Raw genomic sequence first — 72,089 nt, 5'->3', positions numbered from 1 at the left:
GAACTCACTGATGAGAGAAGGAGGCAGGTCTTACAAAGGGCTATTCCAGTTTGAAAAGTCTCCAGGGATGATTGGATGTTCTAGGGTGAGGGCTCCCAGGTGTTAAGTGAAGTTCCATGACGAGACAGTGGCAGCGGTTTGAAGACAAGTAGTAAAAGCATTATCCCCGTTTTGAATTTTTAAAAACTCTTCCCTGTGATTTCATTAGTGAAGAAAGCTCTTAGTAATGAATTTCTTCTTTTGATACAGATCAGTACAACCTATGCAATTTATAGTGCTAGAGAGGTACCTGAGCCACTGAGAAGTTAAGTGACTTGCCCAGAATCCAGAGCCATGTATTCAAGTATGTGTGAATGGCCATACTTGGACCTACATCTTCCTGACCCAAAGATTGGCTCTTTATCCACTATACCTTAATGCCTCTCATCCCCATTTTACAGGTGAGCAAACTGAAGTCCAGGGAGATTAAATGATTCGTTACTCCAATAGTATGTGGCAGGAGAGGAAGGACCTTGTTTTATAACTTTCTAATGCATTTGGTTGGGCAGCTAGATGGAGCAGTAGAGTGTTTGACCTAGAGTCAGGAACACTCGTCTTCCTGAGTTCAAATCTGGCCTCTGTCATTTACTAGCTGTGTGACCCTGGGCAAGTCATTTAACCCTGTTGGCCTGTTTCCTCATCTATGAAATGAGCTAGAGAAGAAAATGGCAAACCGCTCTAGTATCTGCCAAGAAAACCCTGAATGGGGTCACCAAAAGTTAGACATGTCTTAAAAAAAAAAAAGACTGAACAACAAATGCATTTGGTACAGTGGAAAGAAAACAGGTTCTAGAATCAAAGGACCTTGGTTCAAATGCCGCCTTGGATGATTTCTACCTCAATGACCTTGGGTCTCAGTTTCTTCAGCCATAAGATGAAGGAATTAGAGCTGATTACCTCTAGAGTCACTTCCAAATCTATAATACCATTCATTCCTGGCTTAGAGGTGGCGTGAAAGAATGGGAAAGGCTGAACAAGAAAGAAGAACACCTGGAGAACTATCTGTGTGGCCCTGAGTTAGTTTAATTTATCTTGGTCTTAGTTTCCTCATCTGTAAAATGATTGCATGATCCTTCCAGATGTAAAGTCCTATGACTAAAATACTCCTTAATTATTTTTAAAAAAGACACACTTAGGGGGCAGCTAGGTGGTGCAGTGGATAGATCACCGGCCCTGGATTCGGGAGGACATGAGTTCAAATCCAGCCTCAGATACTTGACACTTACTAGCTATGTGACCCTGGGCAAGTCACTTAACCCCCATTGCCCCGCAAAAAAAAAAAAAAAAAAAAAAAAAGGTGGTAGATTTAGAGCTGAAAGGTACCATAGACACTATTGTGTCTAAAAAAAGACACATTTTCTCTCTTTGTCTCAGTCTCAGTCTTGGTCTCTGTCACTGTCACTGTCGCTATCTCTGTCTCTCTACCTCTGTCTCTGTCTCTCTGTCTCTGTCTCCATCTTTGTCTCTCTTTGTCTCTCTCTGTGTCTCTCTGTCTGTCTCTGTCTGACTGTCTGGGAGGGGGAAGACAGTCACACTGACTGCTCTGTGGGGAGAGCTCTGGATTGATCCAACCATTTTGGAAGACATTTTCCAATGATAATAGGAAAGTGATTAAACTGTCTTTATTCTTTTACCCACAGATCCCATGACTGCCTTTATATACCAAAAAAGAAGTAAAGGACCTATATATAAACTTTTCAACATCACCTTTGTTGGTAGCAAAAAAACCACAAACAAACAAATAAACAAACAAAAAAACTCCACTGGCAACAAATTGCATGCCCATCTGCTGAGGAATAGCTGAACAAATTGTGGTATAGAATGTAATGAAATATTGTGCTCATAAATCAACTCCACAAGTACAACACAATGGAGGCATGGCTAGACAAGGGTTCATCTGAAAATATGTTACAAAGGGCTTGATGCCTGACAACCTCAATATGAATCAACAGTATGATACAATAGACAAAAAATAGGTAATGCTCTCTTAGGTAACAATAAGAGTCATTTAGAATGTAGAAATAACATTCCCAATGTACTCTACCCTGGTCCAACCTCATCTGGATTGTTTTGCTTTGTTCTAACTGCCAGAGAAGGCCATGGATAAACTGGAGAGCTTCCAGAGGAGGGTAGCCTCAATGGTGAGGGGGTGGGAAATTATGCTATATATGCATCACGTAAAGAAAATGGGGAGAGTAAGCCTACACCAAGAGAAAACACAAGAGGCGCATGGTAGCTGTCTTTAAGTATTTGAAGGACTGCCATGCAGTAGAGAGATTAGATTTGTTTTGCTTGCCTCTGGAGGACAGAACTAGGACCAATGTTGCAAAAAGGCAGATTTAGGCTCGATGTGAGGAAAAACTAGGTGGAGCAGTATATAGAGGGCTGGTTCTGAAGCCATCAAGACTTCTTGAATTCAAATTTGGCCTTATTAGTTGTGTGACCCCAGGCAAGTCACTTCACCTTGTTTGCCTCAGTTTCCTCATCTGTGAAATGAGCTGCAAAAGGAAATAGCAAACCATTCCAGTGTCTTTGCCAAGAAAACCCCAAATGGGGTCAGGAAGAGTTAGACACCACTGAAACAACTAAACAAGAAGAAAAAAAGCACAGACTTTTCAACAATCAGAGCTATTGAAAAGTCAAATGAATGGCCTTGAGAAATAGTGGGTTCCTTCCCATTAGAGGTCTTCAAGAACAGCATTGATGACCATTTATTGGACGTGTCAGAGCAGATTCTTTTGTTCGAAGACTGTGGAATCATAAGCAAGTCACACCTCTGCGCCTCCATTTCCTTGTTTGAACAATAAAGAAAAGAATACTTGTACTACCAACCTTACAAAATGGTTGGGTGGTGTTTTATAAGCCTTGAAATTCTAGAGAAATATAAGTATTATTGTATGTGCAATGCCTACTACATATACAAAAAATGCCATGCTAGAGCCTAAGGAGGTCTCGGATTGCAGTTCTTCTGTGGATTCTACGTGACCTTGGAAGTCTCTTCCAAATTTGAAATTCAAGAATTATTGACCTCTTGTAGCCGTAATTTACCCTCTCCTTCTGGGTTTCTGTGACATCATACTATTCCAATTGTTTTACCATGCTCTCTGCCTCCTTTTTACCTCCTGTACCCTGCAATAAATGTTCCCCTTTCACCACCACTTTGTGGATAACTTGCACATTCACACTGTCAGTACTGACCTTTCTCTTGACCTTCGGTCCTGTGTTTCCAATTGCCTGCTATCTATTTCCAACTGCCAGTGTGACTAACTCCAAATGTCCAAAAATAAACACATTATCTTCTGCTCCAAATCAACTTCTGCCACTGACTTTCCTATTTTTGTTAACAGCACCACTGCCAGATTTATCTTCCTAAAGCAGAACTTTAACCATTTTTGTCCTCTGTTCAAAATCCTTTACTGATTTCCCAGTAATGCCATCATTATAGGTATTTTGCCTTCATTCTATCATCAAAAATCTTCTGTGATTTGGCCCCAAATTACATTTCCAGCTTTATCTCCAGGGAATTTTGTACATATGAGATCCCTGTAGTCATTATTCTTTTTTTAATAAAAGTATTTTATTATTTTCCAGTTACATGTAGAGATAGTTTTCAACATTTGTTTATATAAGATTTCCAATTTCAGATTTTTCTCCCTCCCTCCCTTCTCTCCCCCCCTCCCCTAGACAGCAAGTAATCTGATATGGGTTTTATAGATATAGATATAGATATAGATATAGATATAGATATAGATATAGATATAATAACATTAAACATATTTCTGCATTCCCTGTAGTAATTATGAGACATTTCTACCAATGTTACTGAGTGGCTAAACTGTCACCAGATTATCTAATTAGGTTAAGCATCAGTTTAGCCAATGGTGATTTCAACATGTTGTTATAATTTCACTATCTGGCCCAATACCTCTGAGCCCATGAGTGGCAGAGGACATGGGAACTCTAGAAAAAGCTGGAGGTGCCTCCTTTCTCCCTCTCCCCTCTCTTGAGTCAGCACAAGAATAGAATCTCTAGAAATGTCAGTGTGGTTATATCCTTACTTCTTTTCTTTTTGTATATGCTTAATACACACTTGTTGATTAATTGATTAATCTCTCAGTGCCCAGGGCAACTCTCTGACAAGAAGACACAGAGGAGGGCAGCTAGGTAGTGCAGTGGATAAAGCACTGGCTCTGGATTCAGGAGGACCCGAGTTCAAACCCAGCCTCAGACACTTGACACTTACTTAGCTGTGTGACCCTGAGCAAGTCACTTAACCCTCATTGCCCTGCAAAAACAAAAACAAAAACAAACCACCAAAAAAATGAGGGCTTCAGATAGATGTGTCCTAAGAAACCTTGCGGCTCTAAAGTAACTTTTAATAAGTTGGGGACTATGCCTACCAGCTAAACAGAAGTTAAAATGGTCAAATTCTGTCTTACTTCAGAGATCCATAACTTTATCAGTGTGGGCATGTTATAAGCTCCTTATGCCTTGGTAAATAAGCTAAGAAATTCATGACCCTGTGGTAGATCATGGTGATAAGTCTCTCTAAGCTTAGTTTGTCTGCATATAACAGCATACAGTACACTGTTGAGCCCATGCAGGGGCTGTTATATTAGGAGAAAAAAGGGAAAGTCTTGAGACAGTGAAGGACCCACGCAAACAATACTAGAGGTATTATTCCTGAAACTACAGATATCATCCTAAGCAACCTTTCCGCAGTACTCAGTTATGACCAGCAGGTGGCAGTAATGTACAACAATAATAAATAATCAATCCTAATTCAAAAGACTCAAGAGCAACAAACATTGAATAAGCATCTGCATATAGTAAGCACCTACCATGTACCAGGCACTGTACTAAGTGTTGGAATGCAAAGAAAGGTGAAAATAATCCCTGCCCTCAAGGAGTGCACAACCTAGCTGGGGAGACAATATGCAAACAACTATGTACAACAGGATGGATATACAGGATAAGTTAGAGATAATCTCAGAGGGACTTAACTAGCATTGAGGGGAACTAGGAAAGAATAGCAAATAGAGCTGCAAGATGAATAGTTGTTTTGCACAGATACCTCTTATACTGCTAAAGGAGAAATGCTGGGAATAAACTAGTCTAACAGTTATAGCAAATAGCACAATACTGACATTTTATATATACTATTATTAGATGCATATAGAAACCTACCTATTTTGATGCTTATTGTGCTTCAGCATTTTGAAAATGATACTTTAGAATAGCTCTGCCACAAATCAGATTACAATCTAGAAATAAATTATTTTTACTTGGGGGATTTTCTTCATTAATACCCTACAAAATATGCCAGCCTTTCCCCACCCCACCCCCACATAGGAATTTAGCCTCTACCAAATTTTGAAAAGAAAAGATTCATTTGGAAATGTTATTACCTTCCTCACTAAAAATAATTTAATATTATTACAAAAATGATCATAATACTCAGGCAGGTGTCAAGAAGATGGCAGAATAACTATGTTGATTTCATTGTTTGAGATGACTTTCCTAATATTGACTAACTGCCTATACACACTATAAAACCTATCATAATAGAATAGCTCAGTATCAGAATCAAAATTCAATAGAATACCAAATTCATCTTAGGCCTATCTAATTAGGTTTAGTCACTGAAGTACCAAAAGGACCTCACTATGAAAACAGTCCTTGACACAGTTCCCAAGTAAGTAACACTTATTTGTTCACTCAACATTTAATGAGTCCATAGTATATGAAAAGTACTATGCTATGGTAGATACGTCCTGGGATAGGGGGTGGGGAGAGGAGGTAATATAAAGATAAGTAAGACAAATTTCTGCTCTTCGGGAGTTTAGAGTCCAGTTAATAGAAAGACCTCAGAAGACTTGGGCTCAAATCTTGCCTCTTCCATTTTGTGACCTTAGGAAAGTGGTTCTACCTATCTGGAACTCAGTCTCTGCATCTGTAAAAGGAGAAGGTTGAATCTAAGTCTCTTCCAGGTCCAATTCTGGGATATAGTTCCTGGCTCCATTAGTTACAATTTATGTGGGATTTTAGACAAGCCCTTTGATCTCTCTGAACCTGTTTCCTCATCCATAAAGTGGAAATAATAATACTTGTATTATATGACTCACAGGGTTGTTGTGAGGATGAAGTGAGATGCTGTATGTGAAAATATTTGTAAACTGTACAACATCATATAGGGTATCCCAAGAGTCCTAGTGCTGTATTAAGCTTTTAGAGCTTAAAGTTCTAATATTATTAGAACTTTATTGTTAGAACTTAAAACTGCACTAAGACTTTAGGGAGAACCTGTAGAAATGTTACCATTAATAAAGTTTTGGTGTAATTGGAGCCCCATTCAAATAACATTTCCATTGAACCTACTCTGGTCTCTACAGGGACAGTAATTGACCTTTTTCTCCTTAGACCTCACTTAGCACTTTGCTTAACTCTCTCTTAAGAATTTATCATTTAGGGGCAGCTAGATGGTGCAGTGGATAGAGCACCGGCCCTGAAGTCAGGAGTACCTGAGTTCAAATCCGGCCTCAGACACTTAACACTTACTAGCTGTGTGACCCTGGGCAAGTCACTTAACCCCAATTGCCTCACTTAAAAAAAAAAAAAAAGAATTTATCATTTAGGATGCAGCTAGGTGGCAGCTAGGTGGGGCAGTGGATAAAGTACCTGCCCTGGATTCAGGAGGACCTGAGTTTAAATCTGACACTTGACACTAGCTGTGTGACCCTGGGCAAGTCATTTAACCCTCACTGTCCAACCAAAAAAAAAAAACAAAAAAGAATTTATCATTTATTATACTTACTTCTGAGAGGCAGTATGGAAAATGGATAGAGGATGGGATTTTTCAGGCAGGAAGATGTGGGTTCATATCCTGTCTCAGATACAGGCTAGTTGTGTCACCCTGAGAAAATCACCTAATCTCTCTGGGCTTCCATTTCCGCACTTGCAAAATGAGAATAATAACAGCACCTGACCTCAAAGAGTCATTGTGAATCTCAAATTAATAATAACAACAATATCCAACATTTATATAGCACTTAATACATACCAGGTACTGTGCTAAGTACTTCACAAATATTATCACATTTGATCCTCACAACAACCCTAGGAGGTAAATGCTATTATTATCTCCATTTGTGATACGATGGGATGGTCTATATAAAGTGCCTTGAAAACTTTAAAGTACTATTTAAGTTAGAACAATTTTTTCTGTACATATTATTTATATAGCCTGTAATCTAAAGTGTAAGCTTCATGAGGGCAAGGATCATGTCTTATTGAAATGTAGGTTGGGGGCAGCTGGGTGGTGCAGTGGATAAAGAACCGGCCCTGGACTCAGGAGTTCCTGAGTTCAAATCCAGCCTCAGACACTTGACACTTACTGGCTGTGTGACCTTGGGCAAGTCACTTAACCCCAATTGCTCTGAAAAAAAAAAAAAAGAAATGTAGGTTGTGCAGTGCTCTGCACACATGAATTGCTTAGTAAATATCTGCCGGCTTGAATGAACTCATCACCATTATGACAATCTGCTGGATTCTTTCTCCATTTGGAAGAAATCACGTTCCCCAAGTACTGAAGGGAAGAAAGCCATTTCTTCCACTTACCTTCCTCCTAACTATGAGGTCTTAGTCTTATCCTTTCTACACTGTATTTAGGCTGTTCCAGAGGAAGTTGCTCCAGAGACATCTATTGTCATTGAGAGTTTAGTACTCTTATTCTCACTCTATGAATAGTGATTCCATTACATAACATGTGAAAGTCTTTGAATTTATGTAATTTTCTCTTTTCTGGGTTGGATAACTTCCTAACCTAGTACAATAAAATCTTGTAATTTTGATAAAAAAAAGAACCTAGAGAAATTGGTTTTTGAATTATCCATGTTCAACTTTGCCCAACAGTTGAACTAAAGAACAATAGGGGAGCCAGTCAGAGAGGGAACAATGAGTACTACTATTGAATCAGCCAGTGCCAGATTAATGAGGTTTAATTGCTCTCCTTTCTGGTAATATTATATATGTAGGAAATAGAATGTTACACTCCATAAAACATTAATGAAAATGCAAACTTGGTAATCATTGGAAATGTCGAGAGTACCAACAAACATTTGAGTAGTTAATTGAAATAATAGCTAAGGAACCAAATGCATGTCAAGGTCATTCTAGAATATTTGCTGGCTTCAGTCAGTTCTATTATCCTCTATAAAAGGAATATCCTTCATACAGCAAATAATATCCAAAGGAGAAATGACACCATCCTACCTCCCAGAAGAAGGTAAGTTTCCATGTGGTCAGTCAGCAGATGCAGATGACAATGCAATAGGCTGAAACCTTTTTTTAAAAAGTGACTTTCTTTAAAAAAAACACACACACACACAGAACTAGAAACAAGGAGGAAGGAAGGGAAGAAAGAAGGATAAGACAAATTAAGAAATCAATTATTCTGGAACGTTTGAGGAAATCTTATCTGCATAAAGCCTACTCAGATAAGAGCCATTGCTCCTTTTTCTACCAGGGCTTCTTAATTAATTTTTGTATCATGGCTCCTATTATCAGACTTGGGAGACCTATAGACCCTTTCTCAGAATAATGTTTTAAAATGCATAAAAATATAAAATTATAAAAGAAACCAATTATACTGAAATATAGTCATGAAAATCTGCTTTTTCAATATAAATTTATGAAATGTAGATTAAGAATTCCTGCTTGGGAAAGAAGTAAGCAGAGTCAAGAAAAGTATGCACAATGATTACAATAATATAAGTGGAAAGAACACACATACATACACACACAATTAAAAGTGAATGCAGGAGCAGCTAGGTGGCACAGTGGATAAAGCACCAGCCCTGGATTCAGGAGGACCCGAGTTCAAATCCGGCCTCAGACACTTGACACATACTAGCTGTGTGACCCTGGGCAAGTCACTTAACCCTCATTGCCCCACCAAAAAAAAAAGTGAATGCTGCAAAATTATAAAGAGTAAACATGACTTGAAAAAAAGAGCTATAAGAAAAGACATGATGCCCCCATCCCTTTGCAGAGGAGGGAGGCCCATAAATGTGCTACATTGCACCTAGTTTCAGGCTTTTTCTTTGTATTGATCAGTTTTTCTTATTTTTTTCCTTTTCTTTTTTTATCTTCAAAATTATTACTTGTGTTATGGAATTGTTCTCTGTTAGGGGGGAAGAAGGAGGGATACTGGAGGAAATTTAAGTAATGTTTTAAAAAAGGAGTAGCATCAATAAAGACTTATTAAAAAAAAATAAAGAGCCCCTGCTTTAAACCAGTTGGTAAATACTACCCTGGTGCCTGGAAACACAATATTATCTCCATTTTTATGCCCAGTAGATGAAGGAGATAAAAGGTAATAGCTTTTAAATGTGGAAATTATATCTAACAGTGGTAAATTTTAAATTGCAGGTTATTTTGTAAAGAGTACCCTCTTCTGCCTGCCAGGCTACCAAAGGGCATCATTCCTTTCTTAAAACCCAACTATCATAGCAACTGTAACCACCACCTCCCCCCTCCCCAAAAGCAGTCATTGTTGATAGAGCTATGGAAAGCTAGGCACACTAATATACTGTGGGGAAGTAAATTAATAGTGTGTAATTATCAGAGGAAAGTGACAAGATTTCTCATAACTTTTCACCCAATAATTCCATTACTGGGCATGTATCCCAAGAGGTCAAAGACAGAAAGGTCTAATAAATAGCAAAATATTCATAGCAGCATCTGTGGGAGTCAAAATGATCTACTTTCTTTCAAGCTATGTTTCCCTCCCTAGCCATTGTTATGAAAGGTATGTTCTCTCATTTTTATGGAGTGATATTTTATTTCAGGCCCAGGAACCTTCTTTAAGGCACATGGCTGTCTATCAGTTATTCTAATACTTCCAGGACTAGTGCATTTTGATCTGCCTCCTTCCCAGGATGAATATATATTCTATCCTTCCTGTCTCTCACCTCCATCTCCTTCACAGCAGGCAATACTAATAGATGGCACCGTTGATAGGGAATAGGGACCTGAGCCAGCAGACTGGAAGTGCCCTAGGCCCAATTTAGGCATCAGTCAGCCCCACTTCCCCAGTCCTCAGCTCAGCAATGACACTGACAGTACTGGTCACTCTCAGTCCCCAGGAACCAAGGCCCCCTTCCCCAGATTTGTTTTATTGTTGTTGTTGTTCAGTTCTTTCAGTCATGTCCAATCCCATTTGGGGGGTTTCCTTGGCAAGGACACTGGAGTGATTTGCCATTCCTTTTCCAGCACATTTTACAGATAAAGAAACTGAGGTAAACAGGATTAAGTGACTTGCCCAGAGTCACCCAGCTAGTGCCTAAGGCCAGATTTGAACTCAGGAAGATGAGTCTTCCTGACTTTAGGCCTGTTGATCTATCCACTGTGCCACCCAGCTGTCTTTCCCTAGATAGTGAATAACATCCCACTTTGTCCAGATCACCACTGGCTAGACATTTGCCCGGGTTTCAAGTAAGGGAATAAGCATTTTATTTAGCACCAACTATGTGTCAGACACTGCGCTAAGTGCTTTTTACAAATATTATCTCATTTTATCCTCGCAACAACTGTGTGAGGTAGGTGCTATGAGAAAACTGAGACAGAGGTTAAGTGACTTACCCAGGTTCACACAGTTAGTATGTGTCTGGGATAAGATTTGAACTCAGTTCTTCCTGGTTTCAGGCCCAAAAATCTATCGAATGTGCCAAGAGATCTATCCGTTCTCTTCTGGTACCCTTGCTCTGCTGTTGAAAGAAGTAGGATTCTACTCGTATAGAACTGATGAAATATTGAGCAGACCCAGCACAGGACTCAGAATTCTGTAAAAATAAGGCTTAAAATAATAAGTACAAAACATGTTCCTTGCTTCATGAATTAATCAAGATTGGCTTTTCAAATGTAACCCTCTTTCTCTAATCCACACTCCCCACTAGAAATCAAAGACCTAAATTACTATTTGGAATCTCCAACTCTGGCTCCTCTGCTTGAGTTTCTGAAACAGCAACTCTATCAGGTCATTTAATAGGTAATTACAGTTTAATATCTTTAGTAGAAGTTTTATTGGGTTTTTTTAATCTCTTTCCCCTCCCCCAAGGTTCAATGAGGGCTAACACTGACCTTCCCCTCCTAGGGTGCTTCAGCGTGACCTCCTCAAGTAAGGGGATTTTTCCTTAGCCCAACCACCTATCAGGGGGTTCCTTATGAAAGGGAAGAAGGTGATTGGAGAGAGAACAGACCAGTGGTAGAATGACCAAGTATAAGACTATTACAAGAGTTAGTCTAGTCATGAACCAGAGTGTCATGTCAGGGGATTTCTTTGTTCATCTTTATAACTGCCCCACTGCCTGTACTTAATAAATGTTTGTTGAATTGGATTTATATCAGCTGAACTGAAGTCCCTTAAATGCTAACGGCACCTCTGGGCTGTGGGCATGTGCCCCAGTGGTACCACTCCTGAGTAAGCCTTCTGGTATCCCCGTCATCCCTCCATTAAACCTACAGCCTTCAGAGGCACTCTCTTCCAATGCCCCAAGGATTCCCCATGTGCTGCCACAGCATGACCCCTAGAGTGACAACAGCTGAGCTCCACCATTTGTTCAGGGAGCTGCACAGAGGCCTCCGGAGGATTGCTGAAGAAAGCAAACCTAGGTGATGTCAAGAACAATCATCACATGCCTAGCTCCCTCTAGGCTCTTCTTCTGTATGCTGAAGAAGGCACAGGGCTATTAATAAGTACTCTCTCCTTTGGCTCAAGGTGAGGGCTCATACACATCCACTGGGTGCACTCACCCAAGGGGGCTGCAACTCTCCCTCCCAACGGCATCCAAGTTCAAGTTGTTTTGTTGTTGTTTGTTGTTCAGTCCTTTCAGTTGTGTCCAACTCTTTATGACCCCATCTGGTGTTTTCTTGGCAAAGATACTGGAGCGGTTTGCCATTTCATCCTCCAGCTCATTTTATAAATGAGGAAACTGAGGCCAACAGGGTTAAGTGACTTGCCCAAGGACACACAGCTAGTAAGTGTCTGAGGCCAGATTTGCTCAAGAAGATGAGTCTCCCTTAGTCCAGGCTTGGCACTCTATCCACTATGTCACTTAGCTGCCCCTCAGGTTGCTAGGGGCATAGCAAATGCTCTTAACTTCTTCATTTTTCTCCCACAAGTCACGGGGACACTTATGCAAATGAAGTACTAGGGCTAGTAGTATCTCAAGATAAATTTATAAATTCAGTTCTAGGAACAATCATCATAATAAAAATAGCTAACATGTATTTATATAAAGATATATATTTATCTTAAAAATATGCAAAATGCTTTACATGTGTTATCTCATTTGATTCTGCATGGAAAAGGTACTATTATTCACTATTTTACATATGAGGAAGTTAAAGCTCAGAGAGGCTAAGCAATTTGCCCAGGGTCACACAGCTGGTATGTGTCTGAGCTGGGATTTGAGCTCAAGTTTTCCTGAGTCCAAGTCTAACACTATCCTCTGTGTTATACTTACAACAGGGTGCCATGTTAGGGCAGAGGGGTCTTCTAGGTAGTAATTAAGAGAGTCAGGATTTGAATCCAGTTCTGATCAGAGGCAGCACAGTATATGACAAAAGTGTCAAGCTTATGGTCCCCATGTGGCCTGCATCACTTCTGAGAGAGGCCTGAACCAAATTAAAATGCTGTTCCTATCAGATTTTAATGTGTTGCTATATATTAATAAAAGAGAAAGATAAATGTCTGGTTTTCTAAGTCAATAGACAGGCCGCAAGGACCATTACGTATGGTTTTGTGGCCCCTGTTTCTATTTGAAATTGGTATCACTGGATTAGGGGATACCAACTGCTAAAGTTTCTTGTTTTCTCATACTTTTGTCACTTTTAATGAAATTCACTGTACCAAATCTCTTAATCCCTATCTCAGTTAGTAAATGTAATACTTTCATTTTAGACCAGACGCTCTTGTTTCAAACAAAAAGAAACCTGCAAGAAACAGCAAGTTCCACATATTTAATCTGTGCTAATAAAATAAAATAAGCACAAAGTTTAAATGATACTAAGTGAGATAGGAACTTTGAGTGTGAACTACAGTAATATGTAATATGGGACACTAGGAAACTGTATAGTCATTATTAGCAAAAGATTCTGCCCCTCGTTTGAGCCAGGGGAGCTAAGAAAAGTTTGTACCACAGTCAGTACCTGTGTACAATTGTCAGACCATCCCATGGTTCAGAAGACGAATGCATAAGAAAATGCCAAAGGAAACAGCCAGCTAAGTCTCTATCAAGCTTGCAGTGTCCTAGCTATGGTGGTCTTTGTTGGTTTTCTATAGCCTGGCCTGAAAATGCTCTGGGGAAGGCAGAAGCTCAATTGGTGTGTCTGTTCTGACTGATGTTTGCATGAAAATCTGTGGTTGACACTATTGGGTCTTTTTCCCAAAGAGATCATTAAAAAAGGAAAAGGACCCACATGTACAAAAATATTTATAGCTGCTCTTTTTGTGGTGGCAAGGAATTGGAAATTGAGGGGCTGCCCATCAATTCGGGAATGGCTGAACAAGTTGTGGTATATGAATGTAATGGAATTCTATTGTGCTGTAAGAAACAATGAGCAGGCAGATTTCAGAGAAACCTGGAAGGACTTGCATGAACTCATGATGAGTGAGATGAGCAGAACCAGGAGAATACCATACACAGTATCATCAACATTATGTGTTGGTCAACTGTGATAGACTTGATTCTTCTCAGCAGTACAATGGTCCAAGATAGTTCCAAAGGACTCATCATGGAAAATGCTCTCCAAATCCAGAAAAAAAAAGAACTGTGGAATATGAATGTAGATTGAACTATACTATTTCTTTTGGTTTTGGTGCTGTTTTTCTTTTTTGAGGTTTTTCCTTTTTGCTCTGATTCTTCTCTTATAACATGACTAATACAGAAATATGTTTAATGTTATGGTACATATATAACCTATATCAGATTACTTGCTGTCTTGGGGAGGGAGGGAGAAAAAATTGGAACTAGAAATCTTATAAAAACAAATGTTGAAAACTATCTCTACAAGTAACTGGAAAATAATAAAATACTTTTATAATTAAAAAAAAAATCTGTGGTTGAGTCCCATACTGCTCTGGAGCCTGGGTATAGTACTGCAAATAGGAGCTAAATTAAATGGACGACAGATTTGACCTAAGAGTCATGTATCTGAATCTCAAAGCCCCAGCTGCCTAGGAAGGGTGCCCAGCACAGGACACAATAGTTGAAAAACATGCTTTTGTAATTTTTGGAAGATCTGGAAAAGCTTTAAGGACCTTTCACATTAACTCAGAGCTAGGAGGAGACATTTGCGCCCCCTGAACAATGATTGAAAATTGTGTCTGAACTATTTAGTGTTTGAAAGTTGGGTTTCCTTTCAACTAGAAATTTTGAGCTTTCACTATGTAATATGTGACTTGATTTTATCACAAAATAAGTAATTACCTGCCACGACAACAACAAGTGAAATTTTCAGGAATTAAAAATATGTGCATTTATTAAAAAGTCATTTCCTTTGTTTCATGTTTGGTACAGTCTAGTTAGATCAGGGCTTTTACTCAAGGGAGGAGAAGCATAGAGATAAAGAGAGGTAGAAAGGTTGATGAATATTCAGGAGTGCTGGCCTAGACTTCAAAGGAAAGCTACCAAACACCAAATTTAGAATTATCTTCCTCATTCATATTTAGAGGATTCAAAGGCAACTGGGATTTGTTCACCTTGGACCCAAGCTTTGAGTGTCTGCCTCAGTAGAAAACCCTATCGACCCCTATACAGAGGAAAGGGAAGGGAAGGAAATGAACATTGACATTTATATAGTGCTTACTATATGCCAGGCATTGTGCTAAGCACTTTATAAATATTATCTCATTTGATCCTCACAACAACCCTGGGAGATAGGTGTCTCCCTTACCCCCATTTTATAGTTGAGGAAACTGAGGCAAACAGAGGTTAAGTGACTTGCCCAAAATTACACAGGCAGGAAGTGTCTTAAATTAGATTTGAACTCAGGTCTTCCTGACTATAGACTAAGTGCTCTTTCCAATTCACCATCAGATGCCACAGTGTAAATAGAAGGGTAGATAGATAGATCGATAGATAGATGATAGAAAGAAAGAAAGAAAGATAGAAAGGTAGAAATATAGATAGATGATAGATAGAAAGATAGATAGAAATATAAATAGATAGAAAGATGATAGATACATAAATCATCAGCATTTCTGTATATTATCAACAAAATCCAACAGATATAAATAGCAAGAGAAATTCCATTAAAAGAACTACAGAATATACCGAGAATCTACTTATCATGACACACACAGGAATTATATGAATACAACCATTAGATAGTCTTTACAGACATAAGGACATACTTTAAATAACTGGAGAAATATAATTGCCCTGGCAAAGGCTGAAAGGGATAGCCAACATAATTAAAATGTCAATGGTCCCTAAATTGGTTTACTTTTACAATGCTATATCAATTAAAGTACCCAAGTATTCTTTTAAAGAGCTAGGGGAAAAAAATGACAAAACTCGTCTGGAGAAACAAAAGGTAGAGAATCTCAAGGGAAATAGTGGAAAAAGGTAGAAAAGGGGCCTTAGCAGTACCAGATCACAAACTACAGAGCAGCAAAAATCTAAATGGCTCAGTGTTGGTTTAAACAAATAGAGAGGTCAATTAGCAGGAACATATTAGTAACATAACATGAAATTAGCCAAAGACTCTTGCTCCTGGGATAAGAACTCACTAATTGATGAAAACTGCTGAGAACATTGGAAAGCAATTTGGTAGAAATTAGGTATAGACCAACCTCTCACCCCATATAGCAAAATAAGCTCCAAGTGGATATATGACTTAGATATAAAATGTCATATCCCAAACAAATAATAAGATCAAGGAAGAAATTGCCTTTCAGATCTATGGACAAGGGAAAAATCCCTAAGCAAAAAAAGGGATAGAGAAGACTATAGAAAATGAAATTTAAATTTTTGATTACATAAAATTTAAAAGTGTTTTCGCAGGAAAAAAATGAAGTGAAGGGAAACAGTTAACTGGAAAAAAAAATCTTTGCAGCAAATTTTGCTAATTAAATTCTCATTTCCAGGATACATAAGGGCCTGATTTCAAATCCCACTCAGACACTTCTTGGCCATGTAATCTATAGGTGTCATTTACTGTGTCTGTGCCTCAGTTTTTTCACCAGTAAAATAAGGGTGTCAGACGTAATGACCTCTACCATACCTTCTAGCTCGAAATCTATTACCTTATGCTCATTTGGTTTTCTCTTATGAACCATAAACCTTTGATTAATGGCCAAAGAACTATTGCTGGTACAAAATAATATGAACATTTACTCACTAAGAATACGAACAGAGGTTTCTATTCACACTAATCAAATAGACAAAGATAGCAAAAGATGTGGGAATTGGGGCAGCTAGATGGCGAAGTAGATAAAGCACTGGCCCTGGATTCAGGAGGGCCTGAGTTCAAATCCAGCCTCAGACACCTGACACTTACTAGCTGTGTGACCCTGGACAAGTCACTTAACCCTCATTGCCCCACACAAAAATTTTGTTTTAAAAAGTGTCAAAAGGACTTGCAATTAAATGGAAACAACCACCACCACACCAAAAAAAAAAAAATCAAAAGTAAGTATTGCTAAAAGTTACAAAGTCTTGCAAAGAATAAGCATGACCCCAAAGAAGAGATGGGAGAAGACACCCCCACCCTACTCCTATTCAGAGATGGGAGGTTTGTGGGTGTGAAACATTTAAATTATTTTCAGACTTTTATAATGCATTGACAAGTGTTGCTAATTTTTTTCTCTTCTTTTTATTACTATTTTTGTAAGACACATTTGTCTGGAAGGAGACAAGGGATACTGAGAGAAATTCTGGTGATGTAAAAAATAAAACAATAATAGCTATCAATGAAAAACATTTTTTAAAAATAATAATTTTATTTATAGTTTTGAGTTCCAAATTTTAACTTTCTTCCCTCCTCTCCCCCCTCCCTGAGGCAGCAAACTATCAGATATGCATGTGCGATTATGTAAAACATTACCATGTTAGTCATTTTGTACAAAAAAAACTTGAATAAAAGAGAAAAATGAAAGAAAGTGGAAAATAGCATGTTTCAGTCTGTGTTCAATCAATATCAGTTCTTTCTTTGGAAGTAGATAGTATGTTTCATCAATAGTCCTTTGGGATTGTCTCAGATCATTGTATTGCTGAGAATAGTTAAGTCATTCATAGTTCTTCATCAAACAATATTGCTGTCTCTGTGCACAATGTTCTCTTGGTTCTGCTCACTTCATTATATATCAGTTCATACTAGTCTTTCCAGGCATTTCTAAAATCATCCTACTAATTGTTTCTTATAACACAATAATATTCCATCACCATCATATACTACAGTTTGTTTAGCCATTCCTCAAGTGATGGGCATTCCTTTGATTTCCAATTCTTAGCCACAACCAAAAGAGCTGCTATATTTTTGTATAAATAGGGCTTAATGAAAATCATTTTTTTAAAGATATGAACAAAATTTATTTTTATCTTTACCTCCTCAAAATCAACAATCCTAAATTCTACAAAGTTGCCACTGTATCAAGAATTCCTTCTGATGATTTTCTTAAAATTCCAGGATTTCACACTTGGGTTGTGTTACTCAAATATTTCAAATACTCAAATGGATCTGTGACTGCATTAATGTGAATATTCTCTCCACCACAAATGCATACCACTGCCCATTCATACCTACCCATCCTGTGTACCTCTTATCCATGTCTTCCCATAAATTTACCATAGCGGGTCCACCCACTTCCTCACTTCCTGTTGTCATCTCAAGGATATCAATGGAGCACTTGTCACATAACAATGTAGAGAAAATATCAATATTTTTAAATGGGTCCTTGTTTCAGGAAGAAGTTTCGAGTCATTAAAAGGACTTCCAAATTTTCCAAGGAAAATTAGCTTTTATTTTTTCCTCCCCCTGTTCAAATCAGTCCAATTTATTATATATTTGCAATGAATGTCCAGGCTATGTATAGCTAGACAGACAGATAGGCAGGTTGACAGATGAACAGACAGACCGACCAATATACATCCACACATAGATATAGCTATCCCAACATATATGATCTCACTATACATCTATACACACACATATATATAAATATATGTATTTATACATATATGTATGCATGAAGAGAAAATTTAAATCTCTTAAAATTAAAGATTTTAAGCATCTCTCTGATCTTAGCCACAACCAAGGACCAGCCTAGTTAACTCCAGAATGGTTAATTGCCATAAGGCTGGTCACAAGGAGATGAATTTTTTTTTCAGCTGCATCAGCTCATAAAAATGATCTACTCATGTGTGAAGGGAATGTCACCTCTATCACAGGGGGGTCATGCCTGCATTAATATGTTCATCCAAAGTGGTAGTTATCCAATATATGACAGTTTTCAGTGTTGTCTGGAAAAGAAACCCTCATGTGTCCATGAGACTTCCTCAGATCCTGGAGAACACACACACACACACTTTAGACAGACAGATAGATATAAATGATATAGATATAATATAGATATAGATATGTATATATGTGTATATATAATATATACAGTGTGTATATATGTGTGTATATTGTGTACATGTGTATTTGAATGGTACCTCTGTCCTAAATCCCATTGGTATGGGATTCTCTCCTCAATAATGGAGAAGACTGCACTGCCCTGTGTGAGTGGCAGGGCAAAGTTGGCAAGTGTGCAAGAGAGCTTTAATTCTAGTCCAGTTCTCCATGACCTACCCTTCCCCATCCCTGGGACTCATCAAATTTTTGGTCTTGTTCCAGACTCTTTTTGGGGGGGGGCAGGGCAATGAGGGTTGTGACTTGCCCAGGGTCACAAGCTAGTAAGTGTTAAGTGTCTGAGGTGGATTTGAATTCAGGTCCTCCTGAATCCTGGGCCAGCACTTTTATCCACTGCACCACCTAGCTGCCTCTTGTTCCAGACTCTTAAAGTAGCTGAATTGCTTTGGGTGCTTCTGGCTTCCAGCTTGGAGAGGGAAGATAGAAGAGGCCAACCCCACTTCAGGTAGCTGAAGGAAAAGATTCTGGGAAGAAGTGAGAGGAACTGGCAGTCTCCATTATATCTCTATCCTTAGCTTGTTGCACTAGAGACTTCAGGGAGTTTCCCCTTGGGTGAAATCCAGGACAATCTCTCTTGGTTAAGTTGAGCTATCTTGATCCCAACATGAGAACTCCTTCAGTCTGTATTGTTTGGTGTATATCTTCCTATACATACCTTCTCTGAATTCTATTTTGTTATGATCTGGATAAATGGGTTTCTTTGCCATTTGCCATGTGTGTTCATTGTGGAACTGGTATTTTGTGGGAAAGGGTTCAAGCCTTGGATGTAGGGCTTAGTGTCTCCCTTCCTCCCGAAATGACACAAGTGATTGAAAGTTAGATGGAACCCAATTATATCTTCCAGACCAATAACACTTAAAAGAGTAGATAGATTTACTTCTAGCTTAGCATCTCCTCTCTCTGAAAGACTTCCTGCTTCTCCTTCTGGCAGGAATTGAAGTCTCCTTGGAGAAGGGTGAAGGGTGAAGAGGCTAGAGGTGTCTAATCTGCCTCCCTTTGAGACACACAAGAACAGCCCTCACCACACATGGGGGCCCCTCACAACTCAGAAGGTCTCTCCTTACACATAAAGTTTTCACTAAACACATATATAGCCACATGTGTGCACATAACATGCATGTACATGCATGTATATTCCTACCAATACAGTATATTGTACATATGCACATGTGTGAATGTGTATGTGTATGTGTGCATGCATGAGTAGATATAAATGTATGGATACATGTGTACACATATACTAAATTGTAATGTGTTAGAAAAAGGAAAAAGACAATGACCTCTTTTCCTTTTTTATCCTGTGTGCAGGCTCTCTAATAGCTAGATTCAAGCAAAATGGCCATGATTTAATATCGGCAAAGTAAATCTTATTCTATTGACTAATAACATTTGAACTGTTTCAGAATCGCTGAAACTGAGTTTCCTAGCAAAGTGAGCTGAAAAATTGTGGTGAGTCAAATAAGTTTATGCCCTAATTTAGCAATCGTCTAAGTAGGAAGAACCTTGGGCTTGGAGTCAGAAGAGATAGTTTCTAGTTCCAGCTCTGCCTTTCATCACCTTTTTTTTTTTTTTTTGGTGAGGCAATTGGAGTTAAGTGACTTGCCCAGGGTCACACAGCTAGTAAGTGTCAAGTGTCTGAGGCTGGATTTGAACTCAGGTCCTCCTGAATCCAGGGCCAGTGCTTTATCTACTTCGCCATCTAGCTGCCCCTTTTCGTCACCTTTGTAACCATAAGTAAGTCTCTTCACTTTTTTGCTCCTCATTTTCCTCATCTATAAATTGAAAGGGGAGGAAGGCCCATGCTATCTAGTGTCAGAATGTTCCTGAGATCATAGGTTTAATGCTAGGAGGGACCTTAAAGTCCATCTAGTGAAAACTACTCATTTTACAGATGAGGAAACTGAGTCCCAGAGAGGTCAAATGATTTTCCCAATGTTACAAAGGCAGTAAACAACAGAGCTTTCCACTATACCGCACTGCTTCCTAGGCAGTGATATCTCTGTTTCCTTGACTGTGGGGCATTCATGTGAAAGCCTCACAAGCCATGCTCATTAAAACATCCCTGTCAGCTACTATACTGACTCACTGGAAATTTCCACGATTATGAAATTAGAGAGAGGGACTGGATATTTATTCGTTATTGCCTCGTTCCCTACCTGTAACAAATACCTGAATCAAAGAGGAAACTAGGATTGTTTTTTCCATCTTTATAAAAAGCTATGACCACTAAGGAGGAATAATTGGGCCCACTTCATAGGAAAGAAGGAAACAAGAATTTATTAAGTGCCTACTATGTGCCAGCCACTTTACAAATATTATCTCAATTAATTCTCACAACAGCCTTGGGAGGAAGGTGCTGTTTATTACATCCATTTTACTGTTGAGGAAACTGAGGCAGACAGAGGTTAAGTGACTTGCCCAAGGTCATGCAAGTTGTAAGTGTTTGAGGCTATGAGCTCAGGTTTTCCTGTCTCAGGCCCAGTGCTCTATCCAGTATACCACCTAGCTGCAGGAGGAAAAGATTGGGTGACCCAACACATTGAGAAAGAAGAGAGGCAGAGAGCTCAGTGGAACCTGGGTATGCTGAGTTTAAGGGCAATCTCCCCAGAGGATCATTCCTGCATCCTAAGACCCAGCCCACCCAAGGCTCAGTTAAATGACTCCTCCAGACAGCCAGCTGCATCCTTTGCCATAAGACCTCTCTTCATTGTTCTGTTCCTACATGCCTCTTTCCCTGGTCTTTTATTTTCACCTTTGAACCTCCCCTCTGTGAATTAAAACGCATCATAACAGAAGGCCTGTAGTGGAAAGGGCACTGAATTAGGAATCTAGGGATCAGAGTCTATATCCAGGCTTTGCCATATATTATCTTCATGACCTTGGACAAGTCACATCCCTCTCTGGACCTCATGTGTAAAAGGAGGAGAAGGTTGAGCACTAAGTTCCCTTCCAACTTTAAACCCCTGAACCCATGAACGTTCTGATAGTAGATCACTTGTGGCTGCTTCACCACCTAATTTACAGATGAGGGAAATGAGGCACGGAGAAATGATGTGGATTGCCCACTGTCACAAAGGGAAGGGAAGGCAGAGCTGGAACTAGAAACCAGGTCTTCTGACTCCAAGCCCAAGATGACCTCTAGACCTTCCAGCTCTGTGTAATACTATGATCCTGTTATTGTATCCATTAACGATCTGTCTGGTTCTCTGGTGAAACCCTTTCTAAGTCTATTAAGGATTGGGACAAGAGTATTAGATAAATTCAGGGGTGTTCTGGCACCAACTCCAATGGGAAGACTATTATTAAATTGACAGTGTGATTATAACTCAGAAACCAACAAACGCCACAAATTAGAGGTATTGTTTTGTTCATCCCTACTTAAGAAAGTGATGGATAAAATATTAATAATGCAGATAGGGGCAGCTAGATGGTGCAGTGGATAAAGCACCGGCCCTGGATTCAGGAGAACCTGAGTTCAAATCCAGACTCAGACACTTGACACTTACTAGCTGTTTGACCCTGGGCAAGTCACTTAACCCTCACTGCTCCACAAAAAAAAAATAATAATGCAGATTAAACTTAAAGGTGCGTCACAGGTACATTCCCTACTCATGCCCCTGCCAACTGTTGAACATTTACCAGTGTACCCCCAGGGGAGACACTCTTTAAAGTTTCTTTCAGCTCTAGCAGTCTATGAGTCTATGATGCTAAACTGTTGGTTTTACTCATGATAAGAGGTCCTTGTATAGTGTTATTTGCACTGTGAATTGTAGAAAAGCTAGAAGACACTAAGATTATTTTTCCTGATATTTCCTTTTTTGAAAGACAAGAACTTAAGTCCCAGTGATTATGATGGGAAGACGGAGGAACACACTTATCTAGCTATTCGTTACTGAATAGAAAAGTGGTTTATGATATCCAGAGCAATTTTCATTCTCTGTTATAATGAAAATAAAAAATGCTTTATGCTAGCCAAAATGATTCAGAATCCAGAGATATTGTATGATTTATGAGCTGACTTTTGCCAAGTTTGGCTTTCTCGGGAGAAAATAAATACTGAGGGCTAGATTTGAGAAAATGGAGAAATTGGGATGTGTGTGTATATGAATAGAAAATGGCATTGTTCAAACATACTAATGTTAAAAAGATATCACTGGGGCAGCTAGGTGGCACAGTGGATAGAGCACCAGCCCTGGATTCAGGAGGACCTGAGTTCAAATCCGGCCTCAGACACTTAACATTTACTAGCTGTGTGACCCTGGGCAAGTCACTTAACCCCAATTGCCTCACACAAAAAAAGACATCACTGTTGATTCCAGGGCAAAAATCTGAGGTCACAGAAGAGACTGATTAGGCAACAACTGAGGCAGGCTTTACTTTCTAAGTGAAATGTTAGTGGGGATACATTCAAAGCCTGATTAGTTATCCAATTAGTCAACACCATTAATTAAGCAGTTGTATCTAGAGCACTATAGAAGGCACCATGGCAATTTATACTTCTAAATCAGAGGAACATATATGCCCAATATGAACCTACTCTAATGCCCAGAAACATCTATGACAATTCAAAATTATTAGTGTTGCTGCCTTAAAATTAAGATTAAGTAGGATAAAAAAAAAGATAAGTAGGATAAACAAGCCTCTTCCCAGACCAGAATTAGTTGTTTGTTTTTTTTTAGTAAGGCAATTGGGGTTAAGTGACTTGCCCAGGGTCACACAGCTAGTAAGTGTTAAGTGTCTGAGGCCGGATTTGAACTCGGGTACTCCTGATTCCAGGGCCGGTGCTCTATCCACTGCACCACCTAGCTGCCCCCAGAATTAGTTTTGATGTTTTCTGTTTCTCCCTTTCTCATTTGGTCTAGTCAAGTTCTCAAATTCTCAAAATACCAAGTTCTGAATTCCTCCAAGTAATCTTTTAATGTCATTCCTAAAAGTTGGAGGGCAATGAGATAGGACTAGGAAAAGTAATAAGGAAAATCAGAGATCTACAGGTGGCTCCTTCCCCTCAATGAAGCAGGGAAGGTAGCTATAGAGCTGAACCTAAAGTCTAAAAAGATCTGAGTTCAAATCAAATCTCAGACACTTCCTAACTGTATGAGTTTGAGAAAGTCACTTAATCTCAGTTTCCTCAACTGTAAAATAAGAATCACATAATAACATCTACCTCCTGGAGCTGTTATTAAGATCAAATGAGATCATATTTGTAAAGCACTGAGCACAGTTCCTGACACATAGTAGGCTCTTTTTTAAAAATTATAAAAGTATTTTATTATTTTCCAGTTACATGTAGAGATAGTTTTCAACATTTGTTCCTGTAAGATTTCTAGTTTCAAATTTTTCTCCCTCCCTCCCCCCTCCCCAAGACAGCAAGTACTCTGATATAGGTTATATATGTACAATCACATTAAACAAATTTCTGCATTTGTCTTGCTGTGAAAGAAGAATCAGAACAAAAAGGAAAAACCTCAAAAAGGAAAACAACACCACCAATGAGTCCTTTGGAACTATCTTGGACCATTGTACTGCTGAGAAGAATCAAGTCTATCACAGTTGATCAACACATAATGTTGATGATACTGTGTACAATGTTCTCCTGGTTCTACTCATCTCACTCATCATCAGTTCATGCAAGTCCTTCCAAGTTTCTCTGAAATCTGCCTGCTCATCGTTTCTTATAGCACAATAGTATTCCATTACATTCACATACCACAACTTGTTCAGCCATTCCCCAATTGATGGGCATCCCCTCAATTTCCAATTCCTTGCCACCACAAAAGGAGCAGCTATAAATATTTTTGTACATGTGGGCCCTTTTCCCTTTTTTATGATCTCTTTGGGAAAAAGACCTAATAGTGGTATTTCTGGGTCAAAGAGTATGCACAGCTTTATAGCCCTTTGGGCATAGTTCCAAACTGCTCCCCAGAATGTTTGAATCAGTTCACAGCTCCACCAATAATGCATTAGTGTTCCAATTTTTTCACAGCTTCTCCAACATTTATTATTTTCCTTTTTTGTCATATTAGTCAATCTGATAGGGGTCAGGTGGTACCTCAGAGTGTTATAATTTGAATTTCTCTAATCAGCAGTGATTTAGAGCATTTTTTCATATGGCAATAGATAGCTTTAATTTCTTCATCAGAAAATTGCCTGTTTATATCCTTTGACCATTTCTCAACTGGGGAATGACTTGGATTCTTATAAATTTGATTTAGTTCCCTATATATTTTAGAAATGAGGCCTTTATCAGAAGTACTGGCTATAAAAATTGTTTCCCAGCTTTCTGCCTCTCTTCTAATTTTGGCTGCATTGCTTCTGTTTGTACAAAACCTTTTAAATTTAATGTAATCAAAATCATCCATTTTGTATTTCATAATATTCTCTATCTCTTGTTTGGTCATAAACTGTTCTCCTTTCCAAAGATCTGAGAGGTAAACTATTCTTTCCTCTCCTAATTTACCTATGGCATCACCTTTTATGTCTAAATCATGCACCCATTTTTGACTTTATTTTAGTATAAGGTGTAAGATGTTGGTCTATGCCTAGTTTCTGCCATACTATCTTCCAGTTTTCCCAGTAGTTTTTGTCAAATACTACATAGTAGGCTCTTAATAAAGGTTCCTTCCCTTCCCTTTGTTTTCTGTATGTCAATTGCATTGCTGATAGATTTCTTTTAAAGTATATTGATATTTGGGCAAATATGATTGGCTTTATCTCCAAGACAGGTTCTATCAATAAACCGGCAGTTTCTGCATATTGGCCCATAACAAATACATAATTATCTACAGTCTAACAAAGCTATAAACTCTTTAAAAGGCCAGCATTGATTAAACTTAGTAGCTAGTTAAGATTAGCCTGTTACAAAATAATAAATGTTGGAGAAGCTGTGGAAAAATTGGAACACTAATGCATTGTTGGTGGAGCTGTGAACTTATCTCACCATTCTGGAGAGCAATTTGGAACTATGCCCAAAGGGCTACAAAGCTGTGCATACCCTTTGACCCAGCAATACCACTATTAGGTCTTTTTCCCAAAGAGATCATAAAAAAGGGAAAATGACCCACATGTACAAAAATATTTATAGATGCTCTTTCTGTGATGGCAAGGAATTGGAAATTGAGGGGATGCCCATCAATTGGGGAATGGCTGAACAAGTTGTGGTATGTGAATGTAATGGAATACTATTGTGCTATAAAAAACGATGAGCAGGCAGATTTCAGAGACACCTGGAAGGACTTACATAAACTGATGCTGAGTGAGATTAGCAGAAGCAGGAGAACATTGTACACAGTATCAACAACATTGTGTGTTGATCAACTGTGATATACTTGACTCTTCTCAGCAATACAATGGTTCAAGATAGTTCCAAAGGACTCATGATGGAAAATATTCTCCAAATCCAGAAAAAAAAGAACTATGGAATCTAGATGCAGATTGAACTATACTGTCTCTATTTTTTTTTTTTGCTTTTCTTTTTTGAGGTTTTTTCTTTTTGCTCTTATTCTTCTTGCACAGCATGACTAATGCAGAAATATGTTTAGTGTGATTGTACATATATAACCTATATCGGATTGCTAGCTGTCTTAGGGAGGGTTGAGGGAGGGGAGGGAGGGAGAAAAAATTGAAACTAGAAATATTATAAAAACAAATGTTGCAAACTATCTCTACATGTATTTGGAAAATAATAAAATACTTTTATGGGGGAAAAAGATTAGCCTGTTAATCCTTACCCTTTGATTCAGAGATCTCACTGTGAGGCATATACCTTAAGAGATCAACCACAGAATGAAATGTCCCCTATACCACAAAATACTCATAGAAGCACTCTTTATGGTAACAAAGAACTGGAAACAAATTATATGACCATTTGATTAAGCAATGGTAAAATAAACTGAAAGTGAATGGAATGGAATATTATCATGTACTACAAAACAACCAATATGAAGAATTCAGAGAAATTTAGGAAGATTTGTATGAAGTGATACACAGTAAAGTAAGCAGAACAAGGAAAACAATACACACACTGACTACAACAATGATGATGTAAAGAACAAAAAACAACCATCCCCAAACTGAATACTGTGTTCAATTATAATAATGACCAACTTTAACCCAAGAGAAGAGTTTGGAAAATGGGCCTCTTTCTTATCATTGCAGATGTGGAGGACAATGGGTAGGAAATATTTCATAAATTATCAGACACAGTGTTGTTTAGTTTTGCTGAGCTGCATTTTTTCTTCTTTCTTCTGTAATCTTTGTTACAAGTGTAGCAAATTAACATAGATATAAAAGGGCTAGAATTCTCATCCAATTCCTGATTAACCAAAGGTGTAAACAAGGTTCAAATTAAGTCCTCAATTTAGGACTCAATTTAGGAAGAGTACCTAACTTCACACTGTTCCATTGTCATTCAAGGATCCTGAAAAAGCATGGCAAATGGAGTTATTCCATTTATAACTCACTGAAGGGAATTGTTCTCAACAGACAGGGCCAAATGTTTGCAGTTAGTTTAGTATCTCTTTGTTGGCTCTGTTTTGTGATTAGATCCAGGTTTTTCAGAAGACAACATCTCTATATTCTTCCTCCCTAGTGAAACATTTGATTTCCCCAGCAAATCAACCAGGGTACTTTGGGAGCTCATTTTTTCATTGTGTTAAATTCTATATAGCTCTCTAGTGACTAAGTTTCTACATTACGTGCAGTATTACATGCACATGTCACAGCAGTAATGCAGGTCCATATAAGCAAAAATGCATAATCTATAAAACAAAGCAATGTAATAATAACAGCAGTAATTCTTCATAATAGCAGAGCACACATTAAAATGCAGTGTATATGGATAAAGATGAATAGCAAAATTATGCATTGTAAGCAGGCAAATGTATCTGTGGCACTCAAATGTGCAGTAGTTACCATGTGCATTAATGGACATATGTAACTGCATTCAAGGTACTCCTTATGTAATTAAACACTAGCATTGTCATTTGGCAATATGGATAGCTACTTCACTAGTTTCCCCTATATCATCATAAGTTGTCTTGGCACAGATGGAAAAGAGCTAGGTTCCTTGTGACTTGCTGATTTAGCTGTCTCTATACCTGAGTTAATTGATGGTATCATCATCATCCTCAGAAGTATAGTCCCACATCCTTAAACCTGGATTTATAAAGGACCCAGGCTGATTCTGTATGATGTCTCTGTACTTAGGAATCTCTACAACTGAAATTCTAAATAGGCAAGGTGCCTCTTCTGGGTTGAGTCCTCTCCCCCATTCAAATTGGTTACTGGGTTACAGATCTGCAAGTCTTCTTCACTTGCAATTTCTATTCTGAGCCACTGTCTTGTTCAGACAGTATTTGCACAGTTTGGAGGTGGTCTGTTTTACTGAGAGTCCACTGAAGCAATTGTCCATCAGTTTATAGCTGTTCATTGGGGATTCCAACTAAATCATCTATGGGCAAAAAGTGGTTGCAGTGGATTGTTTTTATGTGACTCCCGACAGTCACTGAGGCTTATTGTGTAAACAGGCAAGTTGCTCAGTCTCTGCACAATTATGTATAGAGTACCTTTCCATTGATCTGACAATTTATGTATCCCACGAACACTAACTTGTTTTTTAGCAAACTCTCTCATTCAAGGTCTTGACAATTAAACTTCTCCACACCTTTAAGCAAATACTCCACATAAATCAAAGGCAGCACATTTGAAAAGTCTAAAATGCTACCCAGAAATGAATAAAGGGTTTTTTTGAAGGTTATCTAATGTACAAACACGAATCAGGTATGGAATAGGTTGTTTACTCCCACACAGAAAAAGGAATGTCAAGCACAAAAGAATCATAATGTGCATTACAGAGTGATTAGAATAGAATTCAGTAACAGCTAATTATTCCTAGTACATCCAACTGGAAAGCTATCATTCAAGCTTTGTTGAGATGTAAAAAAGCTTTTTGCAAGATTGCTAATTAGTCATGTTATATTAACTTCCATTGGCATTGTCCAATCAAAGAGCCAAGCTTGATCTTTATAGTTGCCTTTCTTTAAAACTGACTTGTCCTTGATACCAGTGCTCGAACCATACTGCTCAAATGCCAGGTAAAGGGAACATTATAGATCCTGTTACTGGAATCTCTCCACATCTCTCAATGCTCACAAGGTTGAACTTAAAGGAAGGAAACACAGAGAGGAGGCAAAGGCAGCCAAGGATCCTGGCACAAGACTTGTTAGTTAAGTCTATGCTTCATACCAGTATGTTAGGTTAGAGGAGGGCTATCCTCCACGTTTTGCTGAAATCATATCTTGTGACTTGGAGAGCTGCATATAGAGGGGACATGAACCAAAAATCACCTCTGCTTCTATCAGGTGTGACACTCTGAGACATCAGGCTCAGGCCTTTAGGTTCAGCAGTCAATTAAGAGACTCTCAGCAGATGAATCATATATAGCCAAAAGCTGACCCCAAGAGGTCCCTCTCAGTAAAGTGAAATTGCCACATGATCAAGGGAAAAGGGAACGGGAACATTATTCCTACCTTGTCTCATCTGATAACAAGGTACAACTTTCAGGTAGATTGGAAGGCGATTTTCTAATTATGTCCTTAAATTGTTTTAAGGGAAATAGCTTTCTATTCCCAAAAGACTCCTAAGTACAAATCTCACTTCCACTACTTCCTCCCTGTATGCCTTTGGACAATTCATTTAATATCTCAAGACCTCAGTTTCCTCATCTCGAAAATGAATGAGGTTAGACAAGATAACCTCTATGGTTCCTTTAAGCTATAAATCTATGATCCTAAGATACCCATAAACAAGGTTATAAAAAGGAAACGATCCTTTTAAAGCAGCACTCTCACATTATTACCAAAATAAGCAGATAACAAAATCAAATGGTATTGTAAAGTGTTTGATGATCTTTGCCCTGAACTTCCAGGCATGCTGATAATAATGCAGTCATTAATCAAATAACTGCACAGATTCCTGGTGGTAATTATATCAATCGATAAAAGTATAGCAGAACAGGCAGTTTTCAGAAGAAGAAATCAAAGCTATCTACAGTCATATGAAAAAATGCTCTAAATCACTATTGTTTAGAGAAATGCAAATTAAAACAACTTTGAGATAACACATCACACCTATCACATTAGGTAATATGACAGAAAAGGAAAATGACAAGTATGGGTGGAATATGGAAAAATAGGGACACTAATGCACTGTTGGTGAAGTTGTGAAGTGATTCAACCATTCTGGAGAACAAGTTAGAACTATGCCCAAGAGGCTATAAAACTGTTCATAGCCTTTGACCCATCAATACCACTTCTAGGTATATACCCCAAAGAGATGAAAGGAAAAGGAAAATGACTTATATATGCAAAAATATTTACAGCAGCTTTTTAATGGTAGCAAAGATTGGAATTTGAGAACATGCCTATCAATTGAGGAATAGCTGAACAAGTTGTGGTATATGATTGTGATGAAATACTATTGTGTTATAAGAAATGACAAGCAGGATTCTTTCAGAAAAACCTGGGAAGACTTACATGAATTAATGCAAAGTGAAGTGAACAGAGCCAGGAAAATGTTGTACACAATAACAGCAATATTGCACAATGATTAACTATGAATGACTTAGCTATTCTCTAAAATATAATAGTCAAAAATGATTCCAAAGGAAATGATGAAAAATGCTATCCATGTCCAGAGAACGAATTGATGGAGTCTGAATCCAGATTGAACATACTTTTTCAACTTTCTCTATTATTCTTGGATTTTTTTTAGTCTGCATTTTCTTTTGCAACATGGTTAACATGGAAATGTTTTGCATGACTGTACATGTATTTAATCTATATCATATTTCTTTCCTTCTCAAGAAGGGGGGTGGAAAGGGAGGGAAGGAGAGAATTTGGAACTCAAATTTTTTAAAATAAATATTAAATATTGTTGCTTACATGTAATTGAGAAAAAGAATAAAAATTAAATGTTAAAAAAAAGTACAATAGAATTAAGCTTTGGATTTGGGAAGCTATTTTTGCGCAAAGTACAGTCTTAAAGAATAGCCTCAGTGTTACATATTCAGGATAGAGGGAATTCAACACTACAACCATCTGTTTATAAGCAGCGGCAACAGAAAATTAAGATCCAAAAACAGAAGTTTCTTAGTATATGAAATAATAATGGTCCTTAGTTCAGAGCAGTCCCAAGGAGGGTGCTAAGCCTTGTACAAATCACACCATGCCCTTTGCTCCTACCTTCACTATGTTTATCCAGATAAATTCAACTGAATATGAAAATGAATATCAATACCAGCTTTGAAGCTGGGGTAGGATGGAGTGAGAAGTCTTTTTTTTTTCTTTCTTTTTTTTGGGGGGGTGGGGCAGGGCAATGAAGGTTAAGTGACTTGTCCAGGGTCACACAGCTAGTAAGTGTTAAGTGTCTGAGGCTGGATTTGAACTCAGGTCCTCCTCAATCCAGGGCCAGTGTTCTACCCATTGTGCCACCTAGCAGCCTCCAGTGAGAAGTCTTTAAAAGGCAAGGTGCATGCATGGGAAATGAAGCGAGGTGAGGGGAATGATTCCATTTTCTTTGCTTTGCTATAGGTAGGAAGACTTAGGGACCTCAGAAATTGTATAGTCTCAGTTCTTTTTTAATACCCAGTAGGGCAGCCACTTCCAAGATGAGAGGATTATTATGATAACTTCTGAGATTTCTTTTGGTTCTAAATACTAGGTTCCTTTTTTCCATCTGCTCCCTCCACAAACCATTGTCCATCCCTAACAACAAAAAGCTTTGGTGAGTATTCCTGTGGACTCTACCCTAGGAAGGGCCCTACCTCTGCTTCCACAGAATAAAAATTTGCACCCTCACTACCATAGTTTTACATTCATGTAAATTCCTCTCCTCCCAGGTATAGCAGCTGCTTCCCCCTCCAAGGTAAACAGTCCAAATGCTGCAACCACTTTTGCATAGTCACACACATGGAGAAAGGGACCCTCTAAACAGAAGATATTAACTTTGAAATTAACTAACTTTGGGTTGCACAAGAATGTCACCCTACTTACCTATACCAATAAGAACATGCTTCCAGTTGTAAAATGACATCCAGTTCCACACTCTGGGGGCTTGCAAAAAAAAAGATACATCTTAGAAATTTTCCGGATACAAAATTCCCTTGATACAGTATAGGAATTGGACCTATATATTGGACTGGGATACAGAACTCCCCAATGAAGCTGCTTCTACCAGCAATTGTTGAGTTAATTGGTTTTTTTGTTTTGTTTTGGTTTTTGTTTGTTTTAGTGAGGCAATTGGGGTTAAGTGACTTGCCCAGGGTCACACAGCTAGCAAGTGTTAAGTGTCTGAGGCCGGATTTGAACTCAGGTACTCCTGACTTCAGGGCCAGTGCTCTATCCACTGCACCACCTAGCTGCTCGAGTTAATTAGTTTTGCTGAACTGTTTTCCTTTATTATAAGGGAAGGTTCATTGGATAAGAGGTGGTATATCAGGAAATACATGCATATGAAGAAAAGAGTCCTCTAAATTATGCAATTATGTATAATTATGAATGGAAAAATCTAGTATAAAAAAGATTATCACTGAAACTTTTTTTATTTAGTGGTATATGTTGGGCATAAGGGGAAACTTCTGAGATTGCATGATAAAGCAAAGAGGAAACTAATTCCTTCAATTCAACATACTTGTTAAGAGTTTGAACCTCGGGCAGCTAGATGGCGCAGTGGATAGAGCACCGGCCCTGGAGTCAAGAGGACCTGAGTTCAAATCCAGCCTCACACACTTAACACTTACTAGCTGTGTGACCCTGGGCAAGTCACTTAACCCCAATTGCCTCACCAAAAAAAAAAAAAAGAGTTTGAACCTCAAGATAGCTTGTGACTACATTTTACATAAAATCCCTATGATCCACCAAACAAAGTCTTTTTTATTTCTCCTCAAGGATATGATAAATCCAATGAGAGCAACAAAAGGAAAAGGTTATTCAGCTTGCTAGGATATATTATCTATGTGTTAATGCCTTTTGCTGATTCATGCTCATTCAGATACTAGGGGAATATTATCATTATTAATAACTCTCACATAAATACCTTTAGTTCACAGTAGTATTTTTCCTTTGAAAAACTCCAAGTACTCTGTTCAAGATAATTATAGAATAGCCAAGGTTCTAGGGTATTTTTAGGTACCTATTTCCAGAACATCAGTATACATGGTGAGAGTATAAGCCTTTAAAATCCCATCTTCACAATCATAACTCACTGACTAATTTAACTATTAAAAATGCATGGAAATTTTGAAACACAAGAATTTAATTTTCCTTTAAGGCAGAATTTAAATTCTGGGAGAAATAGAAGTCCATAGAATACTTTTTATTTTGTTTTGTTTTTAGCATATTTTACAGACCTTAAGTTCCTTTGTTAGGTTAAGAACATTAAAACTCTTTTTTAAAATTTAAAAGTATAGTTTGTTTAGCAATAATTATAGATTTAATGATAACATTTCTTTTTGAATTTATTATTGTTATTATTTCAGAAATGAATAAGTGGGGCAGCTAGGTGGCGAAGTGGATAGAGCACCAGTCCTGGATTCAGGAGGACCTGAGTTCAAATCCAGCCTCAGACACTTAACACTTACTAGCTGTGTGACCCTGGGCAAGTCACTTAATCCCAATTGCCTCACCAAAAAAAATTTAATAAGTAAGGTTTCATAGACTGTGGGTCTTGGTACATAACAATCTCCAAAAAACTATAATTGCGGGTGATCCAGAGGAGAGATGCATAGTAGGCTTAAGCGGACTGCAGCATATTACCAATGATGACTTACATATGGGAAATGACTCCAAAAGATATTATCAAAAAAAAGATATTATCAAGGAAATATATGATCATAAAAGAAAGTGGGAAACACATGAAAGGAGACTGGACAGCCCAAATGATGGATGTGTGCTAGTATAATGTTAAAAGACTTAAAATTCCTCTGGGATATTGGCTAGGTTATGGACAACTTGTGGAAGGATGCGGACAGGAGTTGAACAAGATGAAAAGGAGTAGAAAGTTTATGATCAGGATATTTTGATTGCAAGAAGTACTCACACTGTGATGACAGAATCATTATAGCCTATAAGGATTCAAGGTCCTGATCTTAAAGTGTGAAGAGCACTATTCTAGGCACTGAGATACATTTAGATAAGATACAATCCTCCTGGAGCCCACAGGGAGATAAGTAGCATATACTCATAATTTACAAGAGGACACAATAAAGGCATTGCACAGGTGCTCATGTTTAAAAGCTGTTAATAGGTTTAGAAGAAATGACCTTTGAGTTGAACTTTAGTTGTATCCAAGGAATAATGAGTTGAACTATGGTTCAAGTGTAGAAGACAGAGATGGAAATAACATGTAAATTTTGCAGGCAAAACTCAGAACAGAATATACAAACTATCAATAATATAACATAGTAGAACATACATTTTATTCTTGGACCTAGCAGTCCCCATGTTGTCAAGCAGATACCAAAAGAGACTGAAAAGAAAAAGGGAAAAGCCAAAATTCACTTAGAAAAAACATTTTTTTTCCTGCTACGTATAAAGTCTGACTAATAGGCCTCTTTTCTGAGCTATCAGGAATTTCTGTTTCTTCTGAAACTTTAGCTCTTTTGTGGATCTCAAGGTCATGAGCTCAGGAGGGGCCAGGTTCTGAATTTTTTACAGTTATAAAACCAATGTTTTTTTTAATATTTACAAAACCTTTGCTCATAATCCTCTCTGTCCTAAACCCCTTGAGTAATTAGAGCTCTAAGCTCATTGTGTCTAACCTGTCCAGAAATAAGTGGATGCTACTGCCAACATCCATTGTACTCTCAGTCTTTAGAGACCTATTCAAGAGAGGTACATATCCAATTCCCAGATCAAAAGTCAGCAAAAGGAAGCTGACCAGCAGAAAAGGCACCAAGTCCTTCTCCCTTCTCTCCCTGGAAACAGAAGTACATGTTATTCTTGCATTCAGAGTATACTTACTTGATTGCTTGTCCTCAGCAGATGGGAATTTTAATGATGTAAACAGTTTCAGATGTTTACTAAACATCTTCCCTCCTATAGCATAGTTTTTTGAAATTGTTTTGGAAAAGCAAAAGACTAGTATTATTTGAAGTAATGTCATGTGGATGAGGGAGTAGACTGTTCTCCTTGCCCCAGAGGGTGTAGCCAAGAGTCAAATAGAAGCTTGACACACAAAAATCTTCCTAACAGAGCTGTTCAAAAATGAAATTGGTGATCTCAGGAAGTAGTAGTTTTCCCCTCTTCAGAGATCTTTATATGAAAGCTGAGTGACGGGGACAGCTAGGTGTCGCAGTGGATAAAGCACCAGCCCTGGATTCAGGAGGACCTGAGTTCAAATGCAGCCTCAGACACTTGACACTTACTAGCTGTGTGACCCTGGGCAAGTCACTTAGCCCTCATTGCCTTGCAATAAACAAACCAAAAAACCAAACCAAAAAAGACAAGAAAAGAAAAGAAAAGCTGAGTGACCACTTTTTAGGTATATTGTTGAAGGAATTCTACTTCATGAAAGGGATTACCTCTGAGGTCCCCTTAACTCTGAGATTCTGTGATGGCATTGTATGGGCATTTCAGCAACCAGCACAGAAGAAACAGCTCTCAAGTAGAGTTTTATTCATGGTTTTGTGATAGCACCTGTTTGGCCTTCCTTTCAGACCAATATACAACTAGCCCAATTATATTTTAATGGCCTATTCTCCATCTACTACCATGAAATTTGCTGACTCTAGCCCGCATTATATTGTCCTAGGGCCCTGCCTGACTTTGCATATTTACCCTGGCTTGCATAATTCCCAATTAATCAGCCTAGCTTTCCTTTTCTTCCCTCCTTCCTTCCTTCCTTCCTTCCTTTCTCTCTTCCCTTCTTAAATAATTCTTATTGATATTTTCTGTTTCTTATACCATCATAATTATCCAAGCATCTCTCCCTCTCCCCTTCCTAGAGGGCCATCATATATGGCTGCTAGTATTTTTAGAGAGGAAAAAAAATCAGCACAAAAAATCGATACATTGAAAAAAGTCTGAAAAAGTGTGCAATGTGTAACATCTGTAGACTTTTCACCTCCACAAAAGGGTGGATTGGGAGTGTCTTCTCATATCTCTTCTTTTGAGTTCTGCTTGATCTTTATAATTTTGTTATGTTTACTTTTGATGTTGGGGGTGTGTATTTTTTCTTTCCATTTACATTGCTGTAGTAACAGTGTATATTGTTTTCTTGATTCTGCTTACTTCACTTTGCAGTAGTTCACGTAGATCTTTTCCATGCTTCTCTGTTTTCTTCACATTCATCATTTCTTACAGCACAATAATATTCCATTACATTTATGTAACACAATTTGTTTAGCCATTTCCCAATTGAGGGGTATCTACTTTGTTTCCAATTCTTTGACATCACAAAAAGCACTGCTATAAATATTTTGGTGTAACTGGGCACTTTCTTCTTTTTGATGGCTTCCTTGGAGTATATGCCCAGTATCAGAGTCTCTGCTTCAAAGGATATGTACATTTTAGTCACTTTATTTGCATAATTCCAAATTGCTTTCCAAAATGGTTGAACCATTTCATGTCTCAACCAACAATGTATTAATGTGCCTATCTTCCCACAATCCCTCTAACATTGACTTGCCGTTTTTGTCATTTTTGCCACCTTTATCCTGTTTTTTTAAATAACAAAAAATTTTTCTGTCCCCTCCCCCACTGAAAAAAAAGAAAAACAAAACCCTTATAACAAATATTGCACATTCAAGGAAAACAAATTCTTGCATTTCCCATGTACAAAAAAAATGTTTTCTTCTGCACCCACCTCTCTGTAAGGAGGTAGATAGCATGCTTTATCACTGGTCCTCTGGAATCATGTTAGTTACTGCGGTGGGTCAGAGTTCTTTAGTCTTTCAAAGTTGTTTGTCTTTACAATGTTATTTTTATTGTATAAACTGTTCTCCTGGTTCTGCTAATTTTATTCTTCATCAGTTCATACAAATCTTCCCAGGTACCTCTGAAACCTTCCCTTTCATAAATTCTTATGGCACAGTAGTATCCTATTACATTCATATGCTATAATTTGTTCAGTCGTTCCCCAAATGATAGGCACCCATTAAGTCTCCGGTTCTTTGCCACTAGAAAAAACCGAAATGAATAGTTATGTACAAATGGGTCAATTTTTCTTTCCTTGATCTCTTTGAGATATAGGTACCACGAGCCTAGTTTTCCAATGCAGGATTAAAAGTCCATAATGGCGGGGCAGCTAGGTGGCACAGTGGATAAAGCACCGGCCCTGGATTCAGTAGGACTGAGTTCAAATCTGGCCTCAGACACTTGACACTTACAAGTTGTGTGACCCTGGGCAAGTCACTTAACCACATTACCCTGCCCCAAAAAAAAAAAAGGCCATAATGGCAAGCCGGGGATAATTCTCTTCATTTAAAAAAAAAAGTGACACAATATCACAATTCCGTGGGGCCATGTACTTGAATGAGAGAAAGGGAGCAAGCTTTTTTTTTAAACAGTAACCCTAAATTGGATGCTAAGGTGATACCTATCTCCTGGGTAATTGCTAAATAAATTGCGGCAAATGAATGTAATGGATTATTATTGTGCCCTAACAAGTTAGTATTTCTCCAGCCTCTCGGATGTAGTCACTAACTACATTTCCCGGTATGTCTTTAAGCAAGTCACTGAGCGTCTTTAAGCCTCAGCTTTCTCATTTATCAAATGAAGGGATGGACTACATCATCCCTAGAATTCCTCTTCCTCTCCCCCAACAGATCCGTGATTTCACTAGGGTATGAAATTCCCAGTAAGGAAACTCTACTAGTCAACAACATTTATTAAGCACTTTTACTGTGTTGGAGGCCCTATGCTAATGACCGAGAAACAAAGAAAACCAAAAATAGTCCCTGCCCCGAAGGAGCTTCCAAACTAATGGGGAGACAACCTGAAACTACTAATAAAGATCCACACTTTCTCCCAATTTATAAATTTATAAATAGGCTTAGGGAATTGCTTAAAGAACCAAGAAGTTAAATGCCTTGTTCAGGGTCACTAAGTCAGTCAGTGTGTCTGGGTACGGACTTGAACCCAGGTTTTGCTGATTGAGATCCCATCTCTATCCACCACACATCATCTCTCTACCACTCAAAAAAAAAATGCCCTTAGCCTATAAGTTTTGCATCATGACAGCTTGTGTATAAAGCAAAAGGTAGAAACTGGACGAAGGAATCGCGGGGGTACAGCCAAACCCACTCCTGTTTTTATTTGGAGGGCCGCGTTGGGCAATTTTCTTTGTTTTAAAGAAGAGCATCGGGTTTTTGTCTTTCCTGTTTTCTGTAGCAAACTTCTGGCCTGAGAAATCTTTTCCAAGTGTGCCTGAGGCTGTACGTTGGCTCGGGTGCCCAATGGAACGTGGAACCAGGCCTGGCAGAGGAGCACTGCACAAAGCACACAGGGAGACTTTGCTTTTGCGTGCTTTGCCATCATTATTCTGCGCAGAGGGATTGGATGATTCACAAAATTCCGTGACTCACGCTGCCATTCTCCCCCGCCCGGAGGCCAGCAAATGGAGTTGGTTCTCTCGAGGCCGGTCGGTACCATGAACAGGATGTTACCTCAATGCGCCCCACCTTCACTCTGTAGTCAGCTACCCAAGCTGGGGTCCAGACCCTTCCTCCCAGCAGGGTTGTCTCCCCCTGCGCCCCCCCCCCCAGCCATGGCCACCCCCACTCCTCCCCTCGGCTCCCAGGCGCCCATGGCCTAGCGTTGCGGTGTCGGCCTTCGGTTCAGCATCTCCCAGGCACAGCACAGAGCGTTCGCCGGGTTTCCTTTAAGGTTCTAGCGCCCATACCTGCTCAGCGGTCCACTGGGCAGCCGAGCTCTTGTCCCCGCCCTCGCCCTCCTCCCGAGCGAGGGTTGGGGAGCGCGCAGGGGGCGGGCCGTAGCTGCTGGGGTGGGAGGGGGGGTGGGGGGGGCGCTTCTTGTTTAGCTTGAGAACTGCAGAGAGCTACGGTTCCGCCAAGGGGAATTAGAAGGTGGAGGCGACCTACTTCCTAAAGGTGAGCTGAGTCGAGCAGAGCAGCTACCCACCTTCCCATCTTTCCCTCAGTCTGCGTCGGGGAACTTCCCAGGAGGGCGGGCGTTTGGGGATCCTTTGCCCACCCTGCTGTCCCATGGCATCCCCGTCTATGCTGCCAGAACCAACCCTGGGGAAGGTGCCTTTGGTGCCGCTTGGTGGGGGGGCGGGGCAGACAGGTAGGAGCTGGGGCAGTGGGCTGGTCCCCCAGACCCTCTGAGCGCGCTCGGACCCGGGCCGGGCTGGGCAGGTAGAAGCGGGGGTGTTGCGCTGCGGAAGGGATGCATCCCAGTCTTTCTGCGTCAGGCGGGAAATGAAGCAACTTGGTTCCGTTCGTGCTTTGGCCTTCGATGGAGGATCCTACGGCAGACGGCAGAAAAGGCTTTGCGCTTGGCAGCGCCTGCCCTGTGAGGGCGCGACCTTTGCTATCAACCTAAAGCAGGGAGCCCGTGGAGATCATAGGATCTTATATATTAAGAACTAGAAGGGACCTTGCAGGCCATCTAGTACAAACCTCTCGTTTTACAGATGAGGAAACTGAGACAGGTTAAGTCGCTTAGCTGGTAAATGTCTGAGGTAGGATTTGAAACCAATTTTTCCTGGCTCCAAATCCAGTTCCTAGTATCCAATATACCAGGCTGGACTTTCTCCCTGGGTCAGTAAAGTCTTGTAAGCCCTTCCCTTTACCCCACCTTAGGGCAGCAAACAGTACATGAGTATTAGAAAGTACAGTGGCATGTATCTTCTGGCAGTCTGAGAATACTATTAATGAATGGTTTGATTACTTAATAATGGTTTAATTTAAAGAGAAATTTGAAGATAATCGGAAAAGGCTTAGTTTTAGCTCCCTTCAGGAATCTTCGCTTTTCAGAGGAGGAGAGCAGGATTATGGCTATAGTTAAGAACCTTGGGATAATACGAGGAGACCTTGTTACTAAACCTGCCATCGCTGGAGTAATTAGGTGCTGTCTGTCCAGAAGAATTCGCAGCATGTCGCAGCTATGACCCCTAGATCACTTGATATTCCATTTACAGTTTGATATCTGTCCTGAGTCCAATCTTAGTTAATAACTAAGTTGTCGAACTATCTGACTTTTTATGACCACATTTGGGGTTTTCTTGGTAGAGATACTGGAGTGGTTTGCCATATCCTTCTGCAGCTTATTTTACAGATGAGGAAACTCGAGGCAAAGAGGGTTAAGTGACTTGCCCAGGGTGACACAGATAGTAAACGTTTGAGACCAAATCTGAACTCATGTCTCCCTGACTCCAGGCCCAGCACTCTATCCACTGCACCATCTTTTTGTTGTTGTTTTTCATTCCTGGCTGACTCCGATGACCAGTAGCTGCCCTAATATCCAAGACTGGAATCTTATAGAGATATTTGAAGATATTGTCACCACTCTGATCCCATGAAATGAAGATGGGGAATCAACTTCACCCAGAAGTTACTTTAATCATATTGTGGTACCTAAAAAAAAAAAAACACGGGGGCACAGTTGCTAGTTAATACTTTTTTTTTACATTTGCAATGGAGAGACAGAGACAGAGACAGAGAAACAGAGACACAGAGAAAGACAGAGAGAGATCTGAATGCAAACTTGATATTCCTAAAGGGCTTCTTTTAAACATAAAAACAACAAAATCAAAAGAAATACATAGCCTATTCTGACTGACTGATTGATTTGCCATTTCCTTCTCCAGCTTATTTTATAGAGGAGGACCCAAGGCAAATAGGGGTTAAGTGACTTGACCCAGGTCACAAAGCCAAGTGTCTGAGGCTGGATTTGAACTCAAGTCTTCCTGACTCTGGGCCTGGTGCTCCAACCACTGCACCACCTACCTGCCCTTGGGACCATGGGCATTCTTCCTTCCCTCCCCCAGGCAACTTTCTAATAATACAAATTATAGCCTGTCTGCATTGATAGAAGTTACTCAGTGACAACTTCCTATAAAGATGAAGTCACAGATTTTTTTTTTTTTTATGATTTGGGTTCTGGAGAAACAAAGACAAAAAGGAAAGTCCCTGACATCAGGGACTTTCCATTCATTTACCAAATTCTGTCAATTGTCCCATGGTCAGTACCTCTAAATTTATTCCTTCTCTTCTTCCACCACTACCACTCTAGTATCAGGGTCCCCATGACTACTGCCTAGACTAGTGCAACAGCCTCTTAACAGATCTTCCCACCTTTTTTCCAGAGCCCTAACTCTAGCTTAAACCCTTCTTTAAGGCACTGTGATACTGTGGAAAGAAACTTGAATTTGGGGTCAGAGGTGTTAGGTTTGAATAGAGGAAAGGACCATGGTTCTGTTACTTATCAACTACCTGTCTTACCTTTTTCAGTAAATCAATAAACATTTATTAAGCACCTACTATGTGCCAGGCACTGTGCTAAGTACCAGGGAAGCAAAGAAAGACAAAAGACAGTTCCTGTCTCAGTGAAATCACAGTCTAATGGGGGATAGAACATGCAAATGACCATTTACAAATGAATTCTTTCTCTTTCTCTGTCTCTCTCTGTCATTGTCTCTCTGTCTCTGTCTCTGTCTCTCTTTCTCTCTCTCTCTCTCTATATATATAAAAGATAAATTATACATAATTAACAGAATTAATTGGAGTGGAATGGGAAAACTTTCCCATGAAAATTGGGATTTTACCTGGCACTTGAAGAAATCCAGGGAAGCCAGGAGGCAGGGAGGGCATTCTAGGCCTGGGGAAGACAGTGAAAATGTCAGAGTTGGGAGATGGAAGTATCTTGTTCCAGGCATAGTAAGAAGACCGTTGTCTCTAGATTTCAGTGTGATGTTGAGGGATGAGGTAGAAGAAGACTGAAAAGGTAGGGCTCAGGTTATGAAGGGCTTTGAAAGCTAGAGGATTTTATATTTGATTCCTAAAATGATAGGGAGCCACTGGAATGTATAGAGTAGGGACGTGACGTGTTCTGGCCTATGATTTAGGAAGATCACTTTGACAACTAAGTGGAAGATGGACTGTGGCAGGGAGACCATCCAGCAAACTGTTTCAGGAGTCCAGGCCATGAAGTGATGAGGGCCCATACCAAGGCAGTGGCAGTGTCAGAGGGGAGAAGGGGGCATAATAGAGAAATGTTACAACAGCAAAATCGACAGGCCTTGGCAACATATTGGATAGGGGAGGCTGAGAGAGAGTGAGAAATCAAAGATGACAATGAGGATGGAGCCTAGGTGACTGAGAGGATGTTTGGCTCCTCAATTGGAATGTTGCTACCTCAATTGAGGTAGCTAGGTGGCACAGTGGGTAGAGCACTGGCCCTGGAGTCAAAAGGACTTGAGTTCATATCTCACCTCAGACATTTACTAGTTGTGTGACCCTGGGCAAGTCACTTAACTCCAATTGCCTTAAACATCCGGGCCCATCTTGTATATCTTACCACTGGACCCAGATGGCTCTGGAGGAGAGAATGAGGATGACCTTGCAGAGCCCTCCCTCACTTAAATCCAATTCACTGAAAGTCAAGACATCACCCTGATGTCATGGTCCTCTTTGAGTACGAAGGATAAACAACAATGAACCTTCAATAGTAATAGGCAAGTTAGGAAGAAGGAAGGATTTGGTGGAGAGGGGATGAGGAAGAAGATCTCAAGCTCAATTTTGGACACATCTATGGGACATCTAGTTTCAGATGTCCTATAGGCAATTGGAAATGCAAGACTGGAGGTCAGCACTGCTTGGGTCTCTATTTCCTCATCTGCAATATTTAAGGGTTGGACTAGATGACCTCTACGGTTCCTTCTAGCTCTAAAGCCATCATTCAATGAAATCAACAGCAATATATTGGTATATGAATATACTATATGGAGAGCTGATAAGTGTTGTGGCAGTTCCCTATATTCTCCAGTGCTGGCAGTTTTCCATTAAGAAGTTAATTATTTTAAAAATTGGTATCAAATTCTTTTGAGAAAAATGTTGTGAATGATTGCCCAATGAGATGTTTAAGTAAACACCGACCCAGGGATAAGTGATTCTTTTGCGCTTTCTTATGCAGCCAAATAAGAGAAGAGCCTAGACACAAGCCAGAACGTCACCACCATGAGTTCAGCACCTCCTCATGAACACCATGCTAAAACTCCACACTTACCACCAGACAAACAGGTAAGGCTTTTACTCTGGAAGTTACACTACGACATCTAAATGGAGGACTTCAGTCAGAGACAGCTTACGAAGTTCTATGCTTCTTTTTGCTTGTAGATCTGGCACCTTTTTAAAATTAGTACAAGAAGAATTTAAAAGGAGAGACTTCAGAAGGAATCCTCTTTTTAAAAAATTTTTTTTAGTGTTTGAAATTCATTTTTTATTTACTCTGGTTTGTTTTTATTCAAGCCAGATGTGAAGATTGGCTGTTATTGTCTATCTAAGCTTATTTTTTATTAAATGCCTACTGTGTACTCAGCCCTGAGAATTCGAATTAAAAATGAAATAGTCCTTGTTTTCAGAGATCTGATTTCACAGGAGGGGTGGGGAGAACAACACTTATCATCGGTCAATTAATGATACTTCTATTTCCTTTTGGAAGGTTAGGATAGCAGGGTCTTCCTTCAGGGAAATATGCAAGCCATCTGGCCCAGAACAAGTATTAACACAGGCAGCACCTCAAACACAGTTTAGATAAGACCCAGGACCTGACCTCTCATGGAGCCAGGCTAATAGCTCAGGGAGATAACTAGGCAAAGGTTAATATGAAGTTCATATTCAAGGCGTCGACTTCTTCTCTTTCTGAAAAGGTTTAGGTGAAATTTAAGACTGTAAGGGACAAAGTCTTAGAGGAGGGAAGTTGAGAGGCAGTTCCAGGCAAGAGGCCAATCAATTCACATGTGGAACTAAGAATGTGAGAATGCTAAAGTAGATAGCTGCCACTGTGAAACTGAGAACTATAAAGCATTAATGGTTAGAAAGAAAAGGAGTCCTTGCAATCCTCCCAGGAGAATTTGCAAGGACATTAATCCGAATGGCAGCATTCTTGCTAATCTCTGGCCCCTGCAGGAAGCTCCCCTCTTCTTGTTGCATGCAGCAGCAAGAGCGGGCTTGTGACTCCACCTCGATACCATGCTCAGGGAGGGATTAGTGGTTTTTGTGGAGGAGCCTACAGAATCTGAGCTCAAAACCCATCTTGCTCCTCCCTCTGCAGCTACTCCACCTCTTCTGGCTTCATGTCTAGCCTTGGAGCCAAATGATCCAACAGCGGGGGCATTGAGAAAGGAAGAGAAGCCTTTGGGGTAGATGAAAGTGCCAGTTTGAGATACACATGGGCCTCTAAAGTTGAGCCCAGGTAGAGTGGACCTCATCTGAGAGCAGGGGCCACTTCATTTTTATCTTCATATCCCTGTGCATGTCTCATAATAGGAACTTGATAAATGCTAGTTTGTTGATCAATCTCTCCCCGATCTAAACCTGTCAACTTCACCATTCAGTCTGATTGGAATCATTTGAATGAGGGGAAATCCGAGGGGAAGGAGAGTGAATTTAACAAAGTTGGGAGACTAGCCCAGAGGAGGAAATAGCGACAGGGTTATCTACCTTTCTATCAGACCTCTTGGAACAGACACTAATTAGGGCTAGGAACCAGTCTCTTATCCCCAGTGCCATCTGCTGATGCTGTGACTTTTTATCAGTATGGAACAACTTCCATTAAGGAAACTCCCGCCACAGGGGCAGGTAAGAACTACTCTGATGTGACATCTTATTTGCTTGGGGTACTAAAGTTAAGTGACTTTTCTGGTGGTCACAGAGTATTTATCAGAGCTTGGACTTAACCTCAGGTCTTCCGGACTCCAAAGCAGGATAGGAAAGACATTCTCCAAGAAAAGACCTGCCTGTGGCTAGACCCATAATTCCCTCCAAACAAAGCCCTTTGATCTGTATAGCAGTAGTAATTCTCCCCACCCTCAAACTAAGGATTCTCTAGAAGGGCTTTTTCTTTAGGGGTCACACTTGACTCCTGGTACTGAAGTTATATGATATGGGCAGTTATCCCATCCTATAGATCTTCCTTCTTTTCCTGAGCAGCTACTCTTATCTTTACTGTGATCCCTGAGGAGCATGGCGAGCCAGCAAGGTTGTGCTGTTAAATGTTTAACAACTGCCCCTCCCAAAAGCCCATTTTTACTCCCTACCCACTTTTTGGGGGGAGCTAATCAGGGTTAAGTGACTTGTCATACAACTAGTTAAGTGTCTGAGGCTAGATTCAAACTCAGGTCCTCCTGGCTCCAGTACTGGTATTCCATCTGCTGTGCCACCTAGCTGCCCCTTTTTAATTATTCTGCATTTTTAATACTTTCTCCATCACTTAAGTCTAGAAAATAACAAAACAACAAACCAAGCCCTCATGTTTAGCATTTGCTGGTTTCCAAGACATAATTATCATACTGATAATTTAACAATTAGGCTCTGAGCTGGTTCAAGCTGGCTCCAGCACACCCCAGCATGCAGATAATGATCATTTATTCCAATTTACCTGGCTCTTGCCTTCAAGCAAGTGTGACATTTGCTTTTCTTCAGACCAACAAGCCCCAATACAACTTGCTGTGCTTCTTTTCACACTAAAGCTACATCACCACCTTAAACATGCTACATAAAATACATCTTATGAACTGTAACCAAATTTGCAATGGAATCTGCCAGCTAGAATTTATTTCTCACTGGATATAGCATAAGAATCACATCGATTACCATTTGAATCCCTGAGGGTGGGGGAAGAGGTTCTCATCACCATACATTATAATTATTATTAGCTCTTATCCTCCCAAACAACTTAATTAAACATATTTCTATAACTCTAAAGCCTTGGGGCTCCTGAAGCAAGCTGTCTTCCTTCTTGGAGAGTCGGTATTGCTTCAGCCCACTTGCCTACCGAGTTTCTGATGTCCAACTGGGTTGTACTCAGGACTTACCCTTTTCCTGTATGCTTTAAGACTGATTTCATCAACTGTCCCTGGCAGAGCCATAGCATACCTAAGGCAGAAGGTTCTAAGGTAACAGAAAACAAGCCTCAGTGCTAATTGTCAATAAAACTTTTGGCAGAAGAAATAGAAAATAGAGAGGGCCACCCTCTGAGCCAGGAAGACCTGGGTTCATGCCCAGGGTCTGACACATACCAGCTTTGTAACCCCAAGCAAGTCACTTAACCTCTTAGTGCCCCAGGCAATTCTAAGACTCAAGTTTCAGAAAAGCTGCCGATCTACATTAGTAGAAGGAATTTCCTCACCAGAGTTCCCTACTTATTATACCTTCTCTTATAATAAGCAAGTGGATCATACTGCAATGAAATCACACGTATGACCTCCCTCCAAAATGTGCATAAATATCTCAATTCCAAATAAATACCCCAGGGGCAGCTAGGTGATGAAGTGGATAGAGCACCGGCCCTGGAGTCAGGAAGACCTGAGTTCAAATCCAGCCTCAGACACTTGACACTTACTAGCTGTGTGACCCTGGGCAAGTCACTTAACCCCAGTTGCCTCACCCCAAAACAAACAAAAACAAATACCCCAATATTTTTGTTTTATTTATTTCTTGTTTTTATATCATTTTCTAATATATCTTCTTTTCTTCCCTATCTAGTAACCTTTTCCTAGTAACGAAAAAGTGCTAAATAAAAAAATGACGTGTCTTGGTCCCCTCACCTGCATAATGAAAGAAGGGAAATACATTTACTCATCTCTTCTTCAGGGCCATGCTTGCTCATTATAAAGACAGTTTCACTTTATTGTTCCTTTCATTTATATTGTACATATTATTTTCCTGGTTCTGTGTATTTCAAGCTGTATTAATTCACACAAGTCTTCCCATGCTTCCCTAAATATTTCATCCCCTTCCCAAGAATATCTCAATTATCGCTTCTTGTTTCTCAGTCATTTAGTCATGTCTTACTCTTCATGACTCTGTGGACCGTACTTTCCATGGGGATTTCTTGTAAAGATACTGGAGTAGTTTGCCATTTCCTTCTCCAGTGGATTAAGGCAGAAACTAAGTGACTTGTCCAGGGTCACACAACTAGTAAGCATCTGAGGCCGGATTTGAACTCAGGTCTTCCTGACTCCAGGCAGAGTACTCTATTCACTGAGCCATCTAGCTATTATTTCTTAAGGCACAATAATATTCCACTAGACCACAGTTTGTTCAGTTATTTCCCAACCAATGGGTACTCACAGTAATTCCAATTTGTTGCTACTAGAAGAAATATGGCTATGAATATAAGGCAACACAAATCTTAGTGTAGTGCAAAGCTGTTGAAGACTTTTGGAACACTGTGTACTTTGACTTATATACAGGAATTTCTGTCCTTCACCTCCATAGTGTAACATGCCTAGCAGTGGAATTTGAATCCAGGGGTAGAGATGTTAGTCACTTTTCCCCTCATGATTCCAAATCATTTTTTCAGAATGGCCAATACAGTTCAGAGTTTCACCAATTAGTATGCCTATCTTCTCAGAGCTCCTTTAATATGAACCACTTCTGTCTTTTGATTCAAAAGATTTTAAATTGTTTTCAAAATTTCGTGTAATTGACATGGTCTGTTATCTTTTAGTAAGCTTTGCTATCCCTGATTTGGTTAAGAATTCTCCCCCTAGGTGCCCATCAATTGGGGAATGGCTGGACAAGTTGTGGTATATGAATACAATGGAATATTATTGTGCTGTAAGAAATAATGAGCAGGAGGAGTTCAGAGAAACCTGGAGGGTCTTACGTGAGCTGATGATGAGTGAGATGAGCAGAACCAGAAGAACATTGTACACAGTATCATCAACATTGAGTGTTGACCTACTGTGATGGACTATATTCTTCTCAGCAATGCAATGGTACAGAAGAGTTCCAGGGAACTCATGATAGAAGAGGATCTCCAAATCCAAGAAAAAAAGAACTGTGGAGTATAGATGCTGATTGAACCATACTATTTCTTTTGCTTTGGGTGCTGTTGGTTTTTTTTTTCTATTTTGAGGTTTTGCATTACTGCTCTGTTTTTTTTCTCTTATAACAGGATTAATGCAGAAATAGGATTAATGTTATTATGTGTATATATATGTGTGTATAGATATATATCTATATCTATATGTATATGTATATAGATATATAGATATAACCTATATCAGATTACCTGCTGTCTAGGGGAGGGGGGGAGGGAGGGGAGGGAGGGAGAAAAATCTGAAATTGTAAAGCTTGTATAAACAAAAGTTGAGAACTATCTTTACATGTAACAGAAAAAATAAAATACCTTCTATGTAAAAAACAAAAAAAAAGAATTCTCCCCCTAGGGGCAGCTAGGTGGCACAGTGGATAGAGCGCCAGCCCTGGAGTCAGGAGTGCCTGGGTTCAGGTCTGGCCTCAGACACTTAACACTTACTAGCTGTGTGACCCTGGGCAAGTCACTTAACCTCGGTTGCCTCACTGAAGAAAAAAAAAAAAAGAATTCTCCCCCTGAAGTAAAATGGATAATTTTGATTATATTAAATTTAAAAGGTTTTGCACAAACAAAAATAATGCAACCAAAATTAGAAGAAAAGCAGAAAACTGGGGAAAATGATAGCAAGTTTCTCTGATAAAGGCTTTATTTCTCAACTATATAAGGAACTGAGCCAAATTTATAAAAAATAAGAACCAGTACCCAGCTGATACATGTTCAAAAGAAATCAAAACTTTTAATAATCACATTAGAAATGTTCTAAATCACCAATGATTAGAAAAATGCAATTTAAAACAACTCTGAGATACCATCTCATGCCTGTCTGATTGGTAACATGACATAAAAGGAAAATGACAAATGCTGGAGGGGATGTGAAAAAATTGGAACACTAATGCATTATTGGTGGAGTTATGAACTGGTTCAACCATTCTGGAGAACAATTTGCAACTATGACCAAAGGACTATAAAACTATATATACCCTTTAACTCAGCTATGCCACTACTAGGACTATATGTCAAAGAGATCAAAATAAAGGTAAAAGGACATACTGCACAAAAATATTTACAGCAGGTTTTTTTTTTCTGGTGTCAAATAATTAAAAATTAAGGGATTTCCATCAACTGAGGAATGGCTGAACAAGCTCTGGTATATAATTGTGCTATGAGAAGTGATAAGTAGGATGCTTTCAGAAAAACCTGGAAAGTCATATGCAAAATGAAATGAGCAGAACCAGGAGAACACTGTACACAGTAAAAGCAATATTGTAAGGATGATTTACTGTGAAAGACTTGGCTATTCTAATCAATACAATGATCCAAGACAATTCCAAAGGACCCATGATGAAAAATGTTATCCACTTCCAGAGAAACAACTTGACTGATGACTCTGAGTACAAATTAAAACGTATTTTGTTCACTTGCTTTATTTTCTTGTTTTGTGTGTATGTGGATTTTTTTTGCAACATGGATAATATGGAAATATATTTTGGATGACTTCATATGTGTATTTGATATATTGTTTGCCTTTTCAAGGGGTGGGGAAAGATCAAGAGGGAAGAAGAGAATTTGGAACCCAAAATTTTTTTAAATTAATGTTACACTGGAAAATACCACTGGGAAATATTTAATAAAATAAATATATTTTTTAAAAAGAATTCTCCTAGGCTTAGCAGTGAAAGGCACCCTTTTTCATGGCCTCCAATTATGTCAGCTTTGCTAATTTTCTGGGTGTGGAGTGAAAAACAAGAGCTGTTTTGATTTGCATTTTCTCTTAGTGATTTGGAGCCATCTTTTATATGGCTTTTAATAATTTGTGATTCTTCTTTTGACAACGTTTTGTTCATATACTTCGATGACTTGATTATTGGGAAATAGCAGAGAGTAATTGAACAAGAGAGAGAGGATTTTAAATGACGACAACAACAAAAAGGAGATAGCTCTTGGTCTCAGACAGGATGCTGTAGGACCTATGATTTCATTGATAGACAACTCCTAATGAAGAAACTCCCTGTACCAATGCAGATCAGCACCTGCTCTGCAAATTAGTGTTTAGGGAGTTGCCTGGGACACTGAGAGGTTAAGTGACTTGTGTAGGATCACACAGACAGACTTAAGTTCAAGTCTCCCTAGCTTCAAAGTCAACAAAGCCAGGCTGCTTCTCTATTAATAAGATTAATGATGTTAATTGCCTCCTTAATGTTGATCCATCCTTGCATCTCTGGTTAAATCCAGTTAATTTTTAAATATGTTGCTTGAAGTTTTTTACTCTCAATATTTTTCACTGACAGCTAGGTGTTGCAGTGGGTAAAAGCACTGGGCCTGGAGTCAGGAAGGACTGAGTTCAAATCCAACCTCAGACATTTACTAGCTGTGCTACCCTAGGCAAGTTAGTTAATCCTGTCTGCCTCAGTTTCCTCAACTGTAAAATGGGAATCATCATAACACCTACTTCCCATAGAGGTTAAGGATCAAATTAAAATATTTGTAAAGTGCTTGGTACATAGCAGGTAGTTAACAAATGCTTCTTCCTTTCTTTTCAAATCAGTAAATCAAATGTTCATTTCTCACCTTTTGTGCTGTGTTGTAAAAATGAGACTCCCTCCCCAGTTACTGCTGGGATCAGGCACCAAAATAGCTTGATGAAATGATTCCCTAATGTCTCCTCCAGAGAAACCATGTGGAATACTTCCCTGATGATGTCAGTAAACAAGCCACGCAACTTTCTTTGCAGAGCCTGTTGTTTTGTCCCAAATCAAAGGTCCACATCCACAGAGGAGAGATCTCAAAGATCATCCGTGAGTGTAAAGAAGAGAGTTTCTGGAAGAGAGGTATTTCCAGAAGTTTTAAAATCCTTTTTTTAAAACCATGTTAATTAGATATGTTACTAACAGTTGTCCAAAAATTATACCATAACCTGATAATTGTCTTAATATTTGATATTTTTCCATTTTTAATAGTAAAATTGCATTTAAAAAACAATAACTACAAAGAGCTCCTGTGATTTTCAGTGTTTGAAGGCTGTCTAAAATTTAAGATCTAAATTCCTTTGGAACAGAACCACAGCTGTAACAGGATGCTTTCATTACTTATTATATGCTTTACTCAGTGCCACCATATACATTTTCAATTCAAGAAAAGCTTATTAATAAGCAAGATACTGTGCAGAATGCTGTGGACATCAAAGCATAAAGTACCCAGCTCCTGCTTCACAAGTAAAGTCTATTTCACAGATAAGGTCAGCTTTGGAGAATGCTTACTAGAGAGATGTTGTACCATGGTAGCATTTCTCTAAAATGGAGTCTTATTTATATTGGACTAAATATCTCATTTTAATCTAATACACAAAAATTTTAACCTAATAAACACATTCAAAAATCACTTAACCTCTTTGAGCCTCTGTTTCCTCATTTATAAAATAGATTTACATAGCACTCTAAGCTTTGCACAATGCTTTATATAGATGTGATCTCATTTGATCCTTACGCCAACCCTTGAAGTTGAAGTTTGGCATACTCCTGCTAAGCCACTTTGAGGATGTTGGACCAGATGCCACTCAGTTCTGATTAAATGCCATTTGGCTCTAATTTGATATGAATTGAAGAGAACTTGACTTTAAAATGGTCAATTCCACTTGGTACTAGTGCATTCTGCTGTCCTTATCTTGTGCGATGCTAATGCCTTCCCTCAGAGATCACATCCAGTTTATCATCCATCTATCTATCTATCTATCTATCTATCTATCTATCTATCTATCTATCTATCTATCTATCTATCTATCTATCTATCTATCATCTATCTACCTACCTATCTACCTATATATCTATATCTAATTTTGTAGGTATATAGTTTTTTGCATGCTGCCTTCCTCCTTGTAAGCAACTTGAAGTCAGGGATGTTGCTTTTGCCTTTCTTTGATTGCCCAGTACTTATCACGGTGCCCAGCACATAGTAAATTCTTAATAAATGCTTGTTAACTTGACCCGACTTGCCGGGTGCTTGCCAATTTTGACATGCTCGGCCATTGTAGAAATGCCTCTGCTGCCTCTCAGATCCCTCTGCATACAACTTCAACTATCTGGAAATTAGTCTCATAGTTCCCCTTTATTTTCCTTCAGCATGGCAATTCATTGTGCTCCTAGAAGCTGACACCTGATCATTCCCCAAGAAATTCTGATTTTTTTTTAAGTAATTTATGGTGTCCTAATAGGTTAGTTGGAGAAGGAAATGGCAAACCACTCTAGTATCCTTGCCAAGAAAATGCCAAATGGGGTCACAAAGAGTCAGATGCGACTGAACAACAACAGTAGGCTAATACTTCTGTGTGACCCATTTTCTGATTATCAGCAAGCCGTATAAGCATTGAATTAAAAAACACACACACACACACACATATTGCTATTGGATTTTTTTTTTCAAGGTTCCTAGGAAGAGTTGCATTTGTCACTGTGTTCTGCTGTACGTGAGAGGTCACTTTGACACTTAAACAGAAATAGAATTTCTTGCCAGACAGAATTACCCATCTCAGAAATCCTAAAATTGAAAATTACTGCCAACTTTGTTGATTGAGTGTATATATGTGTGCGCCATAGCACCTAGTACATTGTGGGTGAATAATACATGTTATCAGCAATTGGACTGCTCCCTGACCCAGAAACTTCTGGACTATTTATCCTCAACCTGAAGTTACAGTTAAGCCTGGGTAAACTAAAGATAAAAGAGAACCAGACAGGAGCAGTTGGTTACTTTTTGTGGTATTAATGTTAAAAGGGAACAAACACAGAAACAATTCTTACTAGTTTCTTCTAGGCTAGGTCTTCAGAATGTAGATTTCTGGGAAGAGAAACTTTTAAATTTTATTCGAGAGACTTTAAATATGATTTAATTATTATTAAATATTTTAATAAATTCAAATTTTCAAGTTAAGTAAATACATTTAATCAATTTAAATTAATTGGATTAATTTGTTAAAATTGACATTGAAATATTAAATAAAATATTATTAAAATGTTATTGAATTAATATGTTTAGATACTTTAAATATTTAAATATTAATCAGAAGTATCTTTTTTTTTTGGCAGCTCTCCCTTTCTCCTTGGTAGGAATGCTTATTACCCAAGGACTTGTCCACAAAGGTATGATTTTAAATATTTGGTTATTTAATTCTGGAGAGGCAGTATGGTATTTTGTAAATAGAAAGCTGACTTCATGGCCAAGTCCTTTCTCTGAAACAAACTATGACCCTGACCCTGGGCAAGTCACTTAACCTCCTTGCTTATAGGCCGCAAGTGAAATCACAGTTTCAGGCTCTATCCCTTTCCCTGCTTTATCCTAAATCCTAAATCCTCCATCCTAAATATTCCACTCTGGGAATATTTAGTGCACCCTCCCCGAAGGCTGCACTTCTAGTTAATTAAGTAGACTTTTGTGTGTACTAAAGGTCAGAGTCCATTTCCCCCCAGGGCCTCCTCTTCCCCTTTCCCTTCCCAAATGGTCCCTTAGATCAGGCAGACTGCTTAAGTGTGCAACACAAAAAATGAGACAAGAAACAATCTTTTTGTTGTTGTTGTTTTTACTAACCAAGTCACCTCTGACTTTCCAGCAGCCTCAATAACTTGGTTTACTTCGTAGTCAACTGAAACTAATAAACTTTGGGCCACCTTTAAAAAAAATTCTAGGGGGCAGCTAGGTGGCGCAGTGGATAAAGCACCAACCCTGGATTCAGGAGTTCCTGAGTTCAAATCCGGCCTCAGACACTTGACACTTACTGGCTGTGTGACCCTGGGCAAGTCACTTAACCCCCATTGCCCTGCAAAAAAAAAAGAGAAAAAAAATTCTAAATGTCTGTGACCCTGACTAATTTACTCTCCTTTGAATTAGAAGATATTCCTAAACATTGCAGCTCCATTTGTGAAAGTTTTATTTGTGCCAAATGTTGCCTACCTCTGGGCTAAGTGCCCTTTGCTCTCTACCATTCACCATCCACTCCAAATTTTCCTCCATTTTCTTTTTTCCTTGATATTTATTTCCTTCTCCACCTTAGGCATTTAACTCCACAGGTGGCAGCTAAGGATAAAAGAGTTGCTGACTTCTGCTTTAACCCATTTTATTAAATTTCACTACTCAAAATGGGCCATTAGCTCCTACAGCGACAATAGGAGAAAATGTCCTCCTTCATTTTTAAAGACACCCATTGGGAATGATGGCAGCATATTATAATGTCTACAAGAGACCAAGTAAAACCCATAGAGTTGACTAAGCTACTTTAAGTCCTGTAAGGCCTTTATCAGGTATCCCCAGGCATTGTACCAAGTACAGTTTACAAGCAGTCAGGTTTTTTTGTTTGTTTTTTGTTTTTTTAGTGAGACAATTGGGGTTAAGTGACTTGCCCAGGGTCACACAGCTAGTAAGTGTTAAGTGTCTGAGGCTGGATTTGAACTCAGGTACTCCTGACTCCAGGGCCGGTGCTCTATCCACTGAGCCACCTGGCTGCCCCCCAAGTACAGTTTAAATTAAGATACAGAATGCTCACTAAGAATGAATCTGAACTATGCAGGCTGGGTACAGATAGGGATTACACCTGGGATTTCATTAATACAGGGAACTCCCTCTATTGATGCAGGTTGACAACAGGTAGTCTTAGAAAGCTGTCTAGAAGACAGGAGTTGCTGAGTGACTTGCTCGGGGTCACACTGCATCAAAGGCAGGATTTGAAGCCAAGTCGGTGTGGTTCTGAGGCCCTGTGGCTCAAGGCAACAAATGGCACAAACAAGCTCTCTGTCCAGAAGCCCTTAACCTTTTTTGTGTCATGGGCCTCTTTGTCAGTTGAGGTAAAACTTCACCCTGTGTCCTTTCTCAGAAAAATGTTTTAAAATGCATAAAATATATTCCATTCCAGAGGAAACCAATTATTCTGAAATAAAAATGTAAATGTTCCCATCCAAGTTGATAGAAGCACTGAAATCTGTTCATGGATCCTTTGGGGGTCCATGGATCCTAGGTTAAGAACTTCTCTATGTTCCAAATGGAGGCTGGCTGAATATGTTGTGAAAATGCAGAATGGTCAGGGTAACTGAGTGCCAGAATGGGATGTGTGTGGTTTTGATCTATATGTCTGGATTTGATTTATATATATATATATATATATATATATATATATATATATATATATATATATATATATATTTTGGCAAGGCAATGGGTGTTAAGTGACTTGCTCAGGGTCACACAGCTAGTAAATGTCAAATGTCTGAGGCCGGATTTGAACTCGGGTACTCCTGAATCCAGGGTCAGCACTTTAACCACTGCGCAATCTAGCTGCCCCCTGGATTTGATTTTGTTTGTTGGCCTTAGAAGGTCCTGAATTCTCTGCCTGGGGTCTAATATTTAAACAGGGTATTTCAGTTACAGACTTTGAGGTAGTTTCATTAATACATTAATCTCAATGAATCATAATAGAAGTTGTTTTTTGGGTTTGTTTGTTTTTTGTTTTTGACAGAAGTGTATAAGGTTTCAGAATGATTCTTTATAAGGAATGAATGTTCAAATGTTCTTGATTTTGTGAATTTAAATTACTTGAAGACTGAAATAAATTATCACTCTATATTCTATTGTTCCTCAGGTTATTTAGCATCGAATCCAAGATTTGGATCATTGCCGAAACTGGCACGTAAGTCTTAAAAGCTAAGAGAAACAGGATTCAAATTCAGAAGGGGATCATCCCATCAAAAAGCATTTAGTAAGCTCATCTTATGTGCCAGGACAGTGCTAAGCACTGAAAATACAAAGATGGGCAAAAACACAGGGTCCCTGCCTTCAGGAAGCTCATATTCAAATGGGGAAAACATGCAAATGTTAATCATCTCACGTTTTAGCATTGACTTCTGTTTTTCCTGACCTAGTAGGAAGAAATGGGAAATACTTCCTAAGGTTGGTGGGATTTGAGCTGAGTCTTGAAGGGGCTGGGAGATGGCGGTGAAGAGAGAGAGCCTTCCAGACATAGAGAAAGGCACCGAAACATGGGGATAGACTGTTGTTCCGTGAGGCACAGAGAGCAGGCCAGAGGAGCTGGATTGCTGCATGTGTAGGAGTAAAGTGCAAGACTGGAGGGATAGGAAGGGGGCATGTTGTGAAGGGTTTTAAATGCTAAACAGAGAGTTTTATATTTGATGTGGGAAATCATAGGGAGTTACTGCACTTTGTTGATCAGATCTAAAGGAACTTTTACATTCTATTGGGGGAGACATCAAGTTCATCTATAAGTATCTGTAGGTAAATAGGATAGTGTTGGGAAAGAGGGCACCAGACATTGGTGGAACTGGGAAAAAAAGGTGCTGCTTGTCTCATCTTGAATGAAGTGAGGGATTCTGTGAGGTGAGGAAGGAATGCATTGTAGATAGGGGGATGAGGCTGAAGCATTAATTAAGCACTTACCCTATGCCACACACCAAGTTCTATGCTAAATTCTGGGGATACAAATGAAAACAAGCAAGATATTCCCTGCCCTCAAGGAACTTAAATGTGAGTAACAGAGGAAGGACAGTTTAGTTGGACAAGAGAGTGCAGGAAGCCATTGAAAGCAGTTAGAAACCCTCAACTACCAAATAAAGCAGAAATACATCACAGAGAGTCCTCAGGTTCCAAGGGCTTCCTGTTTTTCTAGTTATTGTCTGGATAAAATTTAAAATGTCCAGTCATTGTCTAGTAAAAATGTGTACTTCTCCCCTTGTTGCTTTTATTGTCCCAATAGTAATAATAGCTAACGTTTATGTAGTGCTTACTTTGTGCTAGGCATTGTGCTAAACACTTTATAAATGTTATCTCACTTGGTCCTCACCACAATCTTGGGAGATAGGTGTTTTATTATCTCTGTTTTACAGATAAAGAAGCTGAAGCTGGCAGAGGATAAGTGACTTGCCTAGGGTCACATAGTGTCTCCTCAGATGCTTGACACTTAACTAGCTGTGTGACCCTGGGCAAGTCATTTAACCCTCATTGCCCTGCAAAGAAAGAAAGAAAGAAAGGAAGGAAGGAAGGAAGGAAGGAAGGAAGGAAGGAAGAAAGAAAGAAAGAAAGAAAGAAAGAAAGAAAGAAAGAAAGAAAGAAAGAAAGAAAGAAAGAAAGAAAGAAAGAAAGAAAGAAAGAAAGAAAGAAAGAAAGAAAGAAAGAAAGAAAGAAAGAAAGAAAGAAAGAAAGAGTCTGTGGCTGAATTTGAATTCAAGGTCCAGAACTCTGTACACTGCACCAAACTGCCTGGTTAGAATTTCACCTTATAGCAATCCTGCTAAACATAGTCTCTAGGAATGTCACATACATGAACATGGGGACTGATTGTCATACATTTACTACAGATTGTGTATGAATCCTAAACTCTAGAATACAGTGATCAATCTCTAACAAAAATTCATACATTTCATTTTGAGTTCCAAATTTAAAATTAGAAGTAGAAATAATGCAGGGGAAAGAGGGGACATTTCCAAACCACGAGGACTGTGTTCTATCTTTCCTCCTCTTCCCCCTAGAACTTGGACTTTGACCCCTGGGACTCTGGGTTCTGAGGGGTGAGCTTTTGCTATGCCTTTCCTAAAAATAGGTCTCCCTGCCACACAGTGTCCTTGCCCCACTTTGCTACTCCAGCTCCCTTTTGTGTGCTGTCTTTCCATAAACTTGAGAGAGGGGTCATCTTATTTGTTAGTATTTGTATCGCCAAAGCTTAGCATGGTGTCTGGCTTATAGTAAGTGCTTAATAAATGGTTTTTCTTTTATTCATTTGTATTGGGACGTGGGTTCCCTTTCCCCTATGTTATTGTGCCTCCCTTATAGCTAGTGTGAGCAGAAGCTTTAGTCTATGAAAAAGGCCTTCCTCCTTCTCCCAAGATGGTTATCTGACCCATAATGTGGAGGCCACACATGAGCTAATATGTGATGTGCAGACCACGTATGACCAAAGAGGTCAGCTGGCCCAGGACTGTGGCTGGGCCTGCTACCTCATCACCTCCCCTACCAGTCAAACTCTCAAGAAAATCCTATTTCTCCTAGTCTAGACCTAGGTAAACTTTATTAATAAGAGCATTTTTGAGGCGTGGTTGGGAGGGAGTTGGTAGAGAATTTGGAACTCAAAATTTGAAAAAAAGCATGTTAAAATCATTTTTACATGGAGTTAATATTACATTTTTTTAACGAGAGCAATTTCTTGGAGGATTTGTAAATCGGTTTTCTAAGAGACGATAATTGCTTCTGCTTTAGAGTAGTACATAAGCAATCATTAGCTAAGAGTCTGAATCTTGTTAATTTTTTAACAAAGGCTAACATTTTATAACCTGCTTTTACAGTTGCTGGTATCTTGGGCTTTGGCTTAGGAAAGGTATCATACATAGGAGCATGCCAGAATAAATTTCACACCATAGAATTCGAACTCCGTGGGGCAGGTTTTGGTCCAGGCCATAACAGGTAAGTGGTCCATCCCACTGAGGAAAGATACTGGAATAGAAATTGCTTTTGTGGGTTTTTTTTAAGTTAATAAAGTATTTTATTTTTTTTCCATTACATGTAAAGATAGTTCTCAACTTTTGTTTATATAAGCTTTACAATTTCAGATTTTTCTCGCTCCTTCCCCTCCCTACCTCCTCCCCTAGACAGCAGGTAATCTGATATAGGTTATATATATATATATATACACACACACATAACATTAATCCTATTTCTGCATTAGTCCTGTTATAAGAGAAAAAATCAGAGCAATGATGAAAAACCTCAAAATAGAAAAAAACAACAGCACCAAAAATAAAAGAAATAGTATGGTTCATTCAGCATCTATACTCCGCAGTTCTTTTTTTTTCTTGGATTTGGAGATCCTCTTCTATCATGAGTTCCCTGGAACTCTTCTGTACCATTGCATTGGTGAGAAGAATATAGTCCATCACAGTAGATCAACACTCAGTGTTGATGATACTGTGTATAATGTTCTTCTAGTTCTGCTCATCTCACTCATCATCAGCTCACTTAAGACCCTCCAGGTTTCTCTGAACTCCTCCTGCTCATCATTTCTTACAGCACAATAGTATTCCATTGTATTCATATACCACAACTTGTCCAGCCATTCCCCAATTGATGGGCACCCCCTCAACTTCCAATTCCTTGCCACCACGTAAAGAGCAGCTATAAATATTTTTGTACATGTGGGTCCCTTTCCCCTCTCCATGATTTCTTTGGGAAAAAGACCCAGAAGTGGTATTGCTGGGTCAAAGGGTATGCACAGCTTATCGCCCTTTGGGCATATGGAATAGAAATTGAATGAGAACTTGCTGATCTTTTGCAGCCTCCCAAACAGTTTCCAAAACCCATTTGCCCCCTACCAAAGGTCTGGCCAAATCTAGATTGGTCAAGCCTCCATTTTCTACATCCATTTTGTTTGTGTTTTTTTATGGGGCAGTGAAGGTTAAGTGACTTGCTCAAGGTCACACAGCTAGTAAGTGTCAAGTGTCTGAGGCCAGATTTGAACTCAGGTCTTCCTGAATCCAGGACTGGTCCTTTATCCACCCCAAGCCTCCATTTTCTGAAGAGACCTCTTCTAGCCTTGCTCTCTTCTGATACGCTGTGGCCCACCCAAGCTCAGCATTCCTGAGCTTATGTCATGCACCAGCCTCAGCCTTCCCCGAAGCAGGGATTACAGGTGCGTGACAACCTGCTCTGCAAACAGTCCTCGAGTTCTTAAGGAGCTTACATTCTGTCATAAGACTTGTTCATGTATAAGCATATGCAAAATAGACACTTAAGCGAAGTATACATATAGGCATATATAAAGTGCACATGTGGGCATATACAAGGTAACCTTGGAGAAGGGGGTGTTAGCAGCAGAGGAAGAAGTGGAGAGACCAGGAAACAGCCCAGAAATCTAGCCGTTGGGGGCTCTACATTGGCACAGATCAGAAAACACAAGGACTACAAACAAATATGGAAAGTAACACATTGTACACACATACACATATCTGCATTAACTTCAGTTTTTAAACTGACATTATTCTCATAGAATAATTAGTTACTGAATAAGTAACATTACTTTTTGATATAAGGCATAACATTATTAAGAATGTCATGTGTCATCCTCAATGTTACTTTGTATGTTAGGGAAGCTCGACACACATACATGTGGGTACACACATATATGTATACATGTGTACATGTATGTGTTTCTATATCTATCTATGACTTATATCTCCTGGTTTTAGCAGGAGTTCTTAAAAATATGAAAGCCCAGAGCATGTCCCTTAATGATGTTTCAAAAGCAGAGACTCCTGAGAGAAAGCTTGAACCATCTCTCTTTGTGATTCTTGATTTTAGGCACTGCCTTAACACCTGCGAAGACTGCAAAATAAAGCATGAATTGAGTCAGAAGAGTGGTTCACAGGCCTCTGCTTCTTAAACTGGTACCTGTGCCTTTAAAGCCTTCCCAGGCACCTGCATTTGTATGTATCCCATGGTTCCTTTGCACCTTCACATAACACGGACTGGAATGAAATGTATGCTCCTCTGCATTTGTCAACACTCATGTCTTATACGCTTAACAATGATATTACATCTTAACATAATGAGATTCTTACCTGAAGTACCTTAAGCTTTTCATCTGAGTGTTAATGGTTTTTCTGCTATTTAAAAGCATGTTGGGGGGTCGGCTAGGTGGTGCAGTGGATAAGCACCAGCCCTGGATTCAGGAGTACCTGAGTTCAAATCTGGCCTCAAACACTTGACACTTACTAGCTGTGTGACCCTGGGCAAGTCACTTAACCCCCATTGCCCTGCAAAAAACAAAAAAACAAAAAACAAAAACAAAAGCATGTTGGGCCAGAATTTACTGAAATAAGCTCTTCCCAAACTTTCCTTGAGTAACATCATCTGATGTTACATCTGTCTGTCTCCAGTGCTCATGTATTCTGATGAAATGGGGAAGAACATGGGCTATGATTTCCTAAATGAATGTATTGGGGTAGATAATAAGGCAGTAAAAGGAAAAGGGCAGGAGGTACCTTCTGAAACTTGAGAGCCTGAATTTTTTATTTAAACCAATGGGTGTGCTCTGTCTGATAATTACAGTCTGAATACATTGCACTCTGGCCTCTTTAGATAATTTTATGGCAAGATAATAGAGTAGTATTTTATAAGTAACTTCTATCCTTCCTGACTTGAACTTTTGAAAATGCTTGTTCTTTTTGGGGATCCTACTTAACGACTTCATGCCCTACCCTGTGCTTGAGCAGTCAGCCACCTATCTTAGTAAACTATTATTTCATTGCACTGTTAAATGGAGTGAGTTAAAAATAATTTGCAAAATATTTCATTTATTTCCAAGAAAGTAGTTTAGGTCCTGGGAAAAATACTAAAAGAATCATTTCCTTCCTCCATGCATCTTTAGTGTCCACTGCTGGCTTCTTAGTACATACAAAATAAACTGGCTTCTGGGAGGTATTTTAGCTTATGATCAGGATCCCTTGGCTGTGATTCCTCATGAAAGGTTAAGTTTTTCATGTTAGTATCTGTGTTAGTATCTCTTTTCATGTAATAATGCATCTTGCTACCTTTACCACAAAGGCAGAAAAACTTTATTCAGCTTTAATGACCTGTTTAATAGGGTATTTTAGAACAGAGGAAAAAATGTTGAACAGATGTTAAAAAAAAAACAACCCAAGCATCTCTAGACTGTAACCTGTTTTTCAGTAAATAAAGCTCTCTAAATCAGAACACGGAGTCAATCTCTTTCTTGCTTCTTGGATGCCATTTAGAACATGGCATTTATAACTTGCACAGTGAGTCAATGACAACTGACAACTCTATCTCTGGGTTGTTGGCACAGCACAGCATGTAGAACACAGTGTAGAACTGGGCATACTTTGTCTCCTGCTCCATAGAAAATAAGCCTACAGGTGCCAGAAATATTTAACACTGTTAAATAGCACCTCCAAGTCATGGGACTAAAATTGGAATGGGGCATGTGGGGCACCAAGCAGATGAAACAGTTGGAAAAAGTGTCCCTCGCTAAAGAGATGTGACATGTTAATAGTTCTCAATCAAATTCAACTCTATTTTTGAACTTCCCTCTGTTCCTACATAGCCATGGTATTAAAGTAAATCTGGTACAATGATTAGTTCTAGAATAAAGGTTCTTAATCTGGGAGCTGTAGACTCCCAAGGAATCCCGGTAGATTTCAGGGGATCTGCGCAACTGGACAGGGGGAAAAATTATATCTTTACTGACCTCTAACTGAAATTTAGCATCTTTTCCAGTTATTTAAATTTAACTTGGGGCAGCTAGGTGGCGCGGTGGATAAAGCACTGGCCCTGGATTCAGGAGGACCTGAGTTCAAATCCAGCCTCAGACACTTGACACTTACTAGCTGTGTGACTCTGGGCAAGTCACTTAACCCCCATTGCCCGCAATAAACAAAAAAACCTCTCAATGCCTTGCAAAAAGAAGAAGAAAAGAAAAAAAGAAAAGAATAAATTTAACTTATTTCTCACTTATTCCAAGAAGAGGTCCATAGGCTTCTCCAGATTGCCAAAAGGGGTCCATGGCACAAAAAAGGCTAAGAACTGCTCTCAAGTATGAGTCTAAAGAGTACAAAAGGTAGAAAATATTGATGATTTTTTGGGGGGAGGAATGTATTACAGATAATGTCTTTTTCCAAAAAGGCAAACTGTGTATGCATACTTGTGACAATTGTGTAGAGATATACACACATATATGAATATACATACACTTTAAATGTATATAATTATATGTGTGGTACAAAGAGCCAAGCATCTTCTTTAGCCTTTGGAAATTAATGCTCTTGCCTGAAAACTGGCCACAAGCCTGGCAAAGCAGCAGCTTCATGCTAAAACAAAAACAAAACCTAGGCAAAGAACAGCAGACTAACACTGCAGATAATACGTACAAGAAGAAGAAAAGGACAATTTAAAGCAGTGGTGACAGAAATGGTTCTAACTGGTTTCTAGTAGGACCTACTGAAACCAGCTAGCTACTCAACGAGCTCTTTGGTCTATGTCCATTCAAAACCACATCTCATGAGCTCCTCAGCTATATCCAGTGTGTCCCTTTTTCCAGACCAAACAGAAGTCACATTTAATTGAAAGCAAAGGCACTTAAACAGAACACAGCAAAATAAGGAAGAAAATTACTTCCTAAAAAAAAAAAAAAAGAAAGAAAATTACTTCCTATTCCACTATACCTACAGAAGTAGACACCTCCAAATAATGCCCAAACCAAGAGGAAGAAAGGAAGCTTACGTGGCCTTGGGCTATTTCCTAGTCAGAACACTTTTTCCAAAGCTGCCTCTTGCTTCTTCCCCACAGAGTTGATGATATTTTCTGCTAAATTACAACTACTAGGCAGCCTGTATGCCACAGCGGTGTGTTAACTGCTCTTATGAGTTATCCCATAATCTGAGGGCACACTATAATTATCTATGAGCAGATTCACAGCCATGCTCACCTTTCATATCAAGAGTCCCTCAGTTCAAATCTTGACTTTTTACTGACTTAGCTTCACTCTCAAGGGGAAATCATTCAGGCTCAAATGATATTTAATTTGGGGCAAGTAAACTTTCAATTCCTATTATGCCTCTGGGTGCTAATATACTGGACAAGTAGAACAAAGTATTGGAGTTTATAAACAAAATAGATTATTTCAGTTACATAAAATTATAATTTTGGACAAACAACATCAATGCAGATGGAGTAAGAAGAATAAATGTCTAATGGGGGAAGTCTTTTCACTGATAAGTCTAATATCCCAGATAGAGGAATGGCACAGATATATAAGATGAAGGACCATTCTCCTTTTCCCAGTAGTCAAGTGGTCAGTGTCTATGAATCGTTTTCAAAAGAAGGATTACAAATTATCAACTACCATTATGGAAACATGTTCCAAATCTCTAATAATGAAGAGAAATAAAAATTAAAACAGTTCTGAGGTTTTAGCTCACAGAACACCCTGCAAGCAAAGGATGGGAAGCGTTGATGTTGAAAGAACTATGGAAGACAGGCACACTAGTAGAGGGTTGGAGCTGTGAATGGGTACAAATGTTCTTATGGCACATTGGATTTACTCTAGAAAGTGACAACTATTCAAACCTTTTTTTTTTTTTGGTGAGGCAGTTGGGGTTAAGTGACTTGCCCGGGGTCACACAGCTAGTAAGTGTCAAGGGTCTGAGGCTGGATTTGAACTCAGGTCCTCCTGAATCCAGGGTCAGTGCTCTATCCACTGTGCCACCTAGCTGCCTCAACTATTCAAACTTTTTAACCCAAACAATCTCACCACTGGATGTCAAAGACAGAAACAAAGTTTCAGTATAGACCATAATAGTCATAGCATAATTTTTTTCTGGTAGCAAAGACCTGAAAAGAAAATGGGACCTCACTGATTAGAGAATGACTGAACAAACTGGAGCATATGAATAGAATGGAATGTTATTGTGCTGTAAGAAACTATGACTATGGAGGGCAGCTAGGTGGCGCAGTGGATAAAGCACAGGCCCTGGATTCAGGAGGACCTGAGTTCAAATTCAACCAACTTCAGACACTTGACATTAGCTGTGTGAGGACAAGCCACTTAATCCTCATTGCCCCGCTGAAAGAAAGAAAAAGAAAGGAAGGAAGGAAGGAAGGAAGGAAGGAAGGAAGGAAGGAAGGAAGGAAGGAAGGAAGGAAGGAAGGAAGGAAGGAAGGAAGGAAGGAAGGAAGGAAGGAAGGAAGAAAGGAAGAAAGGAAGAAAGAAAGAAAGAAAGAAAGAAAGAAAGAAAGAAAGAAAGAAAGAAAGAAAGAAAGAAAGAAAGAAAGAAAGAAAGAAAGAAAGAAAGAAAGAAAGAAAGAAAGAAAGAAAGAAAGAAAGAAAGAAGGAAAGAAGGAAAGAAGGAAAGAAAGAAAGAAACTATGACTGTGGAAGGGAAATGTGGGACAATTTCTATGAATTTATCCAGACTAAAATAAACAGAATTAGAAGAGTATACTATCAGAAGAGTATATACTAAATGAGAAGATCATTGAAAGGAAAACAAACTGAATAATTCCCAAGAAATACATGTTTGCAGACATGGAAATAAACTTGTGATTTTGAAAGGTCAAGTTTATGAGTCAGGTCTTGCTACTTAATGGAAGGTTACCATTAAAACATCACTGCTTCTCTGAGGAAAACAGGAGAATGTCACTGCTGGAAAGACTGAAAAAAGTCCCAAAGAATGCCCTGCCCTGGCCAGGCTGGATATCTAGACCTTGTGAATTACTATAGTTGGAGGGTAGAAGTGGGAGGAGTTGATCTGAATCCCCAGATATGATTTTTTCCTCATAAATGACAATGAATGAAAAAGTCTTATTAAGTGTTTATTACAGATAGCCAAGCAAAGACAGACAATGCCCTCAAATACATTACATTCTAATTCAGGAGGATAACACATATAGGGCGTGGTGGCCAGGAAGGACACCATTTGATTTTAGTTTGGAGTTTCAGGGATGGTGAGTGGAGCCATAGGGGCATAGATTAACCTGCCCTTTCCAAGAATGATGATAATATTTGTTTGTTCATCATTCCAGAACTGGAAAGAAGTAACTGGGAAGGGCAGAGGTGGCCACAGGCACGGTGAAAAGGTGTCAAAGTGAGTAAAGTGTCAGGGCACTGAATCATGAACTGAGTCCTAATCCCAAGCTCCAAATGAAATCACAAAATGGGCAAATGACAGAAGCAATGTATATGTTAAAATCTTAACAAATGAAGCTGAATCAAAAGTGAGTTTTATGGATTTGGAGGGTTGCTTGGGTAGTTGTAAAATAATGCTTTTTTTCCCCGGGGCAATGAGGGTTAAGTGGCTTGTCCAGGGTCACACAGCTAGTGTCAAGTGTCTAAGGCTGGATTTGAACTCAGGTCCTCCTGAATTCAGGGCCAGTGCTTTATCCACTGCCCCACCTAGATGGCCCCTAAATAATGCTTCTTTAAGTGAATATACAGCATCAATAAATTGTACATTCCCTAGTTGTGCTGTAATTTATGTCAAAATTCAGTTCATTACTGAGGTTTCAATTTTGGAAACAAAATTTCCTTTCCTCCCCCAGCCCAATAAAGAAGTTGGAAACTGAAATGGAAAATGACATATATGGGTACTGTTTGAATTCCAAAAAGAAAAATCTCCCAGAAAACTTGTCAATCCCTTTGGATTGTATTTTATTAGTATGTTTTTAATTATTTCAAATGTTATATAATTATATTGATTTGAAAGTTAACTGTACCAAGTGATGACTACACAGCATTTGTTTTTCATTATGAACTCTGACATACTTACCATAGTGAAGAATTAGATGAACCACATCACTAGTTTCTTCTTAATTTTTATTTTAGAGTCCAGTAACTTTCTATTATTTAATAGTAGGTAACAACATTTATTTAACTTATCAGGGGATTACCATATCAAACATTTTTACACTCACCTAAAAAGTAGCAATCATCTATAATTTGATAATGCTATTTTGTCATTGAATATATAAAGTAAGAATAAGAATCAGTAGATAGGGGGCAGCTGGGTGGCGCAGTGGATAGGGCACCAGCCCTGGATTCAGGAGGACCTGAGTTCAAGCTCTGGCCTCGGACACTTGACACTTACTGGCTGTGTGACCCTGGGCAAGTCACTTAACCCCCATTGCCCCGCAAAAAACAAAAAAACAAAACAAACAAAAAAGAATCAGTAGATAGTAAATATATCTTTAGAAAAGTTATTTGGAGAAAGGGAACTTAATTTATTATTGATCAATGTTCATATGTGATTATAAACAACTTGGTATGTTTAATTTCACTCTTTATGCTTCTTCATCCCTGGAATTTGAGCACTAGTAGCAAATTGTTTGAGGGATATGAAATTGTTCTCTTGGGGATGTGTTTTATTTCAGCCATGCTATTTGCATACATATCTGAGATTGAGGCTAGGAGAACCAGACTGTAGATAAACAAGAATGTTACTCATTCCTAAAACTATGACCTAGGGGATTGGTATTGTATTTCTTCAGGCAGTTGATGTTCACTGCCAGGAGACACGTTGTTCAAATGTTAATGTAAGGAGTTTCAAAAATTCAACAATGCATGTGGGCAGATGTTTTTGTAATTGACATTAGGATGAATGTCATTGAAGGCCATTTTGAGAAAGCAAATGGCTAATCACCTTGCCAAGTTCTATTAACTATATGTCCTTGGTATCTCCATTTTTTTTGTTTTGTTTTGTTTTTTTTCCATCCCAATTGCAACCACCAAGATCATTGTCTGAATGCAATGGATTTGAGGGGTTTGATCCACCTGCCACCTCAGACTCTTTAAGTGACTCACCCAAGGTCACCAAGCTAGAGAGTGGCATCTGGTACTTGAATATGAACCTGTTGTTCCTTAGCCTAGTAGTCAGCTCCTTGCACTTTTTCCCTAGGACAATGCTGAATGCTTATTTCTCCTCCCCTTCCCTTACATCAGCACCCCAGACACACATAGATGGCTGCACTTCCTGTGGTATGGGGAGAGGGTATGACTAGAGTAATTATTCATCATATTATGCCTGGGTAAACTCCCAGGTGGGGCTATAAGCATGAGTTTCAAGTTTCTTCACATTCACTAGGATTTCCATTTTTCCATTTTGGCTTCCCCTTTTTAGACATTCTGCACATGCATGTACACAACTACCTATTCCAAACCTCTAGCAAAAATGATTATTTCCATGATAATTTGTAATTTACTCAATTCCTTCATTTCCTTACCCTTTGCAGTATGATTCTATGGAATTTACTTAGTCTACACTTAAGACTAAAACACACTGAGAAAAAGAGAATGGATCTGTTAGTATGGGGACCTCCAGTGTAAGAAAACACCCTCAAATTGGTCACTTAGTCTTAGAGAGCTGCCTAGAGCAGTGATGTCAGAAATAGAAATAGGGGTCACTAAATCAAATCTAAGGATTCCTGGGTGTCACATGGGGGGTGACGGCATGACTTGCAGTGAATTGGATGTAAATGAGGGAAAACTGTGCAGCCTCACTCTCTCCTCCAGAGCCATCTGGATCCAGTGGGCATAAGTGGGTTGTCGTGCTTCACACCTCTGTCTTGGAGGACTAAAAGATTAAGTGACTTGCCCAGGGTAACAAAATCAAAGCTGGCTTTGTCTAGTGACTGTCTTGCTTCTGTGCTTGCTGCACTCGCTTTTCACTTACCTCTGCTCATCTCCACAGGATTTTGGGGGTCCTATATTCCTAGGCTGGATTGGAGTCTACCCACAATCAAGTGATTCTTATTTCTTTCTAGACTTGCATTCCTAAACCATAGTCAGGATTTTTGAGAGATCTGGGATCCTCTCCATTCTAGCTTGCCACCATCTTCCCTGGTTATGCAGAGTTGTTAAAATAATTGGGGGGGGGGCAGCTAGGTGACACAGTGGATAAAATACCAGCCCTGGATTCAGGAGGACCTGAGTTCAAATCCAGCCTCAGACACTTGACACTAGCTGTGTGATCCTGGACAAGTCACTTAACCCTTAATGCCCTGCAAAAAAAAAAAAAAAGGATCAGAGCAGTGATGCAAAACCTCAAAATAGAAAAAAAAAACCAACAGCACCCAAAACAAAAGAAATAATATGGTTCAATCAGCATCTATACTCCACAGTTCTTTCTTTCTTTTTTTCCTTGGATTTGGAGATCCTCTTCTATCATGAGTTCCCTGGAACTCTTCTGTACCATTGCATTGGTGAGAAGAATATAGTCCATCACAGTAGGTCAACACTCAATGTTGATGATACTGTGTACAATGTTCTTCTGGTTCTGCTCATCTCACTCATCATCAGCTCACGTAAGACCCTCCAGGTTTCTCTGAACTCTTCCTGCTCATCATTTCTTACAGCACAATAGTATTCCATTGTATTCATATACCACAACTTGTCCAGCCATTCCCCAATTGATGGGCACCCCCTCAACTTCCAATTCCTTGCTACCACATAAAGAGCAGCTATAAATATTTTTGTACATGTGGGTCCCTTTCCCCCTTCCATGATTTCTTTGGGCAAAAGACCTAAAAGTGGGATTGCTGGATCAAAGGGTATGCACAGCTTTATCGCCCTTTGGGCATAATTCCAAATTGCTCTCCAGAATGGATGGATCAGCTCACAGCTCCACCAACAATGCATTAGTGTTCCAATTTTCCCACAGCCTCTCCAACATTTATTATCTTCCTTTTTTGTCATTTTAGCCAATCTGATAGGTGTCATCAGGTGGTACCTCAGAGTTGTTTTAATTTGCATCTCTCTAATCATTAGAGATTTAGAGCATTTTTTCATATGGGAATAGATAGCTTTGCTTTCTTCATCAGAAAACCGCCTGTTCATATCCTTTGATCATTTCTCAATTGGGGAATGACTTGGGTTCTTATAAATTTGATTTAGTTCCCTATATATTCCCTATATATTGAGGTTTTGCATCACTGCTCTGATTCTTTCTCTTGTAACAGGATTAATGCAGAAATAGGATTAATGTTATTATGTGTATATATGTGTGTGTGTATATCTATATCTATATCTATATGTATAGAGATATATAGATATAACCTATATCAGATTACCTGCTGTCTAGGGGAGGGGGGAGGGAGGGGAGGGAGAAAAATCTGAAATTGTAAAGCATGTGTAAACATAAGTTGAGAACTATCTTTACATGTAACGGAAAAAATAAAATACCTCATACATTTTAAAAAAAAAGGATTTTTTTTTCTTTCTTTTTTCTGGGGGCAGAATATGGGAATGAGGAGAATCTGAGGAGAGGGAAAAGCTAGCAGTAGAGGTTATCAAAAGAATGAAGAGTCATTGAAGGATTTTTTAAAGTACACTGAAGAAAAATGAAGAGTTCAGAAGGAAGCACATCCCAGCTTTGAAAGTAACGTGTTGAACTTCTCCCATAGCCTAAATCCCGCTGCTACTACCCTAGTACAGGTTCTCATCACCATTCCCCTAAAATACTCATCTCCTAATATATCTTCCTCTAAAGAGCTCTCTCCCTGATACAATACTGTACATCTTTCGCCCAGACTAATTTTCCTTAATCATGAATCTAGTAATTTTGCTACTCTGCTTCATAATCTTCAGGAAATAATCATCACTAGCTATTTGGTACCTGGGGAAAGTGGCAACAAATGTACCTTCCTATCTACTCTGGAATTCATGATTTGATAATAATAGAAGACAAGGCAATTCCAGTTACACAGAAGGGAGAAATTATTTTATAGTGGCTTCTAAGCAAAGAGCTACACAGTCCTGTTTAATTTTTGCAGCTTCTAAACTAGGGTGCCCAGGTACTATTTATAGCTCTGCCACAGACTTTGAGAGTCACAAGGGCCCTCAGTGGTCATTTAGTTTAACCCACACTCAAAAGAATTTCAGCTATATTACATACCAGACACATGATAAGCCAGTTTCTGCCAGGGACTCCCAAGGAACAGGAGGGGGTCTATCATTTCTGGAGGTAGCCCATTCCACTTTTGGACCATGCTAAATCATTTGAAAGTTTTTTCTAAGATTACACCTGAATTTGCCTCTCTGCAAACTCCACCAACTAACTGCTCCTGCTGCTGCTCTCTGGGGACAAATGGAACAAAGCAACTACTTCTTCCATGGGAAAGCATTTCAAACACTTGAACACAACTATCACGGCTCCTTAAAGTTCAAAATATTTTGCCTACTATTCGAGGCACCCCATGTTGAATACATCTTAGCCCTTATTAGATTCTAAGCTTCTTGAATTGTTTATATTTGAATCTTTGTTGATTAGCATAGTAATAAAGGCTTTAAAGTTAATCTTTGAAGTTAATGATATCAGAAAAGGTGTAGGTTCCTAGGAAGAGAACAATGACTTTATAACTTGAGTTTAGGAAAATTTTTCAACATGGAGGTTGACACTTGAACTGCACTTTAAATGAAGAGAAGGATTTCAACAAGTAGATGAGGAAAGTCCATTTTAGGTGTCTTCATGGGAGGAAGAAAAATAAGACAGTGAAGAAGCCTGACACAGGTATAAGTAGAATCACTATAGCTAATTCAGAAGCCATTAGAGGGGAGTATAAAGATGGTTGTGGGGAAAGGAAGTGATGGAGCTATGCAAACGATGCAATAAGACTGAGGATGAACAAAAATGGCAACTTAATTTGACAAGTAAGAGGTCATCAGGACCTTAGAAAAGAGTTTCAGTTGAACAGAAGGTAAACCATATTGTAAGAGAAGTCTGATCTACTTTAAAGAGCACTGAATTTGGAGCTAGAATTAGTTCTCCCACTTAGCTAAGTTTTCTTTCTTTATTTGTTAAAAAGGATGGATCACTAGGCAGGGGAAAGGGAGGGGAAAATTCAGAAATTAGGATGTTTAATAGGTTAAAAAAAATCAATAAAACAAAATGAGGGTTTTGGACTAAATTTCCACAATAGTGTAGTGCTTGGATGTACTCTGCTACACAAAATTTACAAGACCCTGGTCAAGTCAATTCACTGCTCAAGGCCTCAGTTTTTTCTCATTTGAAAAAAAAAAGGGGGGGTTAAGGCAGATGACTTCTAAGGTTCCTTCTACTTCCAAATTCAATGATTTATCTCCAAGTTCCAATCTAATTCTAAAATGTAATCATGAGTTAACTACTCTTTCTAAAACTTTGGTGAGCGAAGATATTGAAGAAGTCAACATTAGTTTTTAGGATGGGGAAACCCGATCATGTTTGAAAGCAAGGAGGTAAAAGGTAACAGAGAGATGGAAAATTAGAAAAAGAAATGATCCATCGACCAAGGTCCTGCAGGAGATATGAGAACCAAGGGCATAAGGGGAAGGGAATAGCCTTGACAAGGAGAGACTCTAGAGGGAAAGACAATGGATAGAGATAGAGGTTTTAAGGTATAGAGAAAGAAAGATGAAGGAATTTGAGATGAGAGAGGATGAGTTGTCAGGAGCATCAGGAGGGAAGTGTGTACTGGCTCATGTGGGTAATGTGATAGGGAGTCAAACCAATATAAGATAGTTGTCGGGGCCTGACTGAAAATCAGATGAAAACAAGTGAATCTGCATGAATTCCTTTCCTCTCTGCCAAATTAGGTTATAAACTCCTTGAGGATACAGTATATGTCAAGTTTTACTTTTATGTCCCTAGTGCCTGGTAAACTATATTGGACAAATGGCTGAAACTATATGTTGATTTGAATGATGCCATACAATATACTCATGCTATCTTACTATGAGAAATCAGAATTCCAACTGGAAATACCCACAGTACA

The 72,089-nt window shown here is 39.0% G+C and overlaps 1 protein-coding gene across 3 annotated transcripts; it reads left to right on the top strand.

Moving 5' to 3' along the window:
• The first annotated feature begins 38,714 nt into the window (after nt 1–38,714).
• Nucleotides 38,715–61,526, top strand: OCIAD2 (OCIA domain containing 2). 3 transcript variants are annotated; one of them, XM_043973322.1, is made up of 7 exons: nt 38,715–38,839; nt 42,885–42,991; nt 50,527–50,623; nt 52,874–52,927; nt 55,414–55,461; nt 58,124–58,241; nt 60,132–61,526. In XM_043973322.1, exons 2-7 carry the CDS (start codon nt 42,929–42,931, stop codon nt 60,211–60,213), a joined length of 462 nt encoding a protein of 153 aa, XP_043829257.1. In that variant the 5' UTR covers nt 38,715–38,839; nt 42,885–42,928; the 3' UTR covers nt 60,214–61,526. The 3 variants fall into 3 exon arrangements, with proteins under 3 accessions (XP_043829257.1, XP_043829256.1, XP_043829258.1); XM_043973321.1 differs by having other exon boundaries at nt 50,464–50,623; XM_043973323.1 differs by lacking the exon at nt 50,527–50,623 and having other exon boundaries at nt 38,804–38,839.
• The last annotated feature ends 10,563 nt before the right edge of the window (nt 61,527–72,089 follow it).

This window comes from Dromiciops gliroides, chromosome 6, assembly GCF_019393635.1.
Source record: "Dromiciops gliroides isolate mDroGli1 chromosome 6, mDroGli1.pri, whole genome shotgun sequence".
Lineage (NCBI taxonomy): Eukaryota > Metazoa > Chordata > Mammalia > Microbiotheria > Microbiotheriidae > Dromiciops > Dromiciops gliroides.
This window is presented reverse-complemented; position numbering and strand designations above follow the sequence as displayed.

Coding starts and splice junctions, on each gene's coding strand:
- OCIAD2 (XM_043973321.1), top strand. CDS start 42,929: ATGAGTTCAGCACCTCCTCATGAACACCATGCTAAAACTCCACACTTA. Junction 50,624..52,873: donor AGAGAGTTTCTGGAAGAGAG/GTATTTCCAGAA, acceptor TTTTTTTGGCAG/CTCTCCCTTTCTCCTTGGTA. Junction 58,242..60,131: donor TTTGGTCCAGGCCATAACAG/GTAAGTGGTCCA, acceptor TCTTGATTTTAG/GCACTGCCTTAACACCTGCG.